The sequence below is a fragment of the Andrographis paniculata genome, unplaced genomic scaffold, assembly GCF_009805555.1.
Source record: "Andrographis paniculata isolate CXL003 unplaced genomic scaffold, ASM980555v1 Contig77END, whole genome shotgun sequence".
NCBI classification, from domain to species: domain Eukaryota; kingdom Viridiplantae; phylum Streptophyta; class Magnoliopsida; order Lamiales; family Acanthaceae; genus Andrographis; species Andrographis paniculata.
Window position 1 is genome coordinate 3,730,081 of NW_026137614.1, and position 71,702 is coordinate 3,801,782.

The following is a 71,702-nucleotide window of genomic DNA, read 5'->3' on the forward strand; positions in this document are numbered from 1 at the left end:
TCACCGAAGCCGAAAACCACATGACTCCACCGGAGCAAAAAACGACATGACTCAACCGGAGTCGAAAACGACATGACTCTCTACCGGAGCCGAAAATGAGATGACTCCACCGGAGCCGAAAATGAGATGATGCTCCACCGGAGCCGAAACGAGATAACTCCACCGGAGTCGGAAATGAGATGACTCCACCGGAGCCGAAAATGAGATGGCGCTCCACCGGAGCCGAAAACGAGATGACTCCACTGGAGCAAAAAATGACATGACTCCACCGGAGTCGAAAACGTATAGATCGCAACACCAAACAGATCGCACACAGACAACAGAAAATCAACAGACATATGACTGATCGTAGACAGATTTCAGGCAATAAACAAGCAACGAAAGATGACAGATCGCACGCAGGCAACAATGACAGATCGCACGTAGACAACGACAGATGTCAGATCACACGCAGACAACAAACAGACAGTGTGGACATATGGTAGATAGTAGACAAATCGCAGATAGATTTCATATGCAGATCGCAGACAAATTTTAGATTGCACGCAAGAACAGACATACAACAGACAGATGACATATCGCAGACGAGACAGATTTGCAACACGCAGGAACAGACATACTCAAATTTAAATAATCTAATATATGGATAAGATTAAATCTAAATATAAGTCTACTGAATTTAAAACTGAATATTTAAAATACCTCAAAAAACCTTGTATTATTAATTTTAGTTTAATTATTGCAAAAGGTATGATTTTACTTAACACAAAAATATTCAATAGGCATAATAATCCATCCATTGACAACTTTTGAATTTCACCCTTCTTTTTTTTTTTTTTTTTTTTCCAATATTCCAAGCTTTTTGAATCACCACTAAGTTTTACTTAGAAATACATTAAATTATTTGCTTTACTCTACTTATTATAAAGTGTGAAAAAAAGCTTAATCACATTATTGATTGATATTTGAAAATGGCCCCATTTCAAATTAACATTGAAGATTTTGAGAATCTTACTAGGATTTGTTTTACTCTAATTATATGCATTCTATAACATTTTTATTTTTTAAATGATTTTGAATTGATTATTTTATTTATTTTTTAAAAATAAAAATAATAGTTTGATGTGGTATTTTAAATGGAGATTAAGGATTATTTGATCTTAGATTTGAATTTTGAACTTTTTTCTGAATTTTGATTTAAATAGTATTCTAATATGATCTTTTTTGAGATAAAATAATTTAATTTTATTGAAAATCGTATGAACGGAATAGTGAAGATTTTGTTTCAAATCAAAACCAAACAAACCTTCACTATTTAAGATAATATTTTAAGTGAGAAATCTTTTAATGAAACCGAAAAAACAAAATGGCTCAAATATAGCTCTACTTAGATAAAAAAATTCATTAGTAGAATATTGAATACTTGATATAATTTAAATAAATATTTGATATTGTCAAAGAAAATATGATATTTTGTATTAATATGTTTTAGACGCAATGATTTTTTGTGTGCGGCACAGAGAATTGTGTGAAAAGTATTAAGATATATTATTTTAGATTGAATTTTTTACTTTTTGGCCTGTTGTAATGATTTTTTTTTTTACTTTTTATAATAAGTATTTTGATATTTTAACTTTTGTATAAAATATTATATTTATTATTATTATTTTTGTAGAATCGCAATTGAAAATTAGTGTTAGAAGAACAACGCAAATATTTAACTTGAAAATATTTAACTTGATAGTTAAATAATATTATTGTTGGTGAATAATATCTAATTTCTAAAAGTATGTATGCGAAAATAGATATTTGGACTAAATTTTAGATTTTGTTCCCACACTTATCTCTCACAAAAGTTGACTTTCCATGGAAAAAGTGAAAGTGAGGAAAGAATTTTGACTTTTTGATCAATAAAATTTCAATCATGGTTAGAAAACTATTTACAAAATAAATAAATAAGAATTGTTAGTAAATATACCATTGTAACTAATTTTACACACATTAATTTTTTACTTTTCAATTTATTGATTTTTCTTTCAATATATTATAATATTAGTTTTTATTTTAATAATAATATCAAATAACTATTTACTTCAAAAGGAAAAGAAAAGGTTACAAGTACCCATAAACTTGAAATTTTAAGAAAGTAAATATACTTAGAATAATAGAATGTGATGATCCAAAAGAATGACATTACGAATTTACATTATGAACCCACAAATAGCAATTCCTTTAAATTATGGTGCTGATTTATTTAAATAACATCGATTGAGGGTTTTGAAAACACCGATTCAAAATTCTAATAGAACATCATTTCTATTAATATTTTACAAATACATCACAAGAATTAAGAACACTTATTTCACATTTCTATAAAATACTTTCTCCGTCCAAAAAAAGATGTCTCATTGAGAGTGAGTACGAAAATTAAGAAATAATAATATTCAATTGAAAGTTGATATAAAGTAAAAGGTAAAAGACTAAAATACTTTACTTTTTAAATGATTTTAAAAGTAAGTTAGAGTAATAATTATAGGTAGTTTGGAAAAGTACGAATAATTTTATTATAAAGTGGAGATCACGATTACTAAATAAGAAAACAAAGAGAATTGTTTTGGGACGGACGAAAATAGATAAACAAGATCACTCTATTGGGACGGAGGGAGTATATGACATCACGATGGTATTTTCAAATAACACCAATGAGAAGTCTAAAAAAGCATCGATTAAGAGTCCATAACACATCGACCATGAAAAAACATGAGCTATATCTAAAACATATTTTATCTGAACTTTTGATCGGTACGTAAATTTTTCAATCAATGTTCTCTAAAATCTTGAATTGTATTGTTTGAAAAAGTTTGATTTTTTTTTTTTTTTTTTTTTTTAAAATAAACACTGTAATAATTCCGTGTGTGAATGATATATATATATATATATGTTAGAGAGAGAGAGCATAAAAAACAAAAGGGTCACAAAAAGATTTCTTTTCATTGAACGATCACATAATTGGAAGAAGAGACAACATCACATAACAATATATTGTTCTTCCCTCCTTTCATGTCATGTCATATAATGCAAATAGTTATATATATATATATATCTATAATGATGAGGTGAGCCAAAGTCAAATTGCATGCTAGCTAGCTAGCTCTTTATTTTATACCTTTTATTTTTTCCTTACAAAGTTTTTGATGGATTTAACATTCTTCCACTTTGTCCCCCCCCCCTCCCCCCCCCCCCCCCCCCCCCCCCCCCCCCCCCCCCCCCCCCACCTCACCCTCTCTTGTTTTATTGTGTGAATTTATGGACCATTTCACCTCACCTTTCATCCCATACTCCCATCCCAATATATAAAAAAGAAAATGGTTTTACTCTGACTTGCCTTGTCGGCCTAGTTTGTAGAATATTAAATTCGGTAAAGAGATTTATCCAATGCGCACTTTCGGATAGCGGCTGCGAATTTTCACTTTATAAAAAAAAAGAAGAGATGAATGGGATAAGTGGGGAGTGAGATCGAGCATTAAAACTTGGCAAAATTACTTATGATTCATTCCTAGTTAAAAAACTCTACATCATTCTCTCTTATAATTTTAAAATGAATGAGACTTCTCTGTGTTTTTATAACATTGCACAAGATTTATATTTAAGAGATTTTACACAATATTTTGTTTACAAATGCAAGAGAGTTTCATAATATTTAGAGAATTTTGTACAATATTTTCTAAAAATATGTGGTACTTTATGTAGTTTTTAAATTATAGAAGAGTATGGTGCCGATTTTTCAAACAGTGATGACTATAAATAATTTTGCCTTAAAACTTTACAAAGATAGATGGATAGATCAATCAATCAAATACATACATACACACAACCTTTTTCTTGGTTGCGAGTATTTGTAGGTTTTTTACTTTTATTTTTTTTTAAAAAAAATATAAAATTATATATTTATTTTTTATTGTTTATAGTATTAAAGAGTATTAAAATTTAATTTTATATTCAAAATTTTATTTATATTATATTAAATAATAATTTTAATTTAAAATTTTACTATTCAAAATTTAATTATTACTTTTTTTTTTAAAAAAAAAACACAACCAAACGTAACTGCCGACTGTCTCTCCCAAATGAATATAATTTTAATTAATTCAGTTGAACTAAATTTATATATATATATATATATATATATCATCATGGTAATAATTCGATGGGTGGTTAGGAATTGACCACTTTGCTCCAACTATTTTTCTTGTTTTTTCCATATTCATTCCCATAATGCTTCGCTTTTCTTAGCAATGTTGCCGTACGTTCTCTCTCATGGTTTGCATGTTTTGATACAATACAATATACTATCACTGCTTTAAAGTCTCATTTATTTTTTTGACATTAATATTTAAATATTAATTATTATAATAAAATATTTAAATATTAATTATTACAACAAAATATAGTACAGATTAAAAAAAAATTACAAAAATATACAAAATGTAAATATGATTCTTAAAAACGGACGAAGTGAGTATAATTTTATCGGTACATGATATAATTTTATATAGCACATTGGTTTCTAGAGTCTGAACGAATTGGGTGGCCATGGCCATTGTTGTTTGAGATTTCAGCAACACTTTCGATACTATGATGTTTGTGCAGATAATAACGATGTTCAAAAGTTACCGTGAATGTCTTCAACAGTTACAAAGGAAGAATGCAGAAGCACTCCAGCATAGACAAACCAGTTCTCGGCCAGTTCCACGACAAAATACGATGATATTAGGACAGAAATGGCCAATTTTATGTTTTTAGTCTCAGATTCGATAACGGGCTTTGCTTCTTCAAATCCTTGATCCTGAAAAGTTAGTCGAATGCCGTATAGTATGATCCCGGGAATATAGTAATGGTTAAACATTTTCGCCGATCGTGGACAAGCTAGAATCAGAATAAGAATAAAATTTGCAATGGATAGAGGGATTGATTGCTTACCGGGCTGTGACATTGTTAAGCCATTCCATGGAAGAAATCCAGCAGCACAGACTTTGTCGACAAGCTTCCTGTAAAGTTAATTTTCACAGAGACCGTAAAATTTAGAGCATAGAACGAAACTTGAAGAATCAAATTCAGAAATTACAGTGTCTTGGAGATGGAGAGCAGAATCAGTACAAACAAGAAGTGATATTGTGCACAGAATATCACAAATACAGTATCTATGTATCACATTCACTTCACATAGCCTGTCCGGGATTCAAGAACGAAAACAGAACAATCAGACAATCTAGATCTACATCTAGGGTTTCGATTCGAGTTTATTCAGCCAAGGATAGATCCTTCAAGAGATCACAAGTTTCTACCTTAATTCCCTGCAATAACAGGCTTTTGATCTGGCAATATCGTGCAACAAAAAGAGAGAAACTTTGAATAACCAAGAAGAAAAAGTTGAAGTGCATACCATGAACTGCCATTAAAATGGCAGCAAGCCTGGAATCATCAATTTCTTCAACTTTTCCAGCTCCCCCGGGCCTAGAGTCGTTGGGTTCTTGCAGCATTGCTGTTTGATTATTAAAAGTTTCAAGGCAACACAATATTTCTCACCTTCAGCAAAATATGATAGGATGGTTGCTGATCCTATTTTATCAACTCTGAGATTGCTTCAAGACCACAAAAAAGAAAACTAAAATGGATGTGAAGCTATAATACGTAATAAATTGACCGTCTATCCAAACCCCACAATTGGATGCATAACACAGTCATGATATACAGATGAAGATGAGAAGTTAAGGAAGTTTTGATGGCTTCGTCAATTCATGTATTACGTATTATATGTTTCATCAAGACTACATTCTATTATGGTTATGAATTGGTGAAGTTCAAAAGTAAGTTTCCCGACTGATACAAATATATTGTAGAACCAGAAAAACCAGGGTCAGGGATGATCTCCTCCTCCGCTAATGAGAGCCATATTCCTGAAAAAAATCGAAAGGCGAAGAGAAAAAGAATTTAGATTTGAACCAATGGAGAGAGACAAGTAAAGTAATGACAAGAATCCGTCGAAGTATTTAATAAGAAATTGGCAGATACATACAAATTGACCTTAAATAGAAGTCGCTTTGAATCTACACGAAGAATTTCTAAACTAACTCATTAAATACATAAAGTAAAAGGTACCAACCGTATTCGGGCTCAGAGTTCATTAACAGACATTTCGAATTATCAGTCATGCCTGTACTAGAATCAACATAAATTCAAATACCAAAATATTATTAAATGACAAAATTTTCCAGTAAAACTAAAAACCCTTAACCGAATTTCGTAAGCAACTCACTCAATTCAAGACTCAATGTTGAGACACTTCGGCAATAGACTAAAGCCAATAATCAATCCCTACCTCAAACAAAGGCAACCTGAATGCACACGACTGCAATTTCTTCATATCGTCAACTACATCGAAGCATCAGATAACCAATTTTCAACATTGCAAAACTAATCATTAACTTCCCATAGAAACCTAAACTAAATAACAAACAGCAAATTTCACTCAATTCAAGAATTAATGTTGAGACACTATTGCAATTGAATAAAGCCAATAACCAATCCCCACCTCAAACAAAGACAACCAGAATGCACACGACTGCGATTTCTTCATATCATCAACTACATCAGAGCATCAAATAACCAATTCTCGACATTGTACTATTCATTAACTTCCAACATAAACCAAAGCTCAAAATAACTGCAAATTTCACTCAATAATCAATCCCCACCTCAAACAAAAACAACCCGAATGCACATGACTGCGATTTCTTCATCTCATCTCAGATTACAAAAAAAAGAAAAAGGATCTCACCTCATCTCAGATTTTATCTGCCAGATACCTTGCCAGAGCATCCACAGGCTTGTCCGACACCCACAAACTCTTCTTCTTCTTCGAGTTTTCCATCCTCTTGTGCTTGATTTTAATCCGAGCCAGATAATCAGCAGCAATCCAAGCAAAGCTCAACATCACCGACCCACCACCTTCTACCATCAGCACCTGCTTCGACTTCTTCACCCACATCTCATGATAGGTCACCTGGTACCAGGCAGACGCCTTCCTCTCATACATCACATTTTTTTCATCATCTGAGAGCTCATCGAATTCAGGGCCCATCCGCTCAAATACTTTCCTGAACTCCTTTCTCAGGGTGCTATATGCATGCTTCAATCTCTCCTTCAACTCCCCCCTTTTCTTGCCACTATATTTGGGCATTGACCATATATGCCCAGTAACAACTTCCGCCTCACCATGCACCTTATATTGGCCTAAAAGACCAATTAACTGTCCATCATACGATAGCTTGCAATTCCATGCATCGGTTATAAAGTTTTCAGCCCCAGCAATCTCAAGTTCTTCATCATACACAACGGTGTCCCTTTCATGTATCGTATCCTCGGCTTCGCAGCAGTCTCTTCCATACAAGTCCCTAATTTTCCGGTAAAGCTTACCAAGAATTTTACCCGACTTGTATGTCTGGAACTCTTCTTTACCCATAAAATCTGGGTAACTCTTAGGCTTGAGTTCGCCAGGCATGGTTACAACTTTTCCAGTCTTGGGGAAATCAACAGCTGTGGCTGCAAGCTCTGCCAGTTTGATGCATTTCTCATCCAACGCTCCATACTCACTAAGGTCGGCATGAACAACATGAGCATTGCAGATAGCACCCAGACTTTCATTCACCATGTTCTTTGTGAAAAACTCAATTATATCCTGAATAAAAGTAAGTCGGTCAATATTTAGTACACTATTTTGTTGATAAAACAATGACATACCAATGTGAATATAAAGACTAAGTAATAGAACAAACAGAAAGATGCGTTACTGCTGTCTTAGGATGTGCCGTATGTTAGATAACCTAACACGATTTATTCTTATAATCAGACACTTTGCAATACAATTCTGAAGGTTGAGGAGCAGACAAACTACTCCAAAGTGGATAAAGAATCAAAATCATAAACTCCAACATAGAATGACAGAAGAATCAACATGATTTAAAATATAATTACTGACTGCTTCAATCAATAGAAGTTGCCAATTTGAGGACCTGGAATAATAGAAGGCAGATTATTACCGAGTGTCGAACTTCACGCGAGAGCTGTTTGACTTCTCCAGGTGCATATTCCATGGGAGGCCAACTTCTCTTGCTAGGGGGAATGAGATTGTCATCCCAAGTAACAAAATAGAGATCACCATCAAGGTCACTCCCAGAAGCTTCATTCGTATGGGGTCTATCACCCTTCTGAGGAAACACAAGACAATCATAGAGATGATGCAGCTGTGGGACATCAATTGCCTCCAAAATCCGAACGTCGCCAGGGTGAAGACAAGGGTTCTTAGCAATTGCTACAAGGCCTTTGACAACTTGAAGGTTTTTCTTTGTCTCAGAAAACTGTGATCCATGCTTCACAAAACAATCTTCCAAACAAGGGTTCGAAACCTGGATGAAGCATTGGCCTTGTTCAAGTACAGCAGCCTCGTCCAAGCATCCCATCAGCCACCTTCCTGAGGGAACAAATATTCTAGCTCTTTCTCTGAGGTCTCCAAGCTGAGCAACTCTGATGCTTGTCAGCATCCCCCGCAAATGAGGCTCAACCCGAGGACTGAAACCAGCACTTAACATTATTGCTGCTGTATCCCCTTGATCAGTACATGAAGCAGTAACAACATCAAAGGCAATATCTGTGTCCTCAAGCATCTCATCAAGTCTCATAACCATAGTATCTTGCATCCTTGAGAAAATATCATCCGGAACTTCCAAAGCTGAGAGTAGTGTAATTATCTGTCGATTTAGAAAACCCGGCTGGAACCGAGTCCAAGAACAAATCTCAAGCATTGTGTGATCTGAATCAAACTTCTTCATACTCGGTCTTAGGAATAAGTGGAATGCATCATTTTTCTGTGGCCAACGTGCAACCACACCTTTGTAGCCTGCATATCTTATTTGGTAAGCACATGGAGACTTAGTGCCCAACTGCAGTTTCTCAGCAACTTCTGATGCCAGATTGTCTGATATCATACCAATACCGTCAGAGAAAACATAGCCATTTCTCTCAACATCACCCAGCATAGAATTGACTTTTTTGCATGGTACTTCAATCGTAGCATAAGTAGAAGAAAAGCATTGGCCCATCCTGGCAGCACACTTTGCAACATTCCGTTGTGTAAACTTTCCCATCCAGCTCTTGATGTTGGCCACCCCAGTGTTCTTGTTTTCAGCAAAAAACCAAGCTGAGCGGTCCCGGAGTTGATTTGCTGAAAATGCTAGAAAAGAATACCTCCGACCACACAAATAAAATCCATTAACTAATATGTCCTTTACCCGCTTGAACATAGTGGTCTTTTGGGGAGCTGTGTTTCTGGTAATGTCCCTCACAATGGGACTAGGATAATATTCAAGAACATTTTTATTTAGGGTCTGCATAGCTTCATCCATGAAAGTGACTCTTAGGAACCGATCAGCCATGTGTTTGTAATTTCTTAGAACCCTATTGGAAAGTTCCACCTCAGGCGGAAGGCAGTATGCTTTTGATGGAGTTATGATCAATCTTCGAACCTCAGCAATATCATTCATCTCCCGAGATCTCTCAAGGATCTTAGGATTGTTTAAAAGCCACGTTTTTAGGAGATCCAAGGTTTTGAGAGCATCATAAGCAGGACGCTTATAGGAACACATGTGCTTAAGCACAACTGCATTGAGTTCCTCAGCTTGATTCCTCAACACATCATAAAACTCTTCAGACAACTGATGCTGATTGATTATCCCCTTGTGCACGAGAGCATTCACCAAAAATAGAATCTCAAAGGATATGTCAGCCTTGTACTGTATACAGAAAAAGGGATCCGGCATGGGCAACCCAAAATCAGGCTCATCCTCCACCTGAAGCTTCATTCCAGAACCTTCATCAACAACTGGTACCCTCCTTTCTCGAAGATAATCCAAGGCCTTCAAGAGATGTGAACCATTCCGAGGTCTAATTGAAATTCGATAAGTGTTGCACCTACCAATTGCCCCACTGGGTGTGAAATCAGTTGTTCGTATCCATGGATCATCATCATCCAACAAATCAAAAGGCACGGATACATCAATATCATCATCTGCAGTTCTATAGTAAATCAATGGTGAAGAAGCCAGCTGCAATAGTACTATCAAAGATGAATAGCTTTTGTAATGTTTAATTCCAATTATTTCTCTTGGCAAGAACTCCAACTTGAAATCACACTTTATTACAGCTGGTCTTGCTCCACTTTTAAAGGTGAAAGCAGTATCCTTTGTAAAATGTAGTTTGCATGTTCCATTAAATCGATCAACAAGAAAATCAACCCCGCTATGAGCCCCCCTCCAACCAACCAAAAACTCTTTTTGACTCCTCAAAACTCCAATCTCTACGAGGACATCTGAGAACTTATAAGGTGCTGTAGTTCTTCTCCACTCATTCATCCTGTGAGGATTTTGTGGCCCCAAGCTAACCTTCAATGGCTTTCTTCCCAATATAAGTCTACCATGACCTGCAGCATCTACTGCTAATTTTGCCGAACTTGCAACTGCAAAATGAACAAATGCATGGGGTTCAACCTTCACGTAATCATTCTTTCTCTGCAGAATCTCCGGATCAGTCTCATAATTTGGGTATGATTCTGGAGGCGTTGACGAAGTCTTCAATCGGCACCGCCATACCAATCCAATATTATCTTCAAAATAGTCCGAAAGAATCTTGGCCGTGACATGATTTTCCAGCCCACCAACACTAATTTGAGTAACTACCAAATCCCTATCACCCATGTCCAATCCAACACCGATTTTCAAAGATCCACGATGCTATTTAACTTCAAATCTGCATGATGAATAACCCTTTTTATTAGGAATATCTTATATCTAGAACATCAAAGTTGAGCAGATAAACACGTATCCATCTAATTTGCAATATAACTGACTCATAAATTGTGACCACATTGTATTTACAAGAGGATCCACAATTAACTGAGGGGAACATTTATATCAATAAAGTTCCGAAGCACAACCCATTGAAGCCCATCAGTTTGGCTGGTTACTTGACTAAAGTAATGCAAAATACAAACAAACTGAAGGCAGTTGAACAGAAATAATAAATGGCAGGAAGAAAGGGAGAGGAAATCCTTCCTTTCGTCCGCATAGTCTGGCTCATATTCTATAAACTGCCAATAAAATGCACGGCTTTCAAACAGTAATATGCAAAACAGACAACAAACCCTTGACTAGTTTTCAGAACACAATGCAAACACTACTTCCCCAACTGGCTCATCGCAGATTAAAGACACACACAGAGACACACATCATGAATGTGGGTTTATGGAATACAACCACAACATCCGTATCTGAATACTTTAAGACCAGTAAAGCTGAAAACAGGGAATGGCTGCAGGAATTAAGGAAAGGGGGCAAATTTTGCACAAATCTGAGAGCCAACTTACTTTTTCGGAATCTTGGACTGAATCGCTCGTGTGAAGTCGGCGGAGGAGAAGGGCGAGAAGAGAGGTCGTGTCGGAGAACGATCAGAGAGTGAAGGGAGAGTGTAAAGAGGAAGGGGAAGGGATCACGCGGAAAAGAGAAGACTTGTTTCCAATTGTACTGTACTTGCCCAATCTGTTTCGAACCGGCGGTTCGAACCGCCGGTTCAACGTTTTGTATTTTCCTTTAGAGAAACTACTCCAGTGTATATGAACCTGCCCTCACCGGTCTAACGGTCACCAATGCAAGAATATAGTTTTAGAGGGACTTCGATTCAAACGAAGCTTTTTCAACCTAAGCAAAGAAAAAAAAAAAAAAAAAATTGAAAAAATAGCACAATTTATATAATTGATATAAATAAATTTTGATATAATATTTTAAATATAAAATTAATTTTTAGTATAATATAAAAAATAAAAATAAACGTGATGAAAAGTCGCCTGATGCAAAAGAAGTGGCGCATCCTTGCTGTCGGTTCAGATTGATCATCGGCAACAAGAAAAAAAGTTGGGGGCGATTGCTGTGGAAAGAGGAGAGGGGCGACAGGCAGCAAGATTGGATTACTAAATCCCCGTACGCTTGAGGGTTGGATCATGGTAAAACTTTGGTTTATTTAATTATCAAGGCAATAAAAATAAAAAAATAGAAGGCTTGTCGGATCATTATTATCGATGGTGAATATGCTATCGACTCTGAACCAATATAAGCTTGGGTAATGGATATATGCTTTGTTAAATCACTCAGAAAAAAATTAACAGGTCCAACGTTGAGAAAACATGAATTATTGTCAGGCCTTAAATTAAGTATAAATTATAGATGTTAATATATAACAACAATAGTCTAGTAGTATATTACCATTCATCGTCACAGTCTGGTAACGCTGGCTGAAAGTTCATATTTTATAGGATATACTAATGTTTTCACCCAATAATTTTTTTTTACATAATTTTCAATAAATATTTACTAACAAATACAATAAATATCTTACATATTTACAAAAAAATTAATTATTCAATATAAAATATTAATATATTTCTCCTTATCTAACATAATCACATATCCAAAAACACAAAGTGAACACGCGTTCTCTAAATCAAATTCTCAATATAAAATCAAACCCTACAAGAATTAACATGAAGCAAAAACGAGTTGAATATGGATGAGACAGATAATCAAACATGAAAGATCTAAAAAAAATAAAACTAAAAACAAGACATGGTGTTTCCAACTTAATCTAACAACAAAATGGAAAGTAACTAACACAATTACCGTCACTAACCGGTGTAGGGAACATGTAATAAACGTGAGGGCTGCTTATTGATCGATACATACTCTGATAAACAAGATTCGGCGCAGCAAGCTATGCAAATGCAAGTCGAATACAAGTACGCATATATAAAAGCCCATAAAAAACATTAGGCGAACTTGAGGCAAAACTGTAGTAGAAGTAATTAGGTCGAGAAGACTAGAAGAATACATACATGCCGGCCGGTGTACATTGCACGATAAGAGGGAATGAATCACCATGAAAAAGGACTTGCTCCCAGCAAGAATATTTCATTTTCTACATCTTTCACCCATTGGCAAACCCGATTGCATACTTTTATAGCAAGAGCCTGCATAAACACAGTTCATGAATGTTTCAACTCTGAAGGAGGACAGAATATGACATTATGTGCAGCAAATGAATTCTACATGAAAGTATGGAAGATGGAACATTCTGTGAAAGGAATTCTGGAAAGAGATGGAACATTTTTGCAATTTATTCGTAATAAGAGCTTGAAACAATGTAATAAATTTGGATAATCAAACCTTATCTGCAAGGGGATCAAAAGCTGCATAGAGTTCGAAATCTTGTGTGACCCAACAGAGAAGCACTGCGATGTCAATTAATTAGTCAGAAACAGCACAATAAGGAGCAAACAGCAAAGGTACTCATGCGTAGTAATAGTACTTCTGTAAGAAAATGTCGGGGAGGCAAAATGCTTATTCTAATATACCAGCTAAAGGAACAGAGAAGTTGATTTCATGCTTGAGAATTAGGTTAGTAAATGGCATAAAAACTGGAAAACAAAACACATTTACAATGGGAATAAGGACTGAAGACAGGTTTACCCAAAACTGGGAATCCCCAAGAATATCCGCCTCGGAAAAATTAAATTGAAGAACATTTACAAGAAGTCCAAGCTGGGAAGCATTGGATGGAATGTGAAATTTTTTACCATAATTTTCATCTCGTCTGAACTGCGTTTTGTGGGGTCCATTTCCACTGCCATGCATGGATGCATAAAGCCTTTGATATGCCCTGTATAGCCTGACATATAAAGGAGCCATATGAAACATTCAATGATGGATTTGATCCTAGAAATAGCCATGGCCACGAGTTGCCATTAATTTATTTATTACCTTTTTTGCTGTTTCAAGCTGTTGATTGGCGATGAAAATTCAGATGACACATATTGATCAAGATAAATACTTCTATAAATGAAATGCCATAGTCCGGCTGGACCACCAATTCCAGCAAACGCATCCCTTAGCCTTCCAGGAGAACCTGAGGCAGACCTGGGATAACCTAGATGAGAGGGTATCGACCCAGCACGAGAAGTGGGGTCAATTGGCAAATCCTCAATATGCATGCCACCATCAACCAAAGATCTTTGAACTTCACTTAGTACATTGGACTTCAAAAGTACACTCTCAATTCGAATCCTGTAAGATGCATCATGCATTTCCAATTCAGCAAACAGATTCGACATTTTATAGACATAGACATTAGCATGCTGGTTCACCTGCTATCTTTTAAATGGTAGAAAACATCAGCCTTTGTGGTAAGCAGTATAAGGTAAGTATCCATCTGTGATTAGATACAAAATCAGTTAAGTAGGTAACTAGGCGATGATTTGACATTATCACATCAAGTAAAACAAATATCCCATTGGAACAAATTCCTAGAATTCCCTCCACTGAGATATTTCATATAGGCATGGAAAATATTTTTCTGAAAAATTATACTTGATCCCAGTTCACTGCTACTTACATCAAAAAAATGCACATACGAATATAGAAATGCCATTGGATTGTATCTCGGCAGGCAAATTGGCGAGAAAGATTCAGATGTCCTGCATGGAATTGAAGAACATGTAAGTGAAAATTCTTTCACAAATTAGAAATATCTTCACTTATTTTTGGGAGAAGCTAGGTTATGCTGTTTTGCAAAAGCTTCAAAATTACCACTGTACGCAAAATTGTAACGCTCTCATTCTAAAGGTGTTATTGCCCCTTAAGAGGCTTAATAGTTTTTAGATATGGTGGTTCAAGTTCAGATGAAGATATAAATCTCCAAATTATAGAATATTTAGATTATATCAGGACGAGCCACCGATCTTACTCTTTTTTCTAATCCTACATCATCCTGATAACATTAAGAGACCAGAGAATGGCAATTTTTTGGTTAGTCTCCATCAATTATCTGTCACACACCAGAATCTAATTTATTAGTAAGCATTTATCATGTGATATTTAATTTCTTAAATAAAGCATCCAGTTTACCAACAAACATGCATTACAAGTACTTTTTCACATAGTTAGGAGCATAACTTATACATAAATAATGTGAAAATAGTATTTGTCCTATTGAACCAAAATAATGATAGTGCAAAGGAAAACAAAACAAGAAAAATGAACAAAGGTGTCCAATAAATTAGATCAAGCCATGTTTCTACATCTTGGCCCATGAGATAATAGATGATAGGATGTGAGAGCTAACTCGGCCTTACCTAAATGATTCAGATGACATAATAAAATTGGAGAGTAACAGAATATCGTCTGGGTGAAGAGATGCTTTCTGAGCACCAATAAGACTGATTACCTGCAATATGTTTCAACAAGGTATTTAACTATAGAGAAACTTATCCAGCAAATTAAGCAGGGGAAAATAATTCAAAGTTTCAAACAATATGTTTCAATTAGCCTTTCAGAGAAAGTTTAAAAAAATGAAAGGGTTAGGAAGGCACACCATTGACATACAGTTGATAAATTCTTTGCTGCGAAAATCATATATATAGAATAACTATACAAATCACCATTTTCTATGAAAAAACTAATGGTCCCAGAAACCTTTTTCTACACCCACAATTAGGTGGTTATGTAGCACAAGAATTTCAAGTAGCAAGAAACTTGGGATATCTACCTTGTGCTTGCACAATAAGAGTGCAAACAGTACTCCAGAACTAGCCACATCTTGCAAGATGGTACCAACAGCTTGACGGGATGAATAAGAAAGTGGTAGGCATGAGTATGCATGAAGAAACGATGCAGGATTCCTACAAATGGAACAGTTAACAGTTTTAGTTCGGTAATAGTAAAAAGATAAAGAAAAATAATAGTAAATGCATGTATAAGTCTTGTGAACTGGATCAAAAAGCAAGTTGATTCTATTCTAAGCTTAACTGAATAAGTTATTTTCAGAAAGGTCACGTTTATTTTAAAATTTAATAATGATATAAATGAAAATTACATTAATAGGTACACGTTGAACTGAATGGTTCAGTCATGAATCACTTAAAAACAGATTAATTTTTCACTCTAGTCCCTTCTACTCAGAAGTGACAGCATACCTAACAATACATTAGAAGGCACAGGTTATAGAATTTATAACCCATGTTAGCATGCACTTCATCATCAGTTACATGTTGACAACTTCATAGGCTAAGATTTTATCCAATGTTACAAAGAGTTTACTAGTACTAGTGTCACTTGGGATATTAGATGAGATTACAAACTTTGTAAAGATGATGTAGATTAGAATTGCAGATATTGGAAGCAGAATATGTAATAAGAGAACACAAAGATTGCATTAAGCATATTGATAACATATATGAACAAAGACATATTACTAAAAGTGAATTATAGAAATTGACTAGCCTTTTGTAGTATTATTATATCTAAATCTATGCTAGAGCATTGATGCTGCGAGGAATGACACAACAAACTCAACTAAAAATTACTTTAATAGGTAAAACAGTGAATACACAAAGTTTACCAACTGAAAGAATGGATCAAAGAAGAGAAGACTGCATCAGTTCCCCCAAGCAAAGATGTCATATCAAATTTTGGATTCTTCTCAAAGCATCGATTTACAGATTTTGTTAGGATAAGTATCATCTGCATTCAAATGAACTTAAGTATAAGCTAAGAAGTGGATTATATGGAATTTATTAACATTGAACATGGAAAAGGTATAGATAGCCAAGAATCAAGATAAGTCTGGGACTACATAGATCATCATTAATACAAATAAATTAATAATTACAGGAAAAGTTACCTGACCATAGAGGAGCTCTAGCTGCCCCCTTAATGATTCATAGGGCTCTTCTGTGCAACTAATGCAAACCAAGTAGATTGGTCCTTTCACAAGAAAAACAAACTGAAAACATAGATTCCACATAAATTTTAAGTATGGAAACTTAAAAGTCAGAATTACATTGAATTCAGCTATTGATACAAGATGACTGAATAAGTGTACTTGCGGCTACTTAGTCAACCTCTTAAATGATACAAAGAGGTGTCATCCACAATTATTGAACAAAATCTAATCAAAATATTCACAGTTTTTTAATCAGAAAAAAATGCAATTACTAAATATGCAGTAAATGAAGTTACTGTGTGATTTTAATCTAACCACTCTGATATAATGAAATTTATTCTTCTCTAGATAACCTTCAAGAAGCTTCGCTTCAGACTTAAAATCTGCTCAATATAGGCTATTTCCTCAGCTACTGAAAATGCTCATATTGACTTTTCTATGCAACCAGCTAACAAACATGTATAATTACAGTGCATCGACAAGTTGTATCACCATAATTCAGAAGCTCACTCCCATAAACTGGGAAACACGTCAATTAGTGGCTTTTTAAAAATTTTCAAGGCGGCAGAAGGAGAACAACCAGTATGCAAGAAGTACAGATGCATTTTACAAATAGATAGCTAATTCAATGAGAAGGAGATAGACAGACCTGATGTTTACCGGCTCTAACCAATTTGACTCGATCTCCCCTGAAAAAGGTATCAGTGAGCAAATCAAGGAAATCAAGCAGTCTCATATACTATCAAAGAGAGCTGTCAAAATTGCACACCCATTTTCGACGAAGGAAATGATGGCTTGTAGCGTTGCAGAGAATCCAGCTAGCTTGTGCTCATCCCCATGTCTAAGAGCTCAATAGTGAAAACCAGAAATAGGGTCTCAAAATCACTACTATAATTTCGACAAATTAAAGGTGTACCGAAACTAAACAGATTATGGCTATGCATAGAGCATTTCTGCACCATTCATTCATGATATACAGAGCCCACAAAATTGACAAACCTTGAATATATCGGTTTTCCGGAGTGACTCAACATAAAGAAGTGTTTCTTCCTTTTCCGCCATGAAACCGATGCGTCATCCTGAGGTTCCATTAGTATATTCATTAACCATAAGCAAATAAATCCTATTGTCACTGTATACAGTAATCTAATTAGAAAGATAATCTCACTAAACTAAAACAGATTCCCAAAACTTCATCCTGCAAGGCAAAATCAGATTAAAAGCATGCAATTTTTATTTTTTATTTTTCTCACTCCACCAAAGCAAATTAGAGACAAATGATCAAGGAAGGAGGAATGCGGGTTTGAATCCAGCTACTAACCTCATCAGCGTGGCGCTTCCCAGATGTCCGAAGTTCATGGGACTCCAAAACCTCAGCTTTCTGGACCTCCTGGATCTCAGTTCCATTTCCATTTTCATCATCATCATCATCATTGATTTCATCACCGCCGCTAGTGCTCCCCATCTCACCAGCATATCCACTGCTACTTGGACTCAATGGCCGCTCAATCTCATCTGCTTCGGAAGTACTCCTCCAGACAAAGGAAGAGCTCCCTTTAATTGGCCCCGAAGACTCAACCTCTTCACTAGGCTCAACATGATCATCCTCGATTGATTCAATCGGCACTTCCGTTCCAATTTCTTCACTCAAAGATCCGTTCGTGATATCCAGCTGCTCCGCCGGTTGTTCCTGCTCTTCTCCCTCATCTCGCTCCGATTCCTCTTCGTCAAGTGTCGCCCCCGGCGAGCGGGAGGACATTGAAATCGATGCCAACTGATTCTCAATGGCATCGAGAGATTGATCGATCGATTCTGGATTGGGCGTGGTGGAATTAGGGTTTTTCTCATCAATTTCGGATGGGGAGGTGGAGGACGAAGAATCGTAATCGGACGGCATTGTGGAAGCAAAAACCCCAAAAGAATGTCAGGGATTCGAAGCTAATCAGCAAGAAACGTGGAAGCCCAGTGCAGCAATCATGGGCAGGGCGGTGAAACTGAAGCCGAAGGAGAGGGAGTGAGAATATAGACGACGACGACGACGACGGCGTATGGACAGTTGAGTTGACCGGTAGGTGGTGGGCTTGGAATCGATCCGATCTCGAAGATGTTGCAGCAGATAATATGGGCCGGGTATTATTTTATTATTTTTTATACGAAGATTTGATGATATTTTAAATATTTTTAACATTATATATAATAATATTGTATACAATATGATTATTATTTAATAAAAAATAAAATTTTATATAATAGAAATAAATAAAAAAATATATTTATTTATTTATAATTAATTTAAAATTAATTTTATTAAAAATAAAAAATTTTAAATATAGATAAAAAATATTTATTTATTGATGAGAGATAGAAATACGTTTATATATGTGTTAAATATGTTTAAGAGTCATCTCTAATGGAAAGAAAAAAAAAAGAGTTATGTGTAGCAGGACTGAGAGAGTATTACTCACTGTCCACGTAATTTGTCCTATTTTTTATTTTATCAATTCTACATAAATTGTTATTTTTAATTTTAATATATAGTTATTTTTATTATACATTAATTATTTTTAATTATTTATTAATTATATTTTACTTAAATTATAGTAATACTCTTATATTACATGGGACAGATGAAGTAGTAATTATTTTTAATTTTTTATTAATTAAAAAATAAAAATTTACTGGTAAATCATAGCATTAATAATTTATGTTGTAACAAATAATTAATTTTATTCAATTTATTATTATTATTGTTAACCAAAATTAGGGTGTGTTTGTTTGTGGGTATGAGTTTTTAGATTTAATTTTTTTTAATAGCAAAAAATTAAATTTTATTAATTATTATTTTTAATATAAATATATAATTGATGTAATATTTTAAATTTAAATAAATTTATAATATAATATAAAAAAATAATAATTTGATTTGATATTTTTAAATTAAAATAAATATAAATAATAAAAGTTATAATAAATTAAAAAGATAGTGTAATCAGTAATTAATTAAAAAATTTATTATTTGACAATGCGTTTGAAAAAATTATATACTTTTTCTCATAAAACATTATTTTAACATAAATACATTTAATTTATTCATTTTCATTTAAATTATATATGGGCTTTCAAGGCCCAACCGATCAAGAAAGGAACAATCTTCTTTTAAAACCCTAATCCACACTTCCTCTCTTGCTCTGAAACCCTAGCAGCAGCGATACAGCAGCCATGCCGCCGAAGTTCGATCCCTCGCAGGTCGTCGAAGTTTATGTCCGCGTCACCGGCGGAGAAGTTGGCGCCGCCAGTTCGCTCGCTCCGAAAATCGGTCCTCTCGGTCTCTCCCCCAAAAAAATTGGTGAAGATATCGCCAAGGAAACCGCCAAGGATTGGAAGGGTCTCCGCGTCACCGTGAAGCTCACCGTCCAAAACCGTCAGGCCAAAGTCGCCGTCGTACCCTCCGCCGCCGCATTGGTTATTAAAGCACTCAAGGAGCCGGAGCGCGATCGTAAGAAGACGAAGAACATCAAGCACAGCGGCAATATCTCTCTGGATGATGTGATCGAGATCGCTAAGGTAATGAGTCCTCGCTCCATGGCGAAGGATTTGTCTGGCACCGTCAAGGAGATTCTCGGCACCTGTGTTTCTGTTGGATGCACCGTCGATGGAAAAGATCCCAAGGACTTGCAGCAGGAGATTACCGATGGCGATGTGGACATTCCACAAGATTGAGGTGAACTGTGAGCCGAAAAACATTAATCTTAAATTTCGTATACTTTGTTATTTATTCTTGCTTGAATTTCGAGAACTTCTTATCTAGTTCTGTTGCATTAACACATAAAGTTTGCTGAAGTTTTCAATATATTTTGAAAGAGATTCTTAGTTTATTTTTGTGTGCTTTGGATTTTTGTTTCCTTTGGCATATAATTAGGCATATTTTATTTTCATTTCATTCCGTGATCATTTTTTTTTACTCCATTGGATAGTTCAAAGGTTTCTCGCATCCTCTCCTGATTTTTAGCCACTTTAATTCTGAGAAAATACTTATCCATGATCCTTCTTGTGAAAACAACCACTCAAATAATCTTTGGATTTTGGATGGCATCACCATTATTACCACCAATAACCAAATCATCAACATTGATCAAGACAATGAAGTTAATAGAATCTCGCCTTAGAGTAAAAATCCAATAATTTGCATGAGAGTGAGCAAGTCCATAACCTTGCAAAGCACTAGCAAGTTTGGTAAACCAATATTTGGAAGCATGCCGCAATCAATAAAGTGACTTCCGTAATAAACACACTTTCCCAGGTTGTGATGTTGAAAAGCCTGGCGGGGGTGTGATACCTTCAGAGTTGGGCTGTTGCTTGGCCAACTCTCGTACGTGGATGAGTCAATATTTAGTCATTCGAAGTTGATTAGAGATTAAATTGATTGAATAGACTACTCATGTCAACAATGTGCACATTCTTTTCAGAAGACTTACTAAAAGGACTCTAAGAGTAATTTGAGGATAAGTGACCCTGGGAGTCTCCCAGGGTGCGCGTGAGTGAAGATAAAAGTGCGCTGAAAGAATTCGTGTTGACCTGTGGGGCAATCTACGATTCTGACACGCCTGGTTTTGCACGACTTGTGGACCGGGGTGTCACAGGGAGCTTCATAACCATTTATTCTAATAGTTTCTCATGCAAGAATGCATTGTGGACATCTATCCGGTGAAAATCCCAATTACATGCAACAACCACAAATAAAAATAGCCGAACAATCACCATTTTAGCAACCGGGCAATGGTCTCATAGTAAGCAATTCTTTCAACTCGATGATTACCCAAATATACTAATCTTGTTTTAGATCTCTCTATTGTCCCATTTGAATGATTTAATTTTGTCCACCCATTTATTTCCAATAGCTTTCTTCCCGGAGAAAGATCAACAATGGTCTGGGTTTGATTCTTTCTCGAGGGCATCAATCTCATCCTTTATGGCCTTCCGCCAACGTACATCTCCCAATGGCAATCTTGAAATTGCTAGACTCATTATTCGAATCAGAAATATCTTTGGCTTTATAGAAAATTGAACATAATTCATATATTGAGTGGAAATATAAGGTATACCTGAAGATGGATTGATGTTTGGACAATGCGGTGAGGGACTATGACACTGTGTCGAAGAGCCAACATAATTTTTAACAATCTCAACGATTGTTTACTTATCCTCACTACAATGAAACTTTTAACATAATATAAGCATTCAAACACCCCCGTAAGATAATATTCGCTCTCCATGCAATAATTTGTAGGGAGATTTTCAAACCAAGGAGTGCGTTAGGAGTTCAATTAATAATATATTTTGCTTTTAGTACGCTTTCACTCCAACAATCAATAGGTAGACTTACTTGAAAATGCAGCGCGCCCGCTACATTAAAAATACGTTTGTGTTTCATTTATATTATATTATTCTATTGAGGGATTTTCATACAAAAACTTTCATGCAAAATTTCGTTCATCGCAAAATAAGGCATAAATTCTGTATGAATTGTCGTTTTACTTCAGTAGAATTTATTTCTATATATCATTAGATTTTCATATTTATTGTTATAATAAATTTGACTTGAAATGTTGTGTTTGGTGTCAACGGATAATTATTTTTTTTAAAACAAGAGAAGTTGTCAAAGTGAAAAAAATTGCATTCTAGACTTTCTAGTCCCATGTAGCAAAAATGCAAATATGACTAAAGTGAGAGATATTTGTTTTGAAGATATTTTTTGAAAAATGGATGGAGTTTGGAAAAGAATTTATTTTAGGATAAAAAGGAGATTGTGCCGGCGCAAAAAAAAAAAGATTTTTCTAAGGAGATTTTTTAAATTCTTTTTCGTTGAGCGGATAATCTTAGACGATGTTTAATTTTATTATTTTTGTTCTTTTCCCCATAATTAGTGAGTAGTCTACTTTTTTTAGTTTAGGAGTGAAAACAACTATGTATGAATTTTTTATACTAGATTTGCTCAAATTTATTTGTATGGGGGTTTGAATTTTGGAGTGGGATGTGAATGGTAAAAATTTTGAATGTGAGGTGTAATGTTTTGAATATAAAATTAATTTTTAAAATAATATAAAAAATAAGAAATAGGTATTTGATTTAATTTTTCGGGAAGAAAAAAATTTAATGAATAGTAAAGTTTGAGAAAAATCCCCAGAACAAACACAAGTTAGATAAATATTTTTATGATTTCGAGTTTCAATGTTCTATATCTTTTAGTTTAATGTGGATATTACAAGCGAAATAAAGATTAATTATTAAACTAAATTGAGGGTCGGTAATTGTATTTTAATTTGTTTCAGGTAGCAACCACCACGAGATAAAAACTTCTAAAAAATCACAAAATCAATTGTAAATAATTTTGCCTAAAAAATTATTAAATTAAATTATGTTCTTCTAGTTCGAAAAGTAATTAGACTAATAAATTATTTGTGGATCATTGTAGTTCCAGCCTAATTAGAGAAACGAGATAAGTAAGAAAAGAATTAATTATTAGGCTTCTTCAATAACTATAACTATTTATTTATTTACAAATCAATAAAATTTAATAATTTTATTGATAGATTAGAAAATGATTATTATTGAAGTCAACAGTGCACCTTAGGATCCTTCTTTTGTCTTTTATTTTGATATTTTTATGTTCTTTATTTTTAAAACTTCTATTTTATTATGTCTATATAGTAAACACCTAAAGATCATTTATTTATTTATTTAATAAAATATTTTTAGAATAAATTGATCAACATTAATTTTAAAAATATTAAAAATTGATTATTTTTTTATATTATAAAATAATTGTAAAAAATATTTTTGTTAAATTATATATCAAATAATTTTAACCAAAAAGTGAAAAAAATAATAAATATGACCTACAATATGATTATATTGAAAACATGGTCGTGAACATGGTTTAGAACATAGCTGTGTTGAGAACAAGAGTAGGAACATGAGCGTGTTCAGAACACGGGCAGGAACACGACCGTGTTCAAAAGTGCAGGGTAATCAACACGGCCGTGTTGGCTGCCTGGAACGCCCAGTCACCTTCCCAGTCAATCATTTTGGGACTAAAATTGATAAATTTTCATTTGAGTGAGACTAAAATTGATAATTTTTTTTGAATGGGACCAAAATTGATAATTTTGATATTGAATGGGACAAAAATGATTTTTAGTCTTAAAAAATATGTATATATAAATGGAGTGAAAACGCAAAATCTTGTTTTTATTTTTAACTTTAGGGCAAATGTATTCTCAAACATACTATAGATTGTAGTGTGTGAAATGAATGACCCTTTCTAAAAGAGTACAAAAAAACTCGAGTATAATTAAAGTCCCTTTAGTTTGATGATATATTTAATTGATAAAATAGTAACAAAAAAGTTACTTTATTTCATAAATATTTACTTTGAAGTTAGGGATTTTATTTAATTAATTTTATTGTGGTGCAACAATTTTAGGACAGGTGTTTTGTGGCTACATATACATTGTGAGTTAGTTCCATTTAAGTGCCATCACAATTATGCTTTATAATTGCTCCAAATAATATCAGTGCCACTTATGCCTATTTGCTGCCTGTTTAAGATATATATAAATATATATATATATATATTATATATATATTTATGCAAAAGTTTATTTATTTATTTTTATATAGATATTGATCAACATCTTGGAGTCTTAATGTTCATTGCTTGTGTTATTATAGTCACTTTATTATATAATAATAATATTAATGAGCACCATCATTTAGTAGCATATATGTGGAATAATTTATTATTATTATATTATATTATATGCTGCCTCCGTCTCATAATAAATTATTTATTTTTTTATTTTAGTACGTCCTGTAATAAAATATTTATTTCTTTTTTTTTTTAGTAATTCTACTGTTTACCTAACATTATAAATACCCTTACAATTTACAATATTACAAAAATGTCATTACCTTTATATCGCACAATACTAATAAAGTTATTTTAGTTATTTCTGCTTTATTCATACTATATTTCAATATAATATTAATATTTTTAAAACCCCGTGTAAAAAGAAAATTGATACATAATTATGAGACGGAGAAAGTATTTTAAATATAGTTTTACATACAGCCTTTTTTGATTTCTCTTGACACAACAAGTGAGAAGATAAAAGGGAGGAGAAAGAATGAAGGGAATAAAAAGAAAATAAAAGAAAAAAATAAAATAAAATAAAAATTTTTCTGTCTCAACTCAATGTACTCCAGTAGTTATAAAATAAAATAAAATAAAATAAAATAATTAGAATATAATATTTTTGAATGAGACAAGTCAAAATAATAAAAAAGTTATATTGAATTAATAGAGGGAAGAGAGACAGTAACTTGAATTAAATAAATTAAATTATAAAAAAAATAAATAAAAATTTTAGACATTTCATATGAGATTGATGAAGTTTATATATTTACACTAAAATAATCTTTTTTTGGAGGAGGGAACAGTAGAAAATATATAGACATTTGTAAAATAGGCAAAATAATAATAAAGAAAAACATTTACTTTTGAGTAGAATGAGAGTATTTTTAAATAGGTCATATAAAATACTCAATTTTATTATTATTTTTTAATATTTTTGATAATTTAAAATTTTAAAAAATCTCTATTTAAACGCAGAATTAATGAGTTTGTACACTTTTTTTTTTTTAGATAGATCAATTTCTCATAAATATTATTAAAAATTATAATATATATTAACAATATATATACTATATACTTATTTATTCAAAAAAAGTCAATCATTTAATATAAATTAATTTTTATAAAAGATAAGGAGTTTTAAATGCATATATAACTATTTATTTATTGAGAAAAAATAAAAATAAAAGAATTTTGAATGTGATGTACGATGTTATATGTTATAAAGCTAGTTAAATTTGAATTTGTATTTGTTAATATGTTTTAAATTAGTAAATTATATAAGATATAGAAAAATATCATTTATTAAAAAAAAATATTAAGATATTTTTTTAAGAGAAAAAAATTATAATTTAGATTATTTTGGAAAAGTAAAATAGAATATTATTATACTCCCTCCGTCCCAATACAATAGTCCTGTTTACTATTTTTGTCTGTCTCAAAACAATAGTTTCATTTCCATAAATAATTATATCACTATAAAATTACCTTTATTTTTTCATTATTATTACACAATTGTTACTACTTTTTATACTACTACACTCACCAGGGCAAAAAAGTCTTTTACCAATATTTTTATCCACTGTCAATATAATATCAATATTTGTTAAAGTTTTTGCCAAACACAACCCAAAGTAATTTAATAGGACATCAAGACAAGTTATGCACATTTTTTAGGAGAAATCAAATCCATCAATAAAAAAATTGCATAAAATTAGTGGGTTAGAAACATGATGCATACTTGTGGACTAAGCAAAATAGTAATATTTCATTTTTGCAAAAAGAACAAGTGGAATGTGAAAATATTTCATTCACAATGGATAAATGTAACACATTCATAATTTTCTCAAAAATATATATATATATATATATCTCGATTTTGGATATATGTATATGACATATTGTTGATGTCACTATTTTTAATCAATCATATTATTTAATTGTTTTAATTAATACAAACAATTATGGACCTATGATCTTGATTATTGTAGAATAAAAATGTAAATACCTATGTATAATATTTTTATTTTGCATTGTGAATATAATTATAATTACAATTTCCCTAAAAATAAATAGGGGCTATGATTAAGTTCCTGAATTTCTATTCAAGCTTTATTTTCGGATGCACTTCTGTTTTAAAGTTTGTAATTTTGCTGTAAAAAATTTGAAATAAACGATATCATAAAATTTGAAAAATTGTTTGAAGATATATTTTTATTGCCTAATTGATTCCACAATATATATATATATATATATATCTAATAACAAACAAAACAATGAAATTTAAACAAACCTAAAAGGTGTGTTTCTTTTTGATAAGTTTAGAAAAAAATCAATTTGAGTTTGGTATGAAAATAATGTTTGATGAGATATTTTGTGAAAGGAAAAAATATATTTTGTTCGAAAAACGCAGAGTCCAAATAGTAAAATCTGGTGAAACTCAGCTAAAGAAACATACTACTAATCTATATATATATTAGGGTTTAAATTAGTATACAAGCAATGTCCAATTACAACACACAAATGCTCGATCTATCATCTATAAAAAGGCAAGCACAGTCCAAATTCCCAATCAAAAAAATAAATACATTTAAAGAACTTCAAAAATGGCGACGGCAACGGCAGCGACGGCGATCATCATCATCTCCATTCTCTCTTCTCTAACACTCAACAAAGCTCTCGACAACGATATTCCGTCGCAACTCTCCCCGGAAATGTTCGCATTGTTCCGCCCAAATCCGCAGCAATCAATCGCGGACAGCCGGCCACTGGCGGCGGCAGTTACCACCGCCGCCACCGCCGACGAAATCGCATCCGCCCGGCGGCTGAGAGACGGCAGCATCGCCGCCGGTATTCCGTTGGGGTTTATTTTCGCTTGCCTCGTTGGAGTGGGACTTTGCTATATCGCCATCCAGCGCCATGCCAATGCCCAGAAAGCCGCCGGCCGGTCCGCCACCGCCACCACCGCCGCCGCCGTGTAATAAACTCACTAAAGATATATATATATATATATATATAGGTTTATTTTTCATGTGATTTATTGTAGTGAATTAAAAGGGCATCACGATATTGTTTCATCTTATAGAAATATATAGGAAATATTATGGAGATGACAAATTCGATCTTGTTATGGTATTATGATATTGCTATACATGGCTTATATGATATTTACTTATTTATTAATTATTTATAGTTTTTTTTTAAAAAAATATTAGATCGAATATATATATATTTTTTTATATTATAGTATTAAAAAGTAATTTTCATTCAAAATATTATGGATGTGTTTGGTTTTGATTTGGGTTTGAAAATTTTGATTTTAAATTTTATTTAGATAGTATTTTAATGTAATTTTTCGTGAGATGAAATAATATACTCCATTCGTCCTATAACTAAATATTCATTTGCTTTTTACACATAATTTTAGAAATATTAGTATTATATTGGGATGTAGTAGGAATAAAGATACTAGAGTTATTAAAAAAGGAAATGAATACTTTATTATGAAACTGATTAAAATGGAAAAATGGATAGTTTGTTATGGGACGGAGAGAGTATAAGATATTGTTACAAGAATTGTCAGATAAATCAATATCCTTTCCCGTCGGGCTTGATTTGCAGGGTATTAAGTTCGGTCAGGGGTTTACCCAGTGTGTACTTTCGGGTAGCGACTGCGGGTTCCTACGTCATAAAAAAAAATAAAAAAATAATGACGCTAGGTTTAGTATGATGTGTAAGGAGAGACAAGTCATAAGGACATAAGGAGATGCCAAAATATATGAACATAGAACTAAACTCTACAAATTGAGCTCGAGGAGTCTGTCTCAATCCATATAATTATCGAAAAGATTGAAGACTTTACCATATTTGACATAATTACGAGGTGGAGTCATATAGACATTTTTATAAATTTTTTTAGGGTAAATTATATAACATCCCATTGTGTTTTAGTAAAAATGCACAAAATACCTGTGTTTTATTTATTGCGTGAAACTCTCTTGTGTTAATGTAAAGTTTGCACGAAACACCCTTCTTGTCCAAAACTGATATTTAATTGTAAATAAATACCTGAATTACGCAAGTTTTATACAAATAAAAAGCAAAAAATATCTTAAATAATTTTTTTGCATTAAATAAATAAATAATTTATTAATCCTCAATTTTATAGTTTTTGAAGACAAATTGTTGTCTAATTTTTATAAAACTTATAAAAATAAATTGATCACAATGATTGATCAATTATTTATTTATTTATTTTATTCAAAAAAATTATTTAATATTTTTTAAGTTTTTTATTTGTATAAAACTTATGTAATTCAAGTCTTTATTTCAAACCAAACATTAATTTTGGACAATGAGGGTGTTTCATACAAACTTTCCATTAACAAGGGAGTTTCACACAATAAATAAAATATAGAATATTTTGTGCATTTTTAGTAAAATACAAGGATGTGTTATATAATTTACCCAATTTTTTTATGCAAAAATACATTTTTTACATCCATCTACGGGAAGAAGAAGTGCAACTGTGTAATAGTCGTAGCAATTAAAAAACTCCAACGTGACTCAAACAATATGGAAAACAATGGTGAAAAATAAATAAATTAAGATTAAAAGATTACACTTTCATTTTAGGGTTGTTATAAAAAATATTTTTGTTTTTTGTTTTTTTTTTTAAGTAAAAATGATTATACTTTTGCATTTTCCTTTTTACTGTAAAAGGAAAAAGTAACAATTATTACTCACTTTTATTAAAATTCGTACAGGTCAAATAACCACATATTTGGATGAATTCCACTATAAGAATAGTGCAAATGTATCAACTTATGTCACATTCAAATAAATTTTATAATTTAGTATGCAATACAATTATATAATATCATTGTAAAAAATAGAGTTAATAAAAATATAATAACTAAAATATATTTTATGAATTAGGAGTATATATATCACTGGACAACAGAGTCGACAAAAATAATTACAGTTCGAAAATTCGATCTGAATTCGATACAAAAAAATTATTTTTGAACATTATGGTCATTTTCGAACTGAATTCGATACAAAAAAAATTATTTTTGAACATTCTAGTCGTGACTGGGTCTACCAAAATTGGACCGTGCTTGGCCCAACCCGACATGTACATTAGTATAATTTTAAAAAATAATCTAATAAATATATTATCAAATGAACTTATCTCATAAATAAATATATAGTTGAATAGTTTGATTCTTGTTTGGTAAATAAACAAATAAAAACAAGTACTTCCTCTTTTTTATTTATTTATTTTATTGTCATTCAAATTTATTCTAGTTTCGTTTTTTAATAAAAAAATACTCTTCGTTCTACAAATTTATTTTCACTTTCTTTTTTATTAGCTGAATTTATTTTATTATAAATTTTGACAAAGTTAACAAATCAAACATTTAATTATTACCTTCTATTGAACACTTATTTATTTACGATAAATATCATTAATTTTTATTACTTTTTCTCTCTTTATTTAGTTTAATTTCTATTAAATATTCAAAAATATCACAAACTACTTATCATTTTTTCAATAAAATATATATATTTTTTTAACGTGCCGGATTCAAGTGGACTAATTTTATTGAACGGAGGGAGTACTATTTTTTTTTTTTAACATTTAATTTTTTTTTTTTTTTTTTTTTTATTTTTATTTTTACATATTTTTCTTTTAAAATAAATAAATACACAATTGGTCGATGAAAAAAGTATTATAGTTTATAGGACGTGTGTGTGCATGAACTGTGCTGTGCTACTAATTACCATTTTCCGGTTTTACACATATTTACGGGTTTTTCCTTAATATGGAAAATGGGATGAGCACGAACCAAAGACCGACTTAAAAACGACGTCGTCTAAGGTCCGGTTCTCACATTCATACCATCGGGTCACTGTCCATCGTCCGATCTCAGTCAAAACTCATTCCTCTCTGGATCGCACCAATGGCGGCTCGGCTGCTGCTCGTTCTAGCACTCACCTCCCTGCTACTCTCCTCTCTACTCCCCTCCCGCATTTCCTCCGCCGACGATGAGGACGAAGATCTGAGCTTTCTCGAGGAATCGGATTCAGCCGACGCAGCGCCTGCTGACCACCACCACTCCGACGGCGAGTACTCCGACAACGATGATGAGGAATTTGAGAGCTACGACGATTTCGAGGTACCGTCGGACTTCAACCACGAGGGCGAGAATGAGGAGGATGAAATGCCCAAATTCGATGAGAAGGACGTCGTCGTTTTGACCGATCGTAATTTCAGCAGTTTCATCGACGATAATAAGTTTGTGATGGTGGAATTTTACGCCCCGTGGTGTGGCCACTGCAAGGAGCTGGCGCCGGAGTTTGCGGCGGCGGCGACAGAACTGAAGGGGGAGGATGTGAAGCTAGCCAAGGTGGACGCTACGGTGGAGAATGGCCTGGCTGAGAACTATGAAGTTCAGGGGTTTCCGACTGTTTACTTCTTTGTCGATGGAGAGCATGTAACTTATTCTGGCCATCGCACCAAGTGAGATTCTTCTTCTATATCATTTCTCAATTCAATTTCTATGCCATTTTCTGACTTAAGAAGTTATTGATGGATTGATCATTTTCCCTTGTTTGAGGTACGAGGAATTCAGTTTAGGCATTTTTCTTGGTGATCGTATTGATAGTACTTCATAGTGCACATTAATTAGAGCTGGAAATGCATTGTAGAACTCAATTTCATGATACCAAATGTAAGGCTTGGATAGATGAAACTAAAGGAAGTAGCTCTTAATAAGCTAGTTCATATTTGCATTGTAGTTTTTAAGGTGATGGATTCCATCGCCCTCTTTTTCTGGGGCTTGATATCTTAGAGAACTGGTTGAGGTTTGAATATTGTAAAACGATTTGATCTGGCACAGCCATGTGTTTAGTTTGAAGCTTTGAGGAGGGAAAGGAAATGCTAACTAAAGATATAGAATGTTAGAGATTATATATCATCTTGTCACATGTTTGATGGAAGGATTTGGAAGAGAACTATTGAAATATGAGAATGAAGTTTAATAGAAGTGCAAAATCTATTGATTTTTATGTTCCATTTCCTCAGAATCCTTCAACCATTGATGCAGGGAAGCATTGAGTTTGAGCTTTTTGTTTATCTCTGTCTTTTGGAATGTTGAATTAATTGAAAGAGAAATGCAAGTATTCGTTTCATAGATTCAAGCCACTTCAGCTAATTTTGATGATGACTGTATATATGTGCACAAAATTTACATGCTGCACCTGATGTTGGTTCTATTTTGGAAGCTTGATGCCATTGATTGAATTATATTCCTTGAAAATTTACAAAACTCTCTATGCAGAGATGCTATTGTTACCTGGATTAGGAAGAAAATTGGGCCTGGTATATCCAACATAACAACGACAGAGGATGCCGAGAATATATTAACATCTGAGAATAAGGTTGTTTTGGCATTCCTCAATTCATTGGTGGTAAGATGTTCTGACTTTGCCTATTATGATTTTTGCATTTATTAAATTTGCTAATTTTCTGTTAATGTAGATACATTTTCTTTATGTTTGAATGGATATTTATATGACCCTTCAACGAAGATGATGTTTATTTTTATTTGCTTATTTCTTTATCCTATCAACACCATTATTTAGATATAAACTATCCGCCTGGAATATTCCTTTTACCCTCTGTTATTTCTTCTTGTTATGATTGAAATGACAAATATGCAATTCTACTAAGTTGAGCAATCATTGATCATTGACTATTAAGAGTGTGATATTGGATAGCTGTGATTTAATTACTGTATCAAATAAATTTTGATATTGTGTCTCATTTCGCCAGTGTTGCTTTTATTTCTATTTTCTCTTTTCCTTTATCTAGATATTGGAATTCGACACTTCCTCACAATATAACTATTTCAGGGTGTGGACAGTCAAGAGTTTACTGCTGCATCAAAGCTTGATGATAGTGTTAACTTCTACCAAACAATAAATCCCAATGTTGCCAAGATGTTTCACTTGGAAGCTGATGTGAACCGTCCTGCTATGGTCCTATTAAAGAAGGAGCCTGAGAAAGTGACCATTTTTGGTTGGTTCCTATTGAACTGCGTTTTTAAAACTATCTGTCCTTTACTGCTTAAAAATTTGTTGCGACTCTTTGGCAGATGGGAACTTCAAAAAGTCTGAAATACTTAAATTTGTTTCTACCAATAAGCTTCCACTAGTGACAACTTTCAGTAGAGAAAGTGCTCCAATAATATTTGAAAGCCCGATTAAAAAGCAGGTTTAGTAGCCATTTCCACAGTTTTACTCTATATTCACTTCTTTTTCATGGTTGAGTCCACAGAAATTCGTATGTCTTGCTTGGTGTTTTGTCTTTCTTGTTGCTGGAATAAAGACTCTTTAATGTTTGTTCAGGTTTTGCTCTTTGCCTCTTCGAATGACTCACAAGAGGTCTTTCAAACATTCCAAGAAGCTGCAAAGCTTTTCAAGGGAAAGGTACTGGAATTAGTTGCTGTTAAAATTACTTGTGGACTTCCATTTTATTGATTTGAAAGGATAGATCTCGTTTCCGCGTTTCTGATGGATCACAACCAGGAAATCGATATTTAACGACATAGCTATCTCTACTATACCATTTTAATATCTTTGTTGGCACTTGGCATAATTACTTGCACCATTTTCATTGTTATTTCCACTTGATGCACAGCTTATATTTGTACGGGTTGACATTGACAATGAAGCCGTGGGAAGGCCTGTAGCTGATTTTTTTGGAGTGACAGATTCACCTGCAGTAAAATTCTTAACTTTCTTTGTGATCTCCAAGTCTAGAATAAAGAAAATGATCTCGGAATCTAGGAGATTGGATTTATAATCGCTTATGAGTTCTGGTTGCAGGTTGTGGGCTTTGCAGGAGGTGATGATACTCAAAAGTACCCATTTTCAGGAGAAATTGTGCTTGAAAAGTTAAAGGTTAAATTCTGTTCTGTTGGTTTAAATTTACTATGCTTTATAAATCTAGGTTCATTTGGGCTGTTGTAATCTTCACTAAGAACACCGTTTCCATCATTTTATCAGGAGTTTGGGAATGATTTCTTGGAAGACAAGCTGAAACCAATCTATAAATCGGATCCAATTCCCGAGAGTGTTAGTTATGCTCACATTTTTTAGTCTGATGAAATTCATATGTAATTTGCTGTTGACATTTCCTCTGCCTCTCAAATTACAGAATGATGGTGATGTGAAGATCGTCGTTGGTAATAACTTTGAAGATATTGTTCTGGATGAATCGAAAGATGTCCTTCTTGAGGTACCTTATATTCTTCATAATTATTACGTCTTTGAAATAGTGATAGTCATATTAAACAATTTCTTCTCAACAAATGGGGGTAGATTTACGCACCCTGGTGCGGCCATTGCCAAGCCCTCGAGCCAACATACAACAAGCTTGCCAAGCACTTGCGCAGCATTGAATCTCTCGTCATAGCTAAAATGGATGGAACCACAAATGAACACCCACGGGCGAAGGTATTCTCATATTGGACCCACCCACCCTTAACTATCGACAAGTAATCTTGCATCAATGGCCAAATTAAGGTCCTTTCATAATCCGTGTTCAGTGAGTGGATTCAGCTCTCAAATAAATGAAATTGTCGGATTCTTTTACCTGCAGGCCGATGGATTCCCAACAATTCTCTTCTTCCCAGCCGGGAAGAAGAGCTCGGATCCGGTAAGCCATGCTTTACATGCTCTGTATGACAGTCTGGAATTCGATTTGCTTGAGTCAATACCAAACTTTACTGTGGCCTCGATCTATTCTGTGGCAGATACCGGTCGAGACTGAGCGTACAGTAGTGGGATTCTACAAGTTCATCAAGAAGCATGCTTCAATACCATTTAAGCTCCAGAAACCAGCTGCATCGCCGCCACAGCCACCACCGGAACAAGTCACCGGGGACACCAAAAGCGACAATGTCAAGGATGAACTATGAAGGCTGTGTCTGTTACTTTTATTACAGTGCTGCAGGGAAGGGAAGTTATTTTACTAACTAGCAACAAGTGAAGTGAGAGACAATAGGTAGAAAGAGTTGTTGTCATTTTCTGTATTGAGTTGTTTTTGTTGTGGGGATTTTGTTGTAATCTATCTATCTATCTATCTATAACGCTTTTATAGAAAGAGCAAAAAGTTGCTTTCTTTGGAGTCATTATTATTGCTATTATGACTTTCAGTGTTGTATTATCTATGTTTTGGAGCGACCGTTGATCTTAATCTGCACGGTACTGATTAGTCTTGATCCATAGGATTGGTTTTTAATCGAAAGGTGGAACTTGTGATTAGTCTTGATTGATAGGATTGATTTTTAAGGAAACGGTGGAAATGGAAGACAAGAGCGAAATTGTAATCACTTAGTTATTATTATTATTATTGTTGGGTGCAAACTCAAGTACTATATTTGAGAACAAAAATTCACACCTTATAAATCTAACGTAAACTCTATTAATACGAGGTTTTTCAGAGTCCGGTTTGATGGTGAAGTGGCTGGGTGGCATTGGGGCCATTGGTTGTGGTGGTGGGCTCGCCCTCATGACCTGCGGATGTACTTTGTGTCGAAAGTCTGGCGTTGAGCCAGTCCCGACAATTGTTGTTGATCTAGCTGCGGATCCTTTTGTGATAGGCGGTGCAAGGTGGGCCTAAGTTTGTCCTTGGTTTGAGAGGAAAAAATCAATCAAGGCGGACAATGATATTTATGTTAATTTAAGGAAGCGGGTGAGCACTCTATGGAAGTATAAATCGAAGATTAGGGTTTATAAATCATTAGACAAGTATATATTTATACACACAATAGGTATGATGATACAAATGCGCTTAGCTGGGATAGTAACATCACCCCGGTTCTATCTGCATCATCACGCATTTGATGTATACATATATATCATACATACAGACGTGTGTACTTCATATATATATATACATGTACATATGCATACAACAAATGTGTGATGATGCAGATTGGACTGGGTGAGACGATTGATATGATCCAAAAGCGGAATAAAATGAGTAGCTGCGAGCCCCATCTACATCATCACTCGTTATGTGTATGTATACACCAAATAGCTGATGAGACAGATGTGGCTGAGGTGGGGTGGCGCTGCAGATTTGATCCTAAAACGAGATCAGATCAATATAATTAAAAGGCTCTCAACCCTATATGCATCACCACCTATTGAATATATATATTACATCCATGTGTACTTCATATATATACACATGTGCTTGTGATGATATAAATGAAGCGAGGTAGGGGTGGGGCTGCTGATTTGATTTCAAAGCGGGATTAGATTAGCAGTATCAAAAGACTCCTAGCCCCAACTGCATCCTCACCTATAGGGTGTATACACACACGTGTGGGGCTGCCGATCTGATTACAAAATGAGATTAGATCAACAACATCAAGAGACTCTCATTGCATTATCATCCATTAGGTGTATATATATAAATATGTGTATGTATATACCCAATGAGTGATGTAGCGGATGAAACTTTCGTGACGGTGCTGTTACTTTAGCCCCATTTGCATCATTACCCATTGAATATGTACATACACACATGAATATGTATACACCCAATAAGTGATAGATGCAGATAGGGTTGGATTGAGGTTGCTGATCCGATCCCAAAGCAAAATCATATCAACAGCATCAAAAGGCTCCCAACTTCATCTGCATCATCACCCATTGGATGTATATATACATACGTGTGTATGTATAAAATAATTTTATACATACATATGCTTGTATTTTATACATATATATATGTATATGAACACCCAATAAATGATGATGCAAATAAGGTGAGAGTGGGGCTGCTAATCTAATCCCTATCAGTAGCATGAAAAGGCTCGTAGCACTATTTGCATCATCACCCATTTATTGTATACATATACACGTGTGTATATATAAAGTGATTTTATACATACACATGTGTGTATTATATACACACATAGGTGTGTATACACCAAATATGTGATGATGTAGATGGGGTGGGAGTGGGGCTACTGCTGATCTGATGTGTACTTTATACATAGATGTACTTTATACATACATAACTGTGTATGTATACTCACAATAGGTGATGATGTAAATATGGTGGGAGTGAGGTTGCTAATTTGATCTCAAAGTGGAATCAAATTAGTAGTATCAAAAGGCTCTTAATCCCATTTCTATCATCACTAATTTGGTACACATATGCGTATATATAAAATAATTTTTACGTACACACATTGGTATTTATACAAGTAATAGGTGGGGATGCAGATGGAGGTGGGCTTATTGATTTGATCCCAAAGCGAGATCGGATTAGAAACATCAAAATGCTCATCGCTTCATCTGCATCATCACCCATTGGATGTATATACCTATATATAAAATGAATTTTTTCACACATATGTGTATGCATACACTAAATAGATGATGATGTAGATGTGAATATGAGCCTTTTGATGTTGCTGATGTAATCTTGCTTTGAGATCAGACCATCAGCCTCATATCCACCCTAGTCTCATCGTTATCACCCATTAATTGTATAGATACACATGTGCGTATGTATACATTCAATAGGTGATGATGGAAATGAAGGTGGAGCTGCTGATATGATCCAAAAGCGGGATTTGATTAGTTGTATCAAAAGGCTTTTAGCCTCTTCTACATCATCATCCATTGAGTATATACATATACATATGTGTATATATAAAGTTATTTTATAAATACACACATGTGTACTTTATATATACATGTGTGCATGTATACACCCAATAGATATGATACAAATGGAGGTAGGGGTCAACATCGAAAGGCTCCCAACCTCATTTACATCATCATCCATTGGATGTATACTTTATATATATGTATGTGCATATATACACCCAATAGATAATGCCGATAAGAGTATGGGCTGCTGATTCCAAAGCGGGATTAGATCAGAAGCATCAAAAGGCTCCCAATCTAATCTATAACGATACCCAAATATAAAAAAATAATCTTATCCCAAATACAAAAAGTCAACACACTTAAAAGGAAAAAAAAAAAAAAAAGTTCAAATTCGCGTGACTTCTTGCCATATTATCATTACCAATGCTAGCTCCTAATGATGTAAATCAATAAGCAAATATGGCGATAGTGCAACCTACATAACATATATCAGATGTTTCTTCGATCATTCATTCACAAATTAATCTCTTAAACCTCTCTCTCTCTCTCTATATATATATATACATATCATCAACGTATTCGTATCATATGGTAGCTCCAGGTTGAGGTTGAGAGTCGCGGCTGTCATCACTTGATCTCATTTGGTTGTTCACCTCATTCTCATTCTGCAGATTCTGATTTTCCGGCCGGCGGCTCCGCCGGCGCACTCTCCGTCTCCATTTGAGGAGCTCGACCACAACACTGGCTCCAGTCATTGCAACACCAAAACCAGCAAATGCAGACAGGAGCACTGATATAATCGCATGAACATGAACCTAATTCCTCCAAAACAAGGAACCATTTATGAATCATGAGAATTGAGAAACATTATCGGTAATTTGTAGGGGTGGTCAATTCATGTTTTCCGATCATGTTCTTGTCGGATTGAGCTGTGGGTATTGTTGGATTTTAGGGAAAGAAAATCATAAAGATTTAGGAGGAAGAATAGCGTATATGTGTTATTGCTCAACACACTTTGAATAGCATAAGAGTTTCATGGTGACTCATTATCTATCAACATTTAACCATATTAAATATAATCTTTCAACTCCTAACATCAATTATCAATTGATTATAGGATGTTATGCGCACGTTAACAGGTATAACAAAAAACCTGTCAACTCAAACACAATTCGAATCCGATTTTCAACCCAAAACACTTAACGATACGAATCTTTTCGGATCAGGTTAAGGTCAACTTAATTTTGTTTCAAGTCACCCTATAACCCGAATGAATCTGAATGAACTCCCAAAAACTTAACACGAAACAAACTCGAAAATCCACAAAACCTGATTTGTTTCAAGTTAAAATCAAGTCGGGTTTGGATTTTGGATTATCTAGTAACCTGATTTATATATTTCGGGTTATCAGGTCAATTTGAAACCCCATATGATCTAACTATTTTTTTTTTTTCATTTGATTGACCTGATTTTTTTTTTTTTAAAATCAACATCCAAATCCAAATCCGAACTTAAAAATCAAGTTAAAATTTTTTAAAATTTTAACACTTGTAAATAAATTACACACCACCCAAAGGAATCTACTCACCAAATTGTAGAAAAGATGAGCGAAGAGAACCACAAGAGCGAATTGAACTGATGCATAAATCCACACGAGCTTTCTCTTCACTGTGATTAATTAGAAGAAAATGTTCATCAAAAGCATCTTTATTTTTTATTTATTTTTTGGAATTCATAAATCTTTAACTTACCCATAGTCGACGAAATCATCGACGAAAGTAAGCCAAAGATGCACGAAAATGGAAGCGATATCGCGATCGCATTGCTATCCATCTTCTTCACCTGCATTTTCAAATTCCATCGTAAGTAAAACTCTCTTTTGTTGTCTCGAACATGACAATATTTTTCGATCGATCTTACCAATAATTGCTCGAGAAAACAAAAGTAGGCTAGCATGCCAACAATGACAAGTATGGGCAGCTCTTGCCAAACTCTGCATTAAAAAAAAAAAAAAATTTCCTTAAACTTTTAGGTGAAATGATCATTTTCATTTGCAGTTTGTATATACTACTTGCCTGTATCCATTGAATTCCATTTGAGAAAAACTAGTCCGCGAGGCGTCGCTATCCATAAGTATGGAGCTTTGAATGCGTTGAAGAGTGACGGGAAGATTCTCGACTTGTTGCTTGCAAACGTCGCACGTTCTATTGCCTTTAATCGAGAACCATTTGACGGCGCAATCTTGATGAGCGAGGGCAAGTTCGCCTTTGCAGCTACATTCCATCTTAAGTGTCTCTCCGCCTTCACATAATTCGACTAGACAAATTCGACAGACGGCTTCTTCTTCTGGTATATCTTCTTCGTCATTTTCTGCGGCAAAACATTTAACTTGAATCAATGGAAATATGAATATGAAGAGATGTGCGATGATGATTGGTGTCGAATTATACGCTCGTCTCCTATTGTTGCTTCCGGATCTTCGTCCTTTGGCCGGGGAGTCGAGGAAATTACGCGGAAGAAAGAGTTGCTCCTTTGAAGACTTTTCTCCTTGTTAAGGAGGACGGGGACAGACTGCGACCGGTGTATCGACCCGACTTCTTTTCTCTGCCATTGCACATACATATAATCAATCACACTATAAAAAAATGTCTAATTAGCAACACATTTTTTAGTCGCTAAAATCAATTATTCACTACAAAATTAATTTCGTCGCTAAAATTCTTTTGCTAGAAAATCTTATTTTCATACAAAAGTGTTTTAGCTACAAAATTATCTTTCATAATTAAAACCATTTGACTAAAAAAACCATGTATATTTTGATGTTAAAATTTTTTTGTTATAAATTTATAACAAAAACAACTTTAGCTAAGTAAGTATATTTTCGTAGCTATATTTTTTTTCTTAATTTTTCTTGAAAAAAAAAAAAAAACTTATCTTTTGTTACAAAAGTAAAATTTTTCGCCAAAGAACTTTACTAACACAATATAAGCGGCGAAAACAAAAATAATTTTTTCTATGAACTTTACTAAGATTTTTTTTTTTTTTTAGCTAGAATTTAACCTTTTTGTTGTGTAAAGTAAATGACAAATTTTACCTAGAAGCTTAAACTTGTAGAAAAAATACATCATTGAATATATATTATAGTTTTCTAATACGCCCCTGCAAGCTAGATTCATCCTACACAAATCTTGCACAAGAACATTATTTTATTTTTTTCACAAAATTGACCTTACTAATTATCTTATCTAAAAATTAAGCTTATACAAAAACGCATAATTATAGTCTATTAACACGGTCTCATGTGTAAGGAGCATTCATCCCACAGAAACTTGCAAGTTGACATTCCTTTTTTTTTTAAAATTGCCGAACCTTATGGACCATCTCATCTAAAAATTTAAATTTATAGAAAAAAATGCATCTGTTAATTATATATTATAATCTTCGGACACTTAAATAAGTAGGAAACAATTTCAAAAGGCTTACATGGAGCGAAAGTTGGCGATGATCCATACGGGGGTTGGCGTTGTTAGGATTGGAGTTTACGAGTGGAGACAACGGAAGGGACGACGTCCTCTTCATCCTCGGAGTAAAAATCTTGGACAGAGACCAGGACCTTGATATGGATGTCTTTCGAGAAGAACCAACATCAGCAGCAGCAGCAACAGCAGGTTTCTCGACATCATCGTCCGTGTCGGCAGTGCAGCTGTGATTGAAGCTCAGCTTAGGCAGTAGGCTCCGGATGGACATCGCCGGAGGTCTTGCATTCGGCCTAGAGTCGGAAGGGCTTGGCGCAATAAAGAAGTTGACCTTCTTGGGGGTGGGGGTGGGGGTAGGGGTGGGAGGCATCTTAATTTGAATGAATTCTTGAGGCGACATGGCCGGAGGAGGTATCTGCAAGAACAGCTTAGGCTTTCTCCTTTCATCTCTGCCCATCGATGCTTCCTCATCATTCTCCTATTGTAAATTTAAAGCAAAGCTTATGAATTAATGACAGAGAGAATTAATGGAGTTGGAAATGAGAGAGAGAGATCTAGAGAGAGAGAGAGAGAGAGAGGTGAAACCAAACCTGAGGAGGAATAGAAGTAGGGACAAGAGAGCTGCTGCCATGGTGTGCAGATTCCTGTTTTGGGGGATTATTATTATTAATCTTGTTGTTCATCGTCGTCTTTGATTCTTGTGAAAAATAGATAGATAGATAGGTAGATAGATTCCAATAATTGAAATGCACGATGATGATGATACACTGCACTTTATATATAAATGATGGAATCCTCCTCAGGGGTGGGGTGGGGTGGGGTGGTTTCAGTACCTGCTATTCTCCATTCTCACTCCCACTCCCAAAAGTAATTAAGTGCCACAGCTTCTCTACGCTTCAGTCTTCTCCAATTCAATGCGCCGCTGCTGCACTGCACTGTTGCCCCATACATACTTATATATACATATATATATATATATTATATACATACCAAAGTATTAGGCATAATTGAAGATGTGTTTCAATGTAGTTTTTTATTCTAGATCCCATTATCATTTATTCATCACACACATATATATGTTTTATTCTAAAAAATTAAAATTATTATTATTTTTATTTAAATGATTAGTTATTAAATTTAGTTTTTATTTAGAATATTAAGTATAAGGGTAAACTGTTTTTTTAGTCCCGTGGACCCCCTTATCATTTTAGTCCCGCAAGTGGAGCCTGGCGCAAACTAGTCCCATAAGTAAATAATTTTCGCTGTTTTAGTCCTCCGGCGCTGGAGATGCCCGCGTGGCTCGCCGGAGGTGACGTGTCCGCCGGGTCACACCTGGCGGACACGTGGATTTTTATTTTTAAATTTTTTTTTTAAAACTTATTTTTAATTTATTTTAAATTTTATTTGAATTTTTTTATTATTTTATTTGTTACAATTTAAAAAAATGAAAAAAAATGAAAAATGAAAAATAAATCCACGTGTCCGCCAGGTGTCGCTGACCTGGCGGGACACCTGGCAGACACGTCACCTCCGGCGAGCCACGCGGGTGTCTCCGGCGCCGGAGGACTAAAACAGCAAAATTTTTTCACTTATGGGACTAGTTTGCGATAGGCTCCACTTACGGGACTAAAATGATAAAGGTTCCAGTTACGGGACTAAAAAAACAGTTTACCCTGTATATAATATATATTTTAATTTTAAAAGACAACTACAATTGGTAAGACCAAAATGAAAAGAGATAAGCAAAACTGTGATCCTTAACTACGCATGACTTCCCGAAAAATGGCAAAATAGAGTTTCTCAGCAAGGATAATCCGACTTGAACAAAGACAAGGATAATCCAGACTTATCGTTGACTTTCAACCTAATTAATTTACAAGTGTTAGTACGTGTATATATATATATATATATACTTTTGTGTATATAATATCTAAAATACCCCTTTGTATATATGAGTTTTATTGGTACTAATCGCCTTAAATAATTAACGACACATAACAACGCTAGATTTTTGCAGAAATAATTCGAGCAGGGAAAATAGAGTTATATTGATCAAACCGCTGACGCACACTAAAAGCAGTAAATAATAAATCACACTCAAATTGTTAATTCAGTTCGACCATCAAAGATCAGAGAGTACCAACCCAAAAAGATTAATAAGAAAGGATGAATGAATCAAACTTACAAAGTTGTTAGTTAATCACAGTCCTCAGAAATCTTGCACTATCGCGCACATAAAATTTTCTAAAACAACCATTCATACTTACAACCTCTACCAACTCAATTCTCTTCTTCTCCTCTCTATTCATACTGTTTTGCATTGTAGTTAGTTCTCTTACTCCAACATTCTCAAGAAGGTAAGAGCATCAAATGAGGAAAGAAATTCTTTTCAATAAGTTCATAATTTGACTTTCATATTTTTTCTCAATCAAATCTTCTAAAATTGGCTTATTAATCTCGAGTAGGTCCCTTAGAATAGATTTTCCTTTCGAAGATATGCCAGATTGATCAATTTGGACCATAATGGATCACTTGTCTCACATTGAATGACCCGTAACTGTCCACAAAAATTTATACGTTAATCGGACCATCTGAGACCATCAACCAAAATAGCAATAGCAACGCCCACTCCTAACAAGTTTATTGTTTCGTGATTTGAAATAGAAATCAATAACATTGACTTTCACGGTTTCAAATAAAAATGCTATAGAATCTCACAAAATATTATGTTAAAATACTATTTAAATAAAAAACACAAATCAATACCCATTTCAAATAAATTTCAAATCATAACCAAACAAACCAATAAGTATTGTATTATTAGGTTCGGCCGGAGGATTTACCCAGAGTGCACCTAATTAAAGAGTAGCGACTGCGTAGTTCCATATCATAAAAAAAAAGAAAAAGAATTGTATTATTGTGTAGTGAATCAACACTTCATTTTTCTTTTAAAAGCACAACATGGTATCAGAGAAAATTTAGACTTTCCGTCCCCAGTGGGTGGCGCAACACACTCCCATGTTCCGATCATCCGCTCTGAGCTCGTCGGAGCTCCGCCGCTTGTGGCGGCGCATCCAGCGTTTTCCGGCGGCCATATGGTATGAAAAGTATTCATTTATTTGGACAATTTCTATATTAATTTTTATTTTTAGTATACTACCCATTAATAACAACAATATAATTTAGTCGTTCAATAATTGTGTTAGTTTTTTTTTTTTTTAAAAATATATATATTGTAGAACATGAGATTCTGCTCCAACTGCGTGGAACACGAGATTCTTGGTATAATACTAAAATAAGAAATTTAAACTAGTTAGTATTCCAAAATAATAATCAACTAAAAAAATAATGAAATGAAGACTCAAAAGCATAACTTTCCAACATGTATTTAGATGAATTATGAAATGCTCAAAGCTTACGCAATGGTATTAGTTGGGGGGAAAGTTGATATATACTTATCTTTTTATCTCCAACAATAACTAAAAAAATTATTCCTAAAATATAGATAAAAACGATAACTGCAATGATTTGGACCTCCAATTAATATATATATATATATATATTTGACTAAATTATTTATAATTTATTTGTAATTTGAAAAATTTGAGATATATTTAAAAACTATATAAGATTCTCTTGTGATTTAGATAACATTACACAAAATTCTTTTAAAAATATGTCTGAGACTTCCTCATATTTTGTGCGATATTTTTTAAAATATGAGAGGACGTTATATATACAGTTTCTAAATATAAATTATAAAGAGAATAATGGAGACTTTTGTCTATTCATATTTTTTTTAAAAATTATTTATTTATTTTATTATAAATGTTCATTGTTATCATTAATAATGTTAGTGATTAAGATGTCCCAATCTTATACAAGTGTTGATTATTGTGTGGTTATCAAACCTTTTTTAAAGGCTTGTCTGAGTAGACTTCCATTTTCAAAAAAATAAAAATAGGACGAGTGTGTCCGGTAACCAGTTGGATTCAAATTGCTCCGTATCACAAAAAAAAATAATAATATATTTGTAAGGAAATTTCATCCCTAAAGTTCACGTAGCTAATGTAATTTCATTCTTAATTCCGTCTCTAATGTCATTAGTAACGAAAAAAAGTAAATTTAAAAACAAAAAAATTTTGTTACAAAAATAATTTTTTGATGTAGTGTATATTGCTAACTATTTTATTCAAATATTGCATTAACTTAAAATTTTCAATTTACATCTTGTTCAATAAATAAATATGTTTATATATATTCAAAATATTTGTTTATTATTCTAATATATATATATTTATGAAAAATTGATAATATAATAAATAATATTTTATATTGGCTTGTTAAATTTTGTAAAAAAAATATTTGTAAATATTATATATATTGAGAATTATCTTAGAAAAAATTGAATTTGATGAACAGACTTATATATTTTATTTATTTATTTATTTCATATTAAAATTTATTTTGTAGGGGATTATATTCACATTATATATATTTTTATTTACATATAAATTTTAAAATATTTAATTATATATTTTAATTTTTTTTAATATTATAAACATTATATTATAAATCAAATATTAATTAATATAACTCTTCAAACCTAATTTCCAACTTAGATTTTTTTTTTTTAATGAAAATGTACCCACCCACTAATTTATTCTCTGCTAACATCTGCAAAAGTAATTTCATACTATAAATTTTTTTTAGTTTTATCTTTAAGAAGATTAAGAAATTGTTGACAATGTTAACTAATCGCCAATCATACATAGTCAATAAATTACACTCTTTATTGTAGTTGTTATTATTAGTTTTGATAAAAAAAAAGAAAGTATTTTTTAAACAAAATAATATTTAAAAAATAACAAAAATAAATATTTAAATTACATTTTACAATTCTTAATAACTTAACTAGTAACAAAAATCCCAAAAGAATCCAAAACATTAAAAAGACACAATTATTTTCTAAAATTTGTCTATAGTCAATTTTATTTGGGTTCAATGATTTATTTTTTTTTAAAAAAAATTATACAACATAATTCACTGGTGAATTAAGATAATGGCAAAATATTTTGAATAAGCAAACCTTAATTATTCAATGAAAATTCTATATTATGGATGATCAAACCTTTTTTTTTTCCACAAAATTTGGAAATATTTTGATATAATATATATATATATATAATATAATAAAATTGTTTGATAGGATAGTATATATTTTAAAATTGATAAACTAATTATTTAAAATATCTTTCATATATATGTTACTTGTTTGATCAAGCATCTTTCCCAAATGATATGAACCAGTTTGGTTTCTCATGTTTTAGAGAAATTTCAAGTGAGAGTGGTCTGATTAATCGAAGATTGTCAATACCTCCCATATGTAGGCGAGCCCACCACCACAACCAATGCTCAGTGCTATACATCCACTTCACCAACAAACCGGACTCTGATACTATTGTTGGGACTGGACCAACAGATGTATAAGGTGTTAGATTTTCTTCTAATATTTCAATGTGAGACTTGGATTTGAACCCCAACATGGAAGAACAATCAAATGATTTCTTTCAGCCTATTTTTGTTGATCCAAATTATGGAGAGGATGCGGAGAATCAATCATTGAGCTGTGGTTGTAGTGTCAAAGGTCATGCAATACTCAAATTGCCTTGGATAAAATTTTTACTAAGGGATGAAAATCCTATCATCGTAAGTCTATTGAGTTCACTAACTGTCTAAATGGTTGCTGATAAAAATTAGACTTTGCTTTGAACATTTAGATGTTTGCTTAGATGTTGAAAGTTTGCTTGCCGGAAATGTGTTGCTTGGTTAGCAGTCTATTAGGCAAACTAGTCGCTGGACAAACTCCTCGCTTGAACTCTCTTGATCGCTTGAATTCAGAAATTTAAGTGAAACTTCTTTGAGACATGACATTTTTCATATGAAGTTCAGGTTTGATGTCTTGAATCATCTCAAATGAATATATTGTAATGATTCATACCTTAATTAAGAAATCCTAATCAATGTGATGTTTACACTATTCAGATGTCTTGATATTTACCCGTTGTTGTTTTGGCACAAAGTTCTTTTACCTGTAATGTGTTCTTGATCCAATGAAATGGTCCAAGACGTAGCCCCGACCCATGGACCCAATTACTTTGTAGGCTTTAATATCCGTTGTACGATCAACGGATTTGATCATGTCCGTCCGTTACTTCTATACATATGTGCCCGTGGTGTAATTGTAGAGTTGGTGTTGCGCTGTCTTTCTCTCTAAGAAACTTTATCTCTATGTTATGTGTTTTGTGTTTTCTAGAGATGTTCTGGTTGTTTTTAGTGAATATTGTGTTAAGATTTTCTAATGATCTTGAGATTGTTTCAGGAACATGTAAGAAAAGAAAAATCTATTGTCTTTCAGGCACATGTGAAAAAAAAAAAAAAACTTATTAGTATTCATTTAGAGCATAATCATGAGACTTAAAATTACATATTTTTATTTTATTTAATACTATTGGCCATAAAAAAATTCAAGAAATAAAGAGATTTTGAAGATCACTATCTTTTGAAAAGAATTATAGATTTTATTTTTGTGATAATTGGAAGACTATAGGTCAAACTAAATCACTGTACAAAGTGTGTTTACTTGTGGGATTTGATTTTCGATTTTACTATTTCAATTTTTTTTTTCTTAAAAAAATATCAAATCAAATACCCGTTTTTTTATTTATTATATTACATTTAAATTAAATTTTACATCCAAAATATCACATCACACGGATTTAAGGTATGTTTGGTTCATTGGTTTTTCTGTTCAAAAAACTTGGATGCATATTAAAATTTACATGATATTCTTTGCCATATGATATTTATTTTTTAATTTTTTATTTATTTAATTTCAGTCGCTCAAATTTTTGTTAATTATTTTTTAAAGTGCTAACTCCAACGTTAATCATATCTATTTATTTTAATTCTTATCTACCTCTGCTATTTTTCTAAATATTAGATTTCAGTGTACTGATGTCAATAAATATATATTAATTGCACCTACCTCATTTATGATAATTGCCTAGTAATAAAAAACTTATCGAGAATTTAAAGCATAGTACAACAATAATGAAATAAGAGTCTTTTATTCTAATTTGTCAAAAGTTTAAATTTTTTAGTCGCTTTAAGAAACAACAGAATTTTAAAGATTTTCTTGTAAGAATTATATATTTTCGTTTTTGTGATGACTGGAAGATTGTATAGTTGAACAACGCTTGTAGTTGAGCTAAAAAACGCAAAGGACCTAAACTCGACTTGGTTAATTGAATTTGTAAATATTATATACTAATTAAGAAGTATATTACATCTATATGCATGAGATACATTCGCCATATTGCCATCATGTCTTACGTTTTGTCGGAAATATTTTACTTACTTATTTTTGAAATAACAACTTGATCTAGGTTTTTATGGTGAAGCTATAATGAAATTCTATAGTCAGTTAGTGTCACTAATCCATCAAATAGTTTTAGTTTATTCACATTCTAACACAATCCTTTAAAGGGTTCGAATTCTTCTTGGGGTTAGACTTTCAAGAATTTGGAAGATCACTTGATTCTCCATCGGAGGGAAAACCATTGTAATATCTGATGTGGCCGGAAGTTTGGCTATCCATTTCACATTTGGGATATGATGAAAAGAGACGAATGAAATCTTCACTAAAGCAGATTTAAACACAAAAATTTTGGCTGAATTATTTATCCCAAATGCAACGAAGCCAAGTAAGTATCTATTTGATGAAAATTTTTGAACTTCATTCTTTAACACAAAAACAACAAGACAACAAATTAATCTTGGCTAAGTTTTCAAATGCTATTATAATGCTTTTCTGAAGTTCAAAAAACTATAATAACTATGACGAGATAGGTCGTGATAGGTATTTAATAACTATAATAAAGTCACTGGTCCAAATTCTGCCAATAACTTCCGACTTGCATATTAAGTTGAAAAATAGTGTGGCAGCGGTTAACTTACGATGTTCGGATTAATTCGAAAATAATAATGGTGTGTGATTGCATTGAAAAATAATTATTATATAATTATATATTATTTTAAAAAAATATAAAGTCACGACATTGTTGGAACTTTTGATAATATAAAGTCATGGAAATATAATGATATTATTCTGTTACCTATTGTCACGAAAAATTTCACAATCTTAAAAAATTCACGAAATTTTGTTGCAGCTAGAATTATTCTGTAACATATTGTCACAGAAATGCTAAAAATTAAAAAAAGTCACCATGGAAATTCCACATAAATGATTTCATATGTTTTTCCGTGATATTACAACTATGACTATTTTTTACCGCAACTATAAGTCAATTTTCTAGTACTGAATATTTTCTTGACTCCAACAAAGTAGTGGCACTATATAGTTCTACATATTAGAGATATATGCCGTACATATTTTACAGCATATACAAGTTCGAATTATGATTATTATTATTATTATTATTATTATTACTAATGCAACATTGGCTACTAGGATGTGAGTAAATGTCAATCAACATCAATTCAAGCCCGTTCATACTAAAAGATGAATTGAGGTTTGTTTTTTAAATAATAGACTATAGAAACCGAGTTTTTGTAGTTTCTCTACCCTTAGACATTATTGTTTCTACTTTGAGGATAATATTGTAATAGGTTCGTGGAAATCACAAAATCTGTAATTTTTTAAAAGTTAATCACTCAGCTAAAATATGAAATTCATTTAGGATTATTAGCATATTAATGAAAAATATTATATTTATTTAACAACTTGCTTCATTAATTTAGTAGATTGAATATAAATGAACAATATTTATATGGGCTAGTGTAACTAAAATATATTTTATTTCAACTTAATTTATTGGACCAACTTTCAAATGTTTGTGAGTTTTTCTTGTAGCCCAAAATAAATAAAATCCACGTAAAAACACCTCTACCCTATTTTCAAATAAAATTTAGAAACCTAGATTAAATAAAATGAAAAGAAAGGAAACAGTTGTGGGTTTTCTTTAAAGCCCAAAATTGATTTGCCAACACATGAAACCCTAGCCTATATAAATGAGTTAGCCTTCTTCTTTCACTTACTCAAATCTTACAGATCTAGGATTAGGTGAGATTGTGAAGAAAAATTCAAGCAAGTATTGCCTTTCAGACATACACAGGTGAGACGAAAATCATTGTTATTGGTACGGTGTATGATCAAGAAATGTATGATTAGATGTTTTTTTCATATATGCTTTATTATTTTGGTTTTTTTTTAGTCAATTTTACAAACAACATAATTTTTAAGATTTTCCTCTAAGAATTATATATTTTCGTTTTGTATCAATTGGAAGATTGTATAGTTAAAAAAGCTTGTAGTAGAATCGATCAAAACACACAAAAGGCCTAAATTGACTTTGGTACATTAAATTTTTAAATTTTATTAATTAAGAAGTACTTAAATCTATATATGATATCATATGCCATAATTTCTATCATGTTTTATGTTTTGTCGTAAATATATATATTACTTATTTTTTTTTTAACTCTAACTAACTAGATCTAGGTTCTTTTTGGTAAAAATCATAGGTTATGTTTCTTCGAGTTATGTATTCCATATTTTTATTTACCATATATATTCACAAATTTTTATTATTATTACAAAATATTAAATTCAATAATTATTTACTCAAAATAAATAAAATAAAATCTGAAAAAACACAATGAATCCCAAATGATTATTTGGTTTGAAAAGTTAACTTAATAAACATTTGATAAAATTGACCAAAACACGTCATCCATATTGTTTGATGTTACCGTAATAAATGATAGAATCTAGAATCCTACTAACTTTGATGTGCTTAAATATGTAAGACTTTATTTTTAAAAATTTATTATATTTAAATTTATTTCTCATCCACCCGTGCAATATTTAAATGCGTGATTATCCATTTTACAATACTTACTATATCGAATTATTATTATTATTATTATTTACCATATCCTGCTTCCTTAATAAAATATATACTTACTTTTAAATACATACTTACTAAACCAATCTCATTTCTTGAAATGCCACTTACCAATTTTCTTTTTATTCTTGTTTTTTAGAATGCCTACGTCATTTTATATATTGTTTTCAGAAATAAGAAGACTATATAGTCACATTTTAGATTAGGGGACAACTATTTATGATTTTTCTTAAAACCTCATAACTTTTGCCATATTGTTGCCATATGGAGAATATATGGTCATTATCATTATTTTTAATTTAAACATAAGGTTTCACACACAGACACATACACAGATAACAAAAATATTAATAGTTATAGTAAAGATAAATAGAAATTGTATATGCTATATTTATTTCCCCGTGTTTTTGCTTCCTCATTCATTTTGTTTTTACCCTTAGAGATGAGTTTCCACATTAGGCATTTTTGTGGGATCTAGTTCCCAAGTTTGATAGGATTTCATTAACCATAACTAATTCATTGCATTTCAGTTATGATGTACGATAATATAACATATCATAGTGTACATTATTGCAGAACACCGTAGCAATGGAATCAACCGGAGTTCCTTCAACATCGACGGAGTCTAAGGTTTGTCTTGTTTCGGCCTATCTTTGGTTGTTTTTACAAATAATCATGCCAAACATCTCTTACATAAGATTCTAATAGTTTTCATAATGGTTTTCTGATATTTTTGCAATATAAAATATATATGTAAGAAATTTATATACAACTATATACATTTCTCTAATTCTTCGTTTCGTAAAACATCAAACCAAGATTATCTTGATTTGTTATTTGGACATATATTTACCTATTTTCCTTTTTATGTCAAGAAATGGTAAAATGTGTAACTATTAATGTTTCGTATTGATACCTATGTCAAATTTCCATGTGTTGGAAAAGACGGGAGCCAATATTCCATCCGAAAATTCTTCTAGTTATCCAAATTGGTGGCCGTATATGTCTTTGTTCCCCACACCAGTAATTGAACCTCTGGTATGTAATCTTTTCCTTATTGTGTTAAAAGAAGCAGCTATCACTTTCAAATCTTTATTTGCTACTTAATTTCGCTTATAGAATGTGTATGTTCACATTCCATAAAAATATTTGTCATGTTCTTATAAGAAGAATAAATATGTGTATCCGACATCCTATTGTAATTTTGGAGAAGAAGTGTATCATCAAAGAGAAAGGTAAGGAAAGAATTGAATATTTAATAAAAAAAAATACTTGGATACAGATTAAACTTTATGTTCAAAATTATAGTACCTCAGTAGAGTGAATTATATTGAAAGAAAAGTTATTAAGGCATGTCTTATATTCAATGAAACTACAATAATAAAATAAATAATTGTGTATACTTATTTAGCACAAATTTTAACTTACCTTACATTCAAGGTATAAGTAATTAGTAACAACAAATAAAATTATATGATATTAAAAGTGTAAAAAGGAGTGAGTAGACTAAAAAATCACTTAATTAAGAAGATTAACAACAATGCAGATTCATCAATATTATCTCTCATTAGTTTCTCTTCACTGTCTTTATATTTTTCTACAATACAGCCATTGACTAATAGTAAAAACCTCTCATTGATGAGTAGTATTTTCATCTATAATTCATTAAAAAGTCCTCTTCCTGATCATTCAATGAAAACACCAACTCTTACACATCTCTCTCATTCTATTCTAGTGTTACGGTCAAGATTATATATTGTGGAACATTCATTATAAATTGTCAAAATCTATCAACAATAGAAATTTAATTACAGGAGCTACATTTATCCCCGGAGGAAAATACGCATGGTTTATCAACTACCATGATTGAGAAGAGATGGAGAATATTCTTTAGACTTCTCCAACGTAGTGAGCCCTTACATTGCTACATATTGGAGATGCACGAGGTATGTAGGTTACAACATATTATGTATACAAGTACAAATTATTGTTATTATTATTATTTTGATTAATTGTCTAATTGTACAATAGGTTGATAGCGGAAAGCTTACTAGGTATGAATCAACAGTCCATGCACATGAAGTAACTACAAGGATTGTAGCCATGGGCGAACATATAACAACAATGCCCATGGTTCAAATATTTAACCCTGTCCATCTTCAACGAAGGAGCATGTTAACCATAAGTAAACGCTTAGGGAATTGGATCGTGGAGCAGCGCAAGTCTAACGATTCAGAACGTAGGGACAAGGTAGCCAATTTATTGCACTTTTTTACATTAAATCGACATATTATAATCTACATCACATTTACTTATAGTTGACTCTTGAAAATTTTGTTGCAGTATTACATTCATACTATTATGGGGAAAAAGTTCCGATCAATAAATGAAGTCATGACATTTATATTATGCGATGTCTTTGTTGAAGATTTGAAGATGGGATAAGGTAAACCATTAAAAACACTTTAAAGATTTTGGCTTATCATTCACTTACTTCATTTTATCACGTAACACTTAATTTTTTTTGATTTTTCAGGTAATAGGATTTCAGAAGGTTGCCTATTTTGGGTTCACTATATCTAGATAATTTTTGTAAAATAATGCTTATGGTTAAGAAAGGTTGAGGAGAATGTGAGTTTTGTATAACTTATTTAGTGTAAATTATTCATGTCATGTTAATGTTGTTTTATCAACACCTCCCATTAGTTCATAATATTATTGTTGCAATGTAAATTAAGTAAAATGAAATTTGTGTTTGTTTGGACTGTTTTGATAACTATTTGAAGAGTGATATTACAAATTTGAAATACTTTTCATTATTATGTATTCTACTTGACCACACGAGAATCGATTGAGACAAGTTAATTCAGATGATAAAAATTTTAAAATCATTTCTTTTTCATTTTTTTTTTCAATCTGCAATTTTATTTTTCTCAAAGTTGTCTTCTCTTCCTACATGCTTCTTTTTATTATGCAATTACCATACGTGGATGTAAAGGACTGTAAAAATGATAATAATAAAAGAAACCTTGAAGTTTATTCGCATGATTTTTTGAAATTAACTCATTGATTCAGCGTTTAGATTGAATGATTACACAACCATCAAAATATAATGCATTAGAGAAAAGTACTATTTAATGTTGAAACCACAATACCAATATTAATAATAAATATCCATGAATGATCTTTCCGATCCAAAAAAAATAATATAATAAATTATTAAATACATATCCATGAATTTGGTATATATCACTCTCTAATAGGGTGCCTTATTGCAAAATCATCTATTCATCCGAGATAATCTCATTTTCAAAAGTGACAACATTAACACAACAAAATAGTTGATTGGGCATTCATCACAAAAAAAATAAAAATGATTCTCTGTTCTCATAGGACAAACTCTAATGATCTCCAATGAGGCTGAAAGTTGGTTTATCCATTTAACCAGTTGAGATATGATGAAAAGAGATGGATTAAATGGTTACTAAAGCTAATTGAAACACAACTTTTTTGGCTGAATTTTTTTTACCCCAAGTGCAGTGTAGCCATGTATACATTTAATGAAAACTTTTTAATTTCTTTCTTTAACAAAGAATTAGCAAGATAACAAATTGATCCTGGCTAACACGATTTAACATTTGGAAGATCAATATAATTTATGCTAAATTTTCTAATGCTATTTTAATGTGTTTCTAGAGTTTAAAAAAAAATAAAATAAAAATAAAAGATACCCGCTATTACCTTCAATACAATATGGCCTTAACTTACCAAGAACTAAGTTGAAAATATTAATTTTCGAAAATCGTAGGAATGAAGTTACCCAAACAATGAATGTGGCTAGAGGAAATTTGGTTTATTAAAAGATTAAAATTACATGAAAAAAGTTAATTAGAAAAGCCAAAGGGAATTTTGTGTCTGCGAAATTTAAGAATTCAACATTCCCACAATGAGAATTTGAGTAAATAGAGTATCTACCGGAATAAGCAAAAATGAAGAGTTCACACAAATATTACCGTTCCATGAAGATACCTTATTCATTATGAAGTTTTTATACTATTTGGAAATTTTGATATGTCCAGAGACATAGCCCGACCTATGGAGCCTCATTACCTTGTAGGCTTTAATATCCACCGTACAATATAAGGATTTGATCTGAACCGTCCATCACTTTTTTATATTTGTACTTGTGAAGTAACTCTACAGTTAGTGTTGCACTGTCTTTCTCTTTAGGTAGAAAAATTTATCGCTATATTCTGCATTTGTGAAGGTATTTTACTGTTCTTATGGTCGCATTATGGTGAATCCTTCGTGAGAGTTTTCTGACATGCGTGTGATTTTTTCCATGAAACGGTTTGTGAGATTTTTTTTAAGTATTTTTTGTACGGCTTATATAATGGGGACTCTAGTCATTAATAAAATACGTGTTTGGGTTTACCTTGAACTCAAAAATTAATTTAAGCTAATACCAAAAAACTGTGTCGCTTTATAAACCAGTATACCTTTCCGTCACGTTTTCTAACCTAGAAATAATGATCTATAAGAGTACTCGGGTGCTTTCAAGGAGGTGAGGAGAAAGGTATATGATTTTCGTCATTCAGACACAAGGGAAAAGATATCTTATTAGTATTCATTTTGTATCATGATAAGAGTGATAGACCACATGATTTTATTTTATTTAATTTTATTTTTATTGCCGTTAAAAAAATTCTTGAGATCAAGGTGTGTTGAAGCTTAAGCTTTTCCGAAAAGAGTTATAGATTTATTTTTGTGACAATTGAAAGACCATACAGTAGAAAGTTGAACTTAAAAATGCAAAGGATCTCGGGTGTGAGTGGTTCATTGTTGTTGTTGTTGCTTTTTTTTTTTTTTTTTTTTTTTTTTTTTCTTTACTTTACAAAATCTAGAAAGTGTAGTAAAATCTATGTGGGATCCTTTGCCATAATATATATTTTTTTACTTTTTTTTTTCAGTCGTTCAAATTTTTAGTAATTATTACTTAAACTCAAGCTTAACCTTATTATAGCTATTTATTTTAGTAATGTGTAGGAGAACATTAGACATTTCTTTTTCTTTTTTTAAGATAAATACATTATAAAAATTTGGAGTTTATCTACAATGGTATAAAACCATTTACGTCTGTCATACAATATTTTATTTAGTATGTTGGACAATTACAACAAGTTATAAACTAATATATATATATATATATATACATTTTTGACCAAAATTACTTAATTCATTCGACCTTAATAATTATAATTATTGTGTTTTTTCTAATGAATTAAATTTCTATGTACTAACAAAAACATATATATGGCTGGGGTTATATATATTATCTTTCTAGGAAAACATACGAAGAAATAATACACGTTTATCAACAACCACAGTTTAAAAGAAATGAAGAATCACTACTAGAAAAAAGATTAATAATTACGAAAATTTATCGCAGATTTTTAATTCGCGACAATTAAAAGTGACGGAGAGTAATTTTGTGACAAATTTATGTTACAACCTTTTGCTTTGATTGTTCCGTGGGTAATATTTGCAAAAAAACGTTACAAGTAACTTTCGGTGACTATTTAATGTAACGGCTTATGTAACGAAAATGCCCACAATATTTCTATTCCGTGTCTTTTGACAATTTTGTAAAAAAAATTGTTACGAGATTTTTTCGTGACTATTTTGAGTTGCGGAAAAAGATATTAAAAATACTTGCAATATTTTAAATTATTACATATATTGTCATGGTATAATTTTTATGACTTTTCAAAAGTAAAAAAATCACAACATAAGTAACAAAAACAATTATAACTTTTTTTTTAATTATCATTTCGTAGTTATTTAAATAAATAAAAAATAATAATAAAATTATCTTCAATTTTTTTTATTGTTTTACTTGCATTGTAATTGAATATATTTTTTTTTTATCGATTCATGACTATTTAAAATCATGATATAAGTACCGAAATATTATTAAAATCTTAATTTTATATTCACTTTTATAAAAAAAACATTGTAATTATTTATTGTTACATTAAAAATAATTTTATTTAATTTTTATTTTTTAAATTAATATATATTTAATTTATTGCAAATATTAACTTAACCAAATATGTAACTATTTATATATAGCTATATTGATAATAGATTTAAATTTATTGTTAACTTTAAAATTTTATATGATATATTTTTAAAAAAAAAATGATTGAGTATAAAAAATAATAATAATAAAAATAATTGATTGACTAATAATAATATAAAATTTAAGAAGTCTTGATACTAAAAAAAATATACTCCATATGTTAAATAGATTTAATATTCTTTTATATTAAATAGACAAAGTCAAATTTTTGTTAAAAATTCGTGATGATATATTGAATAAATATGTATATATTTTTAGAAGATAAATTTATAATCAATAATACTTATACAGTTAAAATATAATAACAAATAAAAATTAATACTTTAAACTAGATAGCTATGACGAGATAGGTCGTGATAGGTATTTAATAACTATAATAAAGTCACTGGTCCAAATTCTGCCAATAACTTCCGACTTGCATATTAAGTTGAAAAATAGTGTGGCAGCGGTTAACTTACGATGTTCGGATTAATTCGAAAATAATAATGGTGTGTGATTGCATTGAAAAATAATTATTATATAATTATATATTATTTTAAAAAAATATAAAGTCACGACATTGTTGGAACTTTTGATAATATAAAGTCATGGAAATATAATGATATTATTCTGTTACCTATTGTCACGAAAAATTTCACAATCTTAAAAAATTCACGAAATTTTGTTGCAGCTAGAATTATTCTGTAACATATTGTCACAGAAATGCTAAAAATTAAAAAAAGTCACCATGGAAATTCCACATAAATGATTTCATATGTTTTTCCGTGATATTACAACTATGACTATTTTTTACCGCAACTATAGGTCAATTTTCTAGTACTGAATATTTTCTTGACTCCAACAAAGTAGTGGCACTATATAGTGCTACATATTAGAGATATATGCCGTACATATTTTACAGCATATACAAGTTCGAATTATGATTATTATTATTATTATTATTATTATTATTATTATTATTACTAATGCAACATTGGCTACTAGGATGTGAGTAAATGTCAATCAACATCAATTCAAGCCCGTTCATACTAAAAGATGAATTGAGGTTTGTTTTTTAAATAATAGACTATAGAAACCGAGTTTTTGTAGTTTCTCTACCCTTAGACATTATTGTTTCTACTTTGAGGATAATATTGTAATAGGTTCGTGGAAATCACAAAATCTGTAATTTTTTAAAAGTTAATCACTCAGCTAAAATATGAAATTCATTTAGGATTATTAGCATATTAATGAAAAATATTATATTTATTTAACAACTTGCTTCATTAATTTAGTAGATTGAATATAAATGAACAATATTTATATGGGCTAGTGTAACTAAAATATATTTTATTTCAACTTAATTTATTGGACCAACTTTCAAATGTTTGTGAGTTTTTCTTGTAGCCCAAAATAAATAAAATCCACGTAAAAACACCTCTACCCTATTTTCAAATAAAATTTAGAAACCTAGATTAAATAAAATGAAAAGAAAGGAAACAGTTGTGGGTTTTCTTTAAAGCCCAAAATTGATTTGCCAACACATGAAACCCTAGCCTATATAAATGAGTTAGCCTTCTTCTTTCACTTACTCAAATCTTACAGATCTAGGATTAGGTGAGATTGTGAAGAAAAATTCAAGCAAGTATTGCCTTTCAGACATACACAGGTGAGACGAAAATCATTGTTATTGGTACGGTGTATGATCAAGAAATGTATGATTAGATGTTTTTTTCATATATGCTTTATTATTTTGGTTTTTTTTTAGTCAATTTTACAAACAACATAATTTTTAAGATTTTCCTCTAAGAATTATATATTTTCGTTTTGTATCAATTGGAAGATTGTATAGTTAAAAAAGCTTGTAGTAGAATCGATCAAAACACACAAAAGGCCTAAATTGACTTTGGTACATTAAATTTTTAAATTTTATTAATTAAGAAGTACTTAAATCTATATATGATATCATATGCCATAATTTCTATCATGTTTTATGTTTTGTCGTAAATATATATATTACTTTTTTTTTTTTAACTCTAACTAACTAGATCTAGGTTCTTTTTGGTAAAAATCATAGGTTATGTTTCTTCGAGTTATGTATTCCATATTTTTATTTACCATATATATTCACAAATTTTTATTATTATTACAAAATATTAAATTCAATAATTATTTACTCAAAATAAATAAAATAAAATCTGAAAAAACACAATGAATCCCAAATGATTATTTGGTTTGAAAAGTTAACTTAATAAACATTTGATAAAATTGACCAAAACACGTCATCCATATTGTTTGATGTTACCGTAATAAATGATAGAATCTAGAATCCTACTAACTTTGATGTGCTTAAATATGTAAGACTTTATTTTTAAAAATTTATTATATTTAAATTTATTTCTCATCCACCCGTGCAATATTTAAATGCGTGATTATCCATTTTACAATACTTACTATATCGAATTATTATTATTATTATTATTTACCATATCCTGCTTCCTTAATAAAATATATACTTACTTTTAAATACATACTTACTAAACCAATCTCATTTCTTGAAATGCCACTTACCAATTTTCTTTTTATTCTTGTTTTTTAGAATGCCTACGTCATTTTATATATTGTTTTCAGAAATAAGAAAACTATATAGTCACATTTTAGATTAGGGGACAACTATTTATGATTTTTCTTAAAACCTCATAACTTTTGCCATATTGTTGCCATATGGAGAATATATGGTCATTATCATTATTTTTAATTTAAACATAAGGTTTCACACACAGACACATACACAGATAACAAAAATATTAATAGTTATAGTAAAGATAAATAGAAATTGTATATGCTATATTTATTTCCCCGTGTTTTTGCTTCCTCATTCATTTTGTTTTTACCCTTAGAGATGAGTTTCCACATTAGGCATTTTTGTGGGATCTAGTTCCCAAGTTTGATAGGATTTCATTAACCATAACTAATTCATTGCATTTCAGTTATGATGTACGATAATATAACATATCATAGTGTACATTATTGCAGAACACCGTAGCAATGGAATCAACCGGAGTTCCTTCAACATCGACGGAGTCTAAGGTTTGTCTTGTTTCGGCCTGTCTTTGGTTGTTTTTACAAATAATCATGCCAAACATCTCTTACATAAGATTCTAATAGTTTTCATAATGGTTTTCTGATATTTTTGCAATATAAAATATATATGTAAGAAATTTATATACAACTATATACATTTCTCTAATTCTTCGTTTCGTAAAACATCAAACCAAGATTATCTTGATTTGTTATTTGGACATATATTTACCTATTTTCCTTTTTATGTCAAGAAATGGTAAAATGTGTAACTATTAATGTTTCGTATTGATACCTATGTCAAATTTCCATGTGTTGGAAAAGACGGGAGCCAATATTCCATCCGAAAATTCTTCTAGTTATCCAAATTGGTGGCCGTATATGTCTTTGTTCCCCACACCAGTAATTGAACCTCTGGTATGTAATCTTTTCCTTATTGTGTTAAAAGAAGCAGCTATCACTTTCAAATCTTTATTTGCTACTTAATTTCGCTTATAGAATGTGTATGTTCACATTCCATAAAAATATTTGTCATGTTCTTATAAGAAGAATAAATATGTGTATCCGACATCCTATTGTAATTTTGGAGAAGAAGTGTATCATCAAAGAGAAAGGTAAGGAAAGAATTGAATATTTAATAAAAAAAAATACTTGGATACAGATTAAACTTTATGTTCAAAATTATAGTACCTCAGTAGAGTGAATTATATTGAAAGAAAAGTTATTAAGGCATGTCTTATATTCAATGAAACTACAATAATAAAATAAATAATTGTGTATACTTATTTAGCACAAATTTTAACTTACCTTACATTCAAGGTATAAGTAATTAGTAACAACAAATAAAATTATATGATATTAAAAGTGTAAAAAGGAGTGAGTAGACTAAAAAATCACTTAATTAAGAAGATTAACAACAATGCAGATTCATCAATATTATCTCTCATTAGTTTCTCTTCACTGTCTTTATATTTTTCTACAATACAGCCATTGACTAATAGTAAAAACCTCTCATTGATGAGTAGTATTTTCATCTATAATTCATTAAAAAGTCCTCTTCCTGATCATTCAATGAAAACACCAACTCTTACACATCTCTCTCATTCTATTCTAGTGTTACGGTCAAGATTATATATTGTGGAACATTCATTATAAATTGTCAAAATCTATCAACAATAGAAATTTAATTACAGGAGCTACATTTATCCCCGGAGGAAAATACGCATGGTTTATCAACTACCATGATTGAGAAGAGATGGAGAATATTCTTTAGACTTCTCCAACGTAGTGAGCCCTTACATTGCTACATATTGGAGATGCACGAGGTATGTAGGTTACAACATATTATGTATACAAGTACAAATTATTGTTATTATTATTATTTTGATTAATTGTCTAATTGTACAATAGGTTGATAGCGGAAAGCTTACTAGGTATGAATCAACAGTCCATGCACATGAAGTAACTACAAGGATTGTAGCCATGGGCGAACATATAATAACAATGCCCATGGTTCAAATATTTAACCCTGTCCATCTTCAACGAAGGAGCATGTTAACCATAAGTAAACGCTTAGGGAATTGGATCGTGGAGCAGCGCAAGTCTAACGATTCAGAACGTAGGGACAAGGTAGCCAATTTATTGCACTTTTTTACATTAAATCGACATATTATAATCTACATCACATTTACTTATAGTTGACTCTTGAAAATTTTGTTGCAGTATTACATTCATACTATTATGGGGAAAAAGTTCCGATCAATAAATGAAGTCATGACATTTATATTATGCGATGTCTTTGTTGAAGATTTGAAGATGGGATAAGGTAAACCATTAAAAACACTTTAAAGATTTTGGCTTATCATTCACTTACTTCATTTTATCACGTAACACTTAATTTTTTTTGATTTTTCAGGTAATAGGATTTCAGAAGGTTGCCTATTTTGGGTTCACTATATCTAGATAATTTTTGTAAAATAATGCTTATGGTTAAGAAAGGTTGAGGAGAATGTGAGTTTTGTATAACTTATTTAGTGTAAATTATTCATGTCATGTTAATGTTGTTTTATCAACACCTCCCATTAGTTCATAATATTATTGTTGCAATGTAAATTAAGTAAAATGAAATTTGTGTTTGTTTGGACTGTTTTGATAACTATTTGAAGAGTGATATTACAAATTTGAAATACTTTTCATTATTATGTATTCTACTTGACCACACGAGAATCGATTGAGACAAGTTAATTCAGATGATAAAAATTTTAAAATCATTTCTTTTTCATTTTTTTTTTCAATCTGCAATTTTATTTTTCTCAAAGTTGTCTTCTCTTCCTACATGCTTCTTTTTATTATGCAATTACCATACGTGGATGTAAAGGACTGTAAAAATGATAATAATAAAAGAAACCTTGAAGTTTATTCGCATGATTTTTTGAAATTAACTCATTGATTCAGCGTTTAGATTGAATGATTACACAACCATCAAAATATAATGCATTAGAGAAAAGTACTATTTAATGTTGAAACCACAATACCAATATTAATAATAAATATCCATGAATGATCTTTCCGATCCAAAAAAAATAATAAATAATAAATTATTAAATACATATCCATGAATTTGGTATATATCACTCTCTAATAGGGTGCCTTATTGCAAAATCATCTATTCATCCGAGATAATCTCATTTTCAAAAGTGACAACATTAACACAACAAAATAGTTGATTGGGCATTCATCACAAAAAAAATAAAAATGATTCTCTGTTCTCATAGGACAAACTCTAATGATCTCCAATGAGGCTGAAAGTTGGTTTATCCATTTAACCAGTTGAGATATGATGAAAAGAGATGGATTAAATGGTTACTAAAGCTAATTGAAACACAACTTTTTTGGCTGAATTTTTTTTACCCCAAGTGCAGTGTAGCCATGTATACATTTAATGAAAACTTTTTAATTTCTTTCTTTAACAAAGAATTAGCAAGATAACAAATTGATCCTGGCTAACACGATTTAACATTTGGAAGATCAATATAATTTATGCTAAATTTTCTAATGCTATTTTAATGTGTTTCTAGAGTTTAAAAAAAAATAAAATAAAAATAAAAGATACCCGCTATTACCTTCAATACAATATGGCCTTAACTTACCAAGAACTAAGTTGAAAATATTAATTTTCGAAAATCGTAGGAATGAAGTTACCCAAACAATGAATGTGGCTAGAGGAAATTTGGTTTATTAAAAGATTAAAATTACATGAAAAAAGTTAATTAGAAAAGCCAAAGGGAATTTTGTGTCTGCGAAATTTAAGAATTCAACATTCCCACAATGAGAATTTGAGTAAATAGAGTATCTACCGGAATAAGCAAAAATGAAGAGTTCACACAAATATTACCGTTCCATGAAGATACCTTATTCATTATGAAGTTTTTATACTATTTGGAAATTTTGATATGTCCAGAGACATAGCCCGACCTATGGAGCCTCATTACCTTGTAGGCTTTAATATCCACCGTACAATATAAGGATTTGATCTGAACCGTCCATCACTTTTATATATTTGTACTTGTGAAGTAACTCTACAGTTAGTGTTGCACTGTCTTTCTCTTTAGGTAGAAAAATTTATCGCTATATTCTGCATTTGTGAAGGTATTTTACTGTTCTTATGGTCGCATTATGGTGAATCCTTCATGAGAGTTTTCTGACATGCGTGTGGTTTTTTCCATGAAACGGTTTGTGAGATTTTTTTTGAGTATTTTTTGTACGGCTTATATAATGGGGACTCTAGTCATTAATAAAATACGTGTTTGGGTTTACCTTGAACTCAAAAATTAATTTAAGCTAATACAAAAAAACTGTGTCGCTTTATAAACCAGTATACCTTTCCGTCACGTTTTCTAACCTAGAAATAATGATCTATAAGAGTACTCGGGTGCTTTCAAGGAGGTGAGGAGAAATGTATATGATTTTCGTCATTCAGACACAAGGGAAAAGATATCTTATTAGTATTCATTTTGTATCATGATAAGAGTGATAGACCACATGATTTTATTTTATTTAATTTTATTTTTATTGCCGTTAAAAAAATTCTTGAGATCAAGGTGTGTTGAAGCTTAAGCTTTTCCGAAAAGAGTTATAGATTTATTTTTGTGACAATTGAAAGACCATACAGTAGAAAGTTGAACTTAAAAATGCAAAGGATCTCGGGTGTGAGTGGTTCATTGTTGTTGTTGTTGCTTTTTTTTTTTGTTTTGTTTTTTTTTTTCTTTTTCTTTACTTTACAAAATCTAGAAAGTGTAGTAAAATCTATGTGGGATCCTTTGCCATAATATATATTTTTTTACTTTTTTTTTTTCAGTCGTTCAAATTTTTAGTAATTATTACTTAAACTCAAGCTTAACCTTATTATAGCTATTTATTTTAGTAATGCGTAGGAGAACATTAGACATTTCTTTTTCTTTTTTTAAGATAAATACATTATAAAAATTTGGAGTTTATCTACAATGGTATAAAACCATTTACGTCTGTCATACAATATTTTATTTAGTATGTTGGACAATTACAACAAGTTATAAACTAATATATATATATATATACATTTTTGACCAAAATTACTTAATTCATTCGACCTTAATAATTATAATTATTGTGTTTTTTCTAATGAATTAAATTTCTATGTACTAACAAAAACATATATATGGCTGGGGTTATATATATTATCTTTCTAGGAAAACATACGAAGAAATAATACACGTTTATCAACAACCACAGTTTAAAAGAAATGAAGAATCACTACTAGAAAAAAGATTAATAATTACGAAAATTTATCGCAGATTTTAATTCGCGACAATTAAAAGTGACGGAGAGTAATTTTGTGACAAATTTATGTTACAACCTTTTGCTTTGATTGTTCCGTGGGTAATATTTGCAAAAAAACGTTACAAGTAACTTTCGGTGACTATTTAATGTAACGGCTTATGTAACGAAAATGCCCACAATATTTCTTTTCCGTGTCTTTTGACAATTTCGTAAAAAAAATTGTTACGAGATTTTTTCGTGACTATTTTGAGTTGCGGAAAAAGATATTAATAATACTTGCAATATTTTAAATTATTACATATATTGTCATGGTATAATTTTTATGACTTTTCAAAAGTAAAAAAATCACAACATAAGTAACAAAAACAATTATAACTTTTTTTTTTAATTATCATTTCGTAGTTATTTAAAGAAATAAAAAATAATAATAAAATTATCTTCAATTTTTTTTATTGTTTTACTTGCATTGTAATTGAATATATTTTTTTTTTTTTATCGATTCATGACTATTTAAAATCATGATATAAGTACCGAAATATTATTAAAATCTTAATTTTATATTCACTTTTATAAAAAAAACATTGTAATTATTTATTGTTACATTAAAAATAATTTTATTTAATTTTTATTTTTTAAATTAATATATATTTAATTTATTGCAAATATTAACTTAACCAAATATGTAACTATTTATATATAGCTATATTGATAATAGATTTAAATTTATTGTTAACTTTAAAATTTTATATGATATATTTTTTTTAAAAAAATGATTGAGTATAAAAAATAATAATAATAAAAATAATTGATTGACTAATAATAATATAAAATTTAAGAAGTCTTGATACTAAAAAAAATATACTCCATATGTTAAATAGATTTAATATTCTTTTATATTAAATAGACAAAGTCAAATTTTTGTTAAAAATTCGTGATGATATATTGAATAAATATGTATATATTTTTAGAAGATAAATTTATAATCAATAATACTTATACAGTTAAAATATAATAACAAATAAAAATTAATACTTTAAACTAGATAGCTATGACGAGATAGGTCGTGATAGGTATTTAATAACTATAATAAAGTCACTGGTCCAAATTCTGCCAATAACTTCCGACTTGCATATTAAGTTGAAAAATAGTGTGGCAGCGGTTAACTTACGATGTTCGGATTAATTCGAAAATAATAATGGTGTGTGATTGCATTGCAAAATAATTATTATATAATTATATATTATTTTAAAAAAATATAAAGTCACGACATTGTTGGAACTTTTGATAATATAAAGTCATGGAAATATAATGATATTATTCTGTTACCTATTGTCACGAAAAATTTCACAATCTTAAAAAATTCACGAAATTTTGTTGCAGCTAGAATTATTCTGTAACATATTGTCACAGAAATGCTAAAAATTAAAAAAAGTCACCATGGAAATTCCACATAAATGATTTCATATGTTTTTCCGTGATATTACAACTATGACTATTTTTTACCGCAACTATAGGTCAATTTTCTAGTACTGAATATTTTCTTGACTCCAACAAAGTAGTGGCACTATATAGTGCTACATATTAGAGATATATGCCGTACATATTTTACAACATATACAAGTTCGAATTATGATTATTATTATTATTATTATTATTATTATTATTATTATTATTATTATTATTATTATTATTATTACTAATGCAACATTGGCTACTAGGATGTGAGTAAATGTCAATCAACATCAATTCAAGCCCGTTCATACTAAAAGATGAATTGAGGTTTGTTTTTTAAATAATAGACTATAGAAACCGAGTTTTTGTAGTTTCTCTACCCTTAGACATTATTGTTTCTACTTTGAGGATAATATTGTAATAGGTTCGTGGAAATCACAAAATCTGTAATTTTTTAAAAGTTAATCACTCAGCTAAAATATGAAATTCATTTAGGATTATTAGCATATTAATGAAAAATATTATATTTATTTAACAACTTGCTTCATTAATTTAGTAGATTGAATATAAATGAACAATATTTATATGGGCTAGTGTAACTAAAATATATTTTATTTCAACTTAATTTATTGGACCAACTTTCAAATGTTTGTGAGTTTTTCTTGTAGCCCAAAATAAATAAAATCCACGTAAAAACACCTCTACCCTATTTTCAAATAAAATTTAGAAACCTAGATTAAATAAAATGAAAAGAAAGGAAACAGTTGTGGGTTTTCTTTAAAGCCCAAAATTGATTTGCCAACACATGAAACCCTAGCCTATATAAATGAGTTAGCCTTCTTCTTTCACTTACTCAAATCTTACAGATCTAGGATTAGGTGAGATTGTGAAGAAAAATTCAAGCAAGTATTGCCTTTCAGACATACACAGGTGAGACGAAAATCATTGTTATTGGTACGGTGTATGATCAAGAAATGTATGATTAGATGTTTTTTTCATATATGCTTTATTATTTTGGTATTTTTTTAGTCAATTTTACAAACAACATAATTTTTAAGATTTTCCTCTAAGAATTATATATTTTCGTTTTGTATCAATTGGAAGATTGTATAGTTAAAAAAGCTTGTAGTAGAATCGATCAAAACACACAAAAGGCCTAAATTGACTTTGGTACATTAAATTTTTAAATTTTATTAATTAACAAGTACTTAAATCTATATATGATATCATATGCCATAATTCCTATCATGTTTTATGTTTTGTCGTAAATATATATATTACTTTTTTTTTTTTTAACTCTAACTAACTAGATCTAGGTTCTTTTTGGTAAAAATCATAGGTTATGTTTCTTCGAGTTATGTATTCCATATTTTTATTTACCATATATATTCACAAATTTTTATTATTATTACAAAATATTAAATTCAATAATTATTTACTCAAAATAAATAAAATAAAATCTGAAAAAACACAATGAATCCCAAATGATTATTTGGTTTGAAAAGTTAACTTAATAAACATTTGATAAAATTGACCAAAACACGTCATCCATATTGTTTGATGTTACGGTAATAAATGATAGAATCTAGAATCCTACTAACTTTGATGTGCTTAAATATGTAAGACTTTATTTTTCAAAATTTATTATATTTAAATTTATTTCTCATCCACCCGTGCAATATTTAAATGCGTGATTATCCATTTTACAATCCTTACTATATCGAATTATTATTATTATTTTTTTTTACCAAATCCTGCTCCTTAATAAAATATATACTTACTTTTAAATACATACTTACTATGCCTATCTCATTTCTTGAAATGCCACTTACCAATTTTCTTTTTATTCTTGTTTTTTAGAATGCCTACCTCATTTTATACAATGTTTTCAGAAATAAGGAGACTATTTGATTACAATGAAATAGATGTCTTTTCTTCTTGTATGTCAAATGTTAAAATCTTTTATAGTCACATTTTAGATTAGGGGACAACTATTTATGATTTTTCTTAAAATCTCATAACTTTTGCCATATTGTTGCCATATATAGAGAATATATGGTCATTATCATTAATTTTAATTTAAACATATGGTTTCACACACAGACACATACACAGATAACAAAAATATTAATAGTTATAGTAAAGATAAATAGAAATTGTATATGCTATATTTATTTCCCCGTGTTTTTGCTTCCTCATTCATTTTGTTTTTACCCTTAGAAATGAGTTTCCACATTAGGCATTTTTGTGGGATCTAGTTCCCAAGTTTGATAGGATTTCATTAACCATAACTAATTCATCGCATTTCAGTTATGATGTACGATAATATAATATATCATAGTGTACATTACTGCAGAACACCATAGCAATGGAATCAACTGGAGTTCCTTCAACATCGACGGAGTCTAAGGTTTGTCTTGTTTCGGCCTGTCTTTGGTTGTTTTTACAAATAATCATGCCAAACATCTCTTACATAAGATTCTGATATTTTTCATAATGGTTTCTGATATTTTTGCAATATAAAATATATATGTAAGAAATTTATATACAACTATATACATTTCTCTAATTTTACGTTTCGTAAAACATCAAACCAAGATTATCTTGATTTGTTATTTGGACATACATTTACCTATTTTCCCTTTTATGCTAAGAAATGGTATAATGTGTAACTATTAATGTTTTGTATTGATACCTATGTCAAATTTCCATGTGTTGGAAAAGACGGGAGCCAATATTCCATCCGGAAATTCTTCTAGTTATCCAAATTGGTGGCCGTATATGTCTTTGTTCCCCACACCAGTAATTGAACCTCTGGTATGTAATATTTTCCTTATTGTGTTAAAAGAAGTAGCTATCACTTTCAAATCTTTATTTGCTACTTAATTTCGCTTATAGAATGTGTATGTTCACATTCCATAAAAATATTTGTCATGTTCTTATAAGAAGAATAAATATGTGTATCCGACATCCTATTGTTATTCTGGAGAAGAAGTGTATCATCAAAGATAAAGGTTAAGAAAGAATTGAATATTTAATAAAAAAAAAAATACTTGAATACAGATTAAACATTATGTTCTAAATTATAGTACCTCAGTGGAGTGATTTATATTGAAAGAAAAGTTATTAAGGCATGTCTTATACTCAACAAAACTACAATAATAAAATAAATAATTGTGTATACCTATTTAGCACAAATTTTAACTTATCTTACATTCAAGGTATAAGTAGTTAGTGATAACAAATAAGATTATATGATATTAAAAGTGTAAAAAGAAGTGAGTAGACTCAAAAATCACTTCATTAAGAAGATTAACAACAATGCAGATTCATCAATATTATCTATCATTAGTTTCTCTTCACTGTTTTTATATTTTTCTACAATACAACCATTGACTAATTGTAAAAACCTCTCATTGATGAGTAGTATTTTCATCTATAATTCATTAAAAAGTCCTCTTCCCGATCATGAAAACACCAACTCTTACACATCTCTCTTATTCTATTCTAGTGTTACAATCAAGATTATATATTGTGGAACATTAATTATAAATTGTCAAAATCTATCAACAATAGAAATTTAATTACAGGAGCTACATTTATCCCCGGAGGAAAATACGCATGGTTTATCAACTACCATGATTGAGAAGAGATGGAGAATATTTTTTAGACTTCTCCAACGTAGTGAGCCCTTACATTGCTACATATTGGAGATGCATGAGGTACGTAGGCTTCAACATATTATGTATACAAGTACAAATTATTGTTATTATTATTATTTTGATTAATTGTCTAATTGTACAATAGGTTGAGAGCGGAAAGCTTACTAGGTATGAATCAACAGTCCATACACACGAAGTAACTACAAGGATTGTAGCCATGGGCGAACATATAACAACAATGCCCATGGTTCAAATATTTAACCCTGTCCATCTTCAACGAAGGAGCATGTTAACCATAAGTAAACGCTTAGGTAATTGGATCGTGGAGCAGCGCAAGTCTAACGATTCAGAACGCAGGGACAAGGTAGCCAATTTATTGCACTTTTTTACATTAAATCGAAATATTATAATCTACATCATATTTACTTATAGTTGACTCTTGAAAATTTTATTGCAGTATTACATTCATACTATTATGGGGAAAAAGTTCCGATCAATAAATGAAGTCATGACATTTATATTATGCGATGTCTTTGTTGAAGATTTGAAGATGGGATAAGGTAAACCATTAAAAACACTTAAAATATTTTGGCTTATCATTCACTTACTTGATTTTATGATGTAACACTTAATTTTTTTTTTTATTTTTCAGGTAATAGGATTTCAGAAGGTTGCCTATTTTGGGTTCACTATATCTATATATTTTTTTGTAAAATAATGCTTACGGTTAAAAAATGTTGAGGAGAATGTGAATATTTGTATAACTTATTTAATGTAAATTATTTATGTCATGTTAATGTTGTTTTATTAACACCTCCCATTAATTCATATTATTATTGTTGTAATGTAAATTAAGTAAAATGAAATTTGTGTTTGTTTGGACTGTTTTGATACTTATTTGAAGAGTGATATTACAAATTTGAAATACTTTTCATATTATCTATCTACTTGACCACATGAGAATAGATTGAGACAAGTTAATTCAGATGATAAAAATTTTAAAATTATTTCATTTTTTTCTTTTTCAATCTGCAATTTTATTTTTCTCCAAGTTATTTCTCTTTCTACATGTTTTTTTTTTTTTTTTTTTTTTTTTAATTATGCAATTTCCACACATGGAAGTAAAGGACTGTGAAAATGATAATAAAAAAATTAACCTTGAAGTTTATTCGCAAGATTTTTGAAAGTTAAATTATTGATTCAGCCTTTAAAAATTGAATGATTACACAATCATCCAAATATAATGCATTAGAAAAAAGTAATATATATTTAATGGTGAAACCACAACCAATATGAATAATACATTTACAAAAATATCTTTCCAATTAAATTTATTTCATCGTTAATTGACACATTTTAACTAGAAAAATATTTCGTATAAAAAATATTGTAGCTAATTAAATACTTTTTGTATGGACACATGTATCAATATTCTTCAATACTCGCAATTTTTGTGGAAGAGAGAATATATGGTGATCCTAACTTTGTATTTAAGCATATGGTTTCACACAAAAATCCTCTATAGCCAATAAATGAATAATATATGTGCTAAATCTGAACCCATGAAGCTCAAATAATTTCTGTCAGTAATGCTTAGTTCAAATTATGTCGTAAAGTAAATATGTTAAAAACATATAATATTTATTTTTTTAATATAAATATATTCTAAAAATTTGGAGTTTATGTATAATGGTTATAAAATCATTTACGTATATCGTACAATATTTTATTTAGTTTTTTTTGGAGAGTTACAAGTTATAAACTAGTTTTTTTTAAAAAAAAAATATATATATATATATATACATACATTTTCGACCAAAATTACTG

General features: G+C 30.9%; 8 protein-coding genes across 11 annotated transcripts; 5 read left to right on the forward strand and 3 right to left on the reverse strand.

Moving 5' to 3' along the window:
- Positions 1–5,829: 5,829 nt before the first annotated feature.
- Positions 5,830–11,772, reverse strand: LOC127239246 (RNA-dependent RNA polymerase 6). Of its 3 annotated transcripts, none has more exons than XR_007836108.1 (5): positions 11,477–11,772; positions 8,100–10,860; positions 6,839–7,738; positions 6,380–6,432; positions 5,830–5,957 (listed from the first exon to the last, which is right to left on the reverse strand). XR_007836108.1 is itself a non-coding variant. In XM_051257315.1 (4 exons), the coding sequence occupies exons 2-3, from the start codon at positions 10,806–10,808 to the stop codon at positions 6,845–6,847; spliced, it is 3,603 nt and encodes a 1,200-aa protein (XP_051113272.1). In that variant the 5' UTR covers positions 10,809–10,860; positions 11,477–11,772; the 3' UTR covers positions 5,830–5,957; positions 6,839–6,844. The 3 variants fall into 3 exon arrangements, 1 of the variants encoding a protein (XP_051113272.1); XR_007836107.1 differs by having other exon boundaries at positions 6,593–7,738; XM_051257315.1 differs by lacking the exon at positions 6,380–6,432.
- A 938-nt stretch (positions 11,773–12,710) lies between these two features.
- LOC127239337 (vacuolar fusion protein MON1 homolog) lies at positions 12,711–18,988 on the reverse strand. Its single transcript, XM_051257432.1, has 14 exons — positions 18,200–18,988; positions 17,878–17,957; positions 17,648–17,719; positions 17,528–17,567; positions 16,837–16,938; positions 16,555–16,676; positions 15,703–15,835; positions 15,290–15,381; positions 14,551–14,632; positions 14,303–14,367; positions 13,920–14,222; positions 13,736–13,827; positions 13,326–13,390; positions 12,711–13,129 (listed from the first exon to the last, which is right to left on the reverse strand). Exons 1-14 carry the CDS (start codon positions 18,773–18,775, stop codon positions 13,034–13,036), a joined length of 1,920 nt encoding a protein of 639 aa, XP_051113389.1. The 5' UTR covers positions 18,776–18,988; the 3' UTR covers positions 12,711–13,033.
- A 1,040-nt stretch (positions 18,989–20,028) lies between these two features.
- LOC127266685 (60S ribosomal protein L12-like) lies at positions 20,029–20,753 on the forward strand. The gene has a single exon (XM_051297030.1). It carries the CDS (start codon positions 20,098–20,100, stop codon positions 20,596–20,598), a length of 501 nt encoding a protein of 166 aa, XP_051152987.1. The 5' UTR covers positions 20,029–20,097; the 3' UTR covers positions 20,599–20,753.
- Positions 20,754–30,460: 9,707 nt separating this feature from the next.
- On the forward strand, positions 30,461–34,773 carry LOC127239323 (protein disulfide isomerase-like 1-4). The gene is made up of 12 exons (XM_051257418.1): positions 30,461–31,097; positions 31,918–32,047; positions 32,492–32,657; positions 32,734–32,852; positions 32,987–33,067; positions 33,279–33,362; positions 33,467–33,541; positions 33,647–33,715; positions 33,798–33,878; positions 33,962–34,096; positions 34,242–34,298; positions 34,396–34,773. Exons 1-12 carry the CDS (start codon positions 30,538–30,540, stop codon positions 34,558–34,560), a joined length of 1,722 nt encoding a protein of 573 aa, XP_051113375.1. The 5' UTR covers positions 30,461–30,537; the 3' UTR covers positions 34,561–34,773.
- Positions 34,774–37,544: 2,771 nt separating this feature from the next.
- LOC127266706 (uncharacterized) lies at positions 37,545–41,552 on the reverse strand. Its single transcript, XM_051297064.1, has 8 exons — positions 41,343–41,552; positions 40,760–41,230; positions 39,727–39,880; positions 39,352–39,646; positions 39,197–39,269; positions 39,028–39,118; positions 38,865–38,944; positions 37,545–38,091 (listed from the first exon to the last, which is right to left on the reverse strand). Exons 1-8 carry the CDS (start codon positions 41,433–41,435, stop codon positions 37,861–37,863), a joined length of 1,488 nt encoding a protein of 495 aa, XP_051153021.1. The 5' UTR covers positions 41,436–41,552; the 3' UTR covers positions 37,545–37,860.
- Positions 41,553–49,870: 8,318 nt separating this feature from the next.
- LOC127239327 (uncharacterized) lies at positions 49,871–53,500 on the forward strand. The gene is made up of 7 exons (XM_051257422.1): positions 49,871–49,949; positions 51,318–51,371; positions 51,687–51,779; positions 52,556–52,687; positions 52,773–52,991; positions 53,085–53,187; positions 53,278–53,500. Exons 2-6 carry the CDS (start codon positions 51,330–51,332, stop codon positions 53,184–53,186), a joined length of 588 nt encoding a protein of 195 aa, XP_051113379.1. The 5' UTR covers positions 49,871–49,949; positions 51,318–51,329; the 3' UTR covers position 53,187; positions 53,278–53,500.
- Positions 53,501–58,452: 4,952 nt separating this feature from the next.
- LOC127239326 (uncharacterized) lies at positions 58,453–62,081 on the forward strand. 2 transcript variants are annotated; one of them, XM_051257420.1, is made up of 7 exons: positions 58,453–58,531; positions 59,899–59,952; positions 60,268–60,360; positions 61,137–61,268; positions 61,354–61,572; positions 61,666–61,768; positions 61,859–62,081. In XM_051257420.1, exons 2-6 carry the CDS (start codon positions 59,911–59,913, stop codon positions 61,765–61,767), a joined length of 588 nt encoding a protein of 195 aa, XP_051113377.1. In that variant the 5' UTR covers positions 58,453–58,531; positions 59,899–59,910; the 3' UTR covers position 61,768; positions 61,859–62,081. The 2 variants fall into 2 exon arrangements, with proteins under 2 accessions (XP_051113377.1, XP_051113378.1); XM_051257421.1 differs by lacking the exon at positions 60,268–60,360.
- A 4,983-nt stretch (positions 62,082–67,064) lies between these two features.
- On the forward strand, positions 67,065–70,688 carry LOC127239328 (uncharacterized). Its single transcript, XM_051257424.1, has 7 exons — positions 67,065–67,143; positions 68,570–68,623; positions 68,938–69,030; positions 69,804–69,935; positions 70,021–70,239; positions 70,333–70,435; positions 70,528–70,688. Exons 2-6 carry the CDS (start codon positions 68,582–68,584, stop codon positions 70,432–70,434), a joined length of 588 nt encoding a protein of 195 aa, XP_051113381.1. The 5' UTR covers positions 67,065–67,143; positions 68,570–68,581; the 3' UTR covers position 70,435; positions 70,528–70,688.
- The last annotated feature ends 1,014 nt before the right edge of the window (positions 70,689–71,702 follow it).

Coding starts and splice junctions, on each gene's coding strand:
- LOC127239246 (XM_051257315.1), bottom strand. CDS start 10,808: ATGGGTGATAGGGATTTGGTAGTTACTCAAATTAGTGTTGGTGGGCTG. Junction 7,739..8,099: donor CGCGTGAAGTTCGACACTCG/GTAATAATCTGC, acceptor ACTTTTATTCAG/GATATAATTGAGTTTTTCAC.
- LOC127239337 (XM_051257432.1), bottom strand. CDS start 18,775: ATGCCGTCCGATTACGATTCTTCGTCCTCCACCTCCCCATCCGAAATT. Junction 16,939..17,527: donor TTAGAGCCGGTAAACATCAG/GTCTGTCTATCT, acceptor CTATGTTTTCAG/TTTGTTTTTCTTGTGAAAGG. Junction 13,130..13,325: donor TTGATCCCCTTGCAGATAAG/GTTTGATTATCC, acceptor GTGTTTATGCAG/GCTCTTGCTATAAAAGTATG.
- LOC127266685 (XM_051297030.1), top strand. CDS start 20,098: ATGCCGCCGAAGTTCGATCCCTCGCAGGTCGTCGAAGTTTATGTCCGC.
- LOC127239323 (XM_051257418.1), top strand. CDS start 30,538: ATGGCGGCTCGGCTGCTGCTCGTTCTAGCACTCACCTCCCTGCTACTC. Junction 33,716..33,797: donor CGGATCCAATTCCCGAGAGT/GTTAGTTATGCT, acceptor CTCAAATTACAG/AATGATGGTGATGTGAAGAT. Junction 34,097..34,241: donor ATGAACACCCACGGGCGAAG/GTATTCTCATAT, acceptor TTTTACCTGCAG/GCCGATGGATTCCCAACAAT.
- LOC127266706 (XM_051297064.1), bottom strand. CDS start 41,435: ATGAACAACAAGATTAATAATAATAATCCCCCAAAACAGGAATCTGCA. Junction 41,231..41,342: donor CTACTTCTATTCCTCCTCAG/GTTTGGTTTCAC, acceptor AATTTACAATAG/GAGAATGATGAGGAAGCATC. Junction 39,270..39,351: donor ATGGAATTCAATGGATACAG/GCAAGTAGTATA, acceptor TTTTTAATGCAG/AGTTTGGCAAGAGCTGCCCA.
- LOC127239327 (XM_051257422.1), top strand. CDS start 51,330: ATGGAATCAACCGGAGTTCCTTCAACATCGACGGAGTCTAAG. Junction 51,780..52,555: donor CACCAGTAATTGAACCTCTG/GTATGTAATCTT, acceptor ATTTAATTACAG/GAGCTACATTTATCCCCGGA. Junction 52,992..53,084: donor ATTCAGAACGTAGGGACAAG/GTAGCCAATTTA, acceptor ATTTTGTTGCAG/TATTACATTCATACTATTAT.
- LOC127239326 (XM_051257420.1), top strand. CDS start 59,911: ATGGAATCAACCGGAGTTCCTTCAACATCGACGGAGTCTAAG. Junction 60,361..61,136: donor CACCAGTAATTGAACCTCTG/GTATGTAATCTT, acceptor ATTTAATTACAG/GAGCTACATTTATCCCCGGA. Junction 61,573..61,665: donor ATTCAGAACGTAGGGACAAG/GTAGCCAATTTA, acceptor ATTTTGTTGCAG/TATTACATTCATACTATTAT.
- LOC127239328 (XM_051257424.1), top strand. CDS start 68,582: ATGGAATCAACTGGAGTTCCTTCAACATCGACGGAGTCTAAG. Junction 69,936..70,020: donor ACATATTGGAGATGCATGAG/GTACGTAGGCTT, acceptor ATTGTACAATAG/GTTGAGAGCGGAAAGCTTAC. Junction 70,240..70,332: donor ATTCAGAACGCAGGGACAAG/GTAGCCAATTTA, acceptor ATTTTATTGCAG/TATTACATTCATACTATTAT.